General features: G+C 42.1%; 4 protein-coding genes and 1 long non-coding RNA gene across 12 annotated transcripts; 1 reads left to right on the top strand and 4 right to left on the bottom strand.

Annotated features, from left to right (window-relative positions):
- Positions 1–21,243: 21,243 nt before the first annotated feature.
- Positions 21,244–22,821, bottom strand: LOC101784956 (CBL-interacting protein kinase 22). Its single transcript, XM_004962379.3, has 2 exons — positions 21,364–22,821; positions 21,244–21,297 (listed from the first exon to the last, which is right to left on the bottom strand). Exon 1 carries the CDS (start codon positions 22,734–22,736, stop codon positions 21,417–21,419), a length of 1,320 nt encoding a protein of 439 aa, XP_004962436.1. The 5' UTR covers positions 22,737–22,821; the 3' UTR covers positions 21,244–21,297; positions 21,364–21,416.
- Positions 22,822–25,068: 2,247 nt separating this feature from the next.
- LOC101783742 (prosaposin) lies at positions 25,069–30,759 on the bottom strand. 6 transcript variants are annotated; one of them, XM_022825456.1, is made up of 7 exons: positions 30,462–30,759; positions 30,259–30,352; positions 29,286–29,369; positions 28,321–28,466; positions 28,012–28,209; positions 25,662–25,724; positions 25,069–25,583 (listed from the first exon to the last, which is right to left on the bottom strand). In XM_022825456.1, the coding sequence occupies exons 3-7, from the start codon at positions 29,362–29,364 to the stop codon at positions 25,431–25,433; spliced, it is 639 nt and encodes a 212-aa protein (XP_022681191.1). In that variant the 5' UTR covers positions 29,365–29,369; positions 30,259–30,352; positions 30,462–30,759; the 3' UTR covers positions 25,069–25,430. The 6 variants fall into 6 exon arrangements, with proteins under 6 accessions (XP_022681191.1, XP_004962433.1, XP_022681190.1 ...); XM_004962376.4 differs by having other exon boundaries at positions 28,321–28,505; positions 30,462–30,757; XM_022825455.1 differs by having other exon boundaries at positions 28,321–28,505; positions 30,280–30,352; positions 30,462–30,757.
- Positions 30,760–36,108: 5,349 nt separating this feature from the next.
- On the bottom strand, positions 36,109–38,009 carry LOC111256588. 2 transcript variants are annotated; one of them, XR_002676640.1, is made up of 3 exons: positions 37,614–38,009; positions 36,864–36,925; positions 36,109–36,765 (listed from the first exon to the last, which is right to left on the bottom strand). It is a non-coding gene; the product is annotated as an uncharacterized LOC111256588 (long non-coding RNA). The 2 variants fall into 2 exon arrangements; XR_002676641.1 differs by having other exon boundaries at positions 36,886–36,925.
- Positions 38,010–53,725: 15,716 nt separating this feature from the next.
- Positions 53,726–54,947, top strand: LOC101783082 (cell wall protein RBR3). Of its 2 annotated transcripts, XM_004962374.3 has the most exons (2): positions 53,726–54,585; positions 54,652–54,947. In XM_004962374.3, exons 1-2 carry the CDS (start codon positions 53,940–53,942, stop codon positions 54,654–54,656), a joined length of 651 nt encoding a protein of 216 aa, XP_004962431.1. In that variant the 5' UTR covers positions 53,726–53,939; the 3' UTR covers positions 54,657–54,947. The 2 variants fall into 2 exon arrangements, with proteins under 2 accessions (XP_004962431.1, XP_022680708.1); XM_022824973.1 differs by having other exon boundaries at positions 53,726–54,947.
- Positions 54,948–59,584: 4,637 nt separating this feature from the next.
- On the bottom strand, positions 59,585–61,335 carry LOC101773228 (protein NRT1/ PTR FAMILY 5.1). Its single transcript, XM_022825483.1, is given in 3 exon segments — positions 59,585–59,968; positions 59,971–60,276; positions 60,279–61,335. Coding segments are annotated over 3 exon segments (1,446 nt in total). The 5' UTR covers positions 61,260–61,335; the 3' UTR covers positions 59,585–59,809.
- Positions 61,336–72,089: the final 10,754 nt, after the last annotated feature.

Below are 72,089 nucleotides of genomic sequence, written 5' to 3'. Positions count from 1 at the left end.
GTGTTCTTTGCTGCGCACATGTGGCCGCTGACGTCTTGGAGTGTATTGCTTTTTTAGTTTTGGGTTCTATCCATATATAGGCTCTTCGCTTTACTGTACTTGTGTTTAGGGTCCCAGAGTTTCCCCTGCTTTGAATCGCCCGCTGCGATGATGGCGTGGTCTAGGCTGCGTGATGTTTCGTCGACGAGCAAGAACTAGTGTGTGCGTGCTCGTATTGCTTGTATTGCGGTGCTTGAGATGGACAGCCTGCTTTGCATCTCGATTTGGTGCTTGTAGACGAAAAGGTGCGTGCTTCTTGGTCGGATTGTAGTGGTGTTTGTGTGTGTGTGTTGATCCGGCTGCTGGGTGTGCAGGGGGACGTTATGTATGCAGAAGCTAGTGGGCGTGATGTTGATAAGGTTAGTAGTGTTGTCAAGAAAGGTGGTGTGTATTCGTTTAGTAAGTTCCTTGTGGTCAATATGAAGCCTTCCTATAAGCCTTTTTGTGCGAAGTATATGATCAAGCTCACCCCATGGACGAAGATGGATCATGTTGAGCCTGTCGTTGAATTGTTTCCTCGATTTGTGTTTCACCTGTCGCTTCACCTGTCGCTACTTTATGATCTTTCTTCGCGGGTAGGAAGCCAGGCATATTTTATAGGTCGGTGATGTGATATCGATTGTTAGGTTATTCACTTTACAATGATTGTGTGTGCTTTCAGATGTTATAGCAATGATAGTTGGTGTGTCTAATGTTACTCATATATGAGTGGGGAGTAACTCGGTTGATACGCCTAGGAGAGTCATTGGTCTCAAGGATTTGAGGTATATTGCTTGTTCGTTGTAGTTAAATTCTATTGCTTTTTATACATGGCTATTTGTATTTGTATGTGACAATTGTGATATGTTTTTATTGTATGCCTGCAGTGGTGTGGAGATGAAGCTTGTTCTATGGGGAAATCGTGCAAATGAGTTTGACGCTGAGGTGGTTCATCTGCTTGGCTAGGAACACGCTGTCGATGTCGAGCAGCTCCTCAGCAACTCGTCCACGTGTAGCAAGATCATCTTCGTGCCGCGACTCATCGTCGGCTCGTCGTGGCTCGTCGGTGGCTCGTCCAAGTGCTGCAAGCGCAACACCTCCAAGGTATCCACACGTGCAAGGAGGAAGCGTCGCAAGCCGGAGTGCTAGGTCCGCGAGTTGCAACAGGCGAGGGTGGGAGGCGCGGCAGATGTGTTTCGCCAAAAAGGTGTAAACCCTAGGGCGCCCCCACCCCTCTATTTATAGAGGTTCCTAACGGGCCTCTGGGTCCGAGGCCCATTAGTACTTCTAAACCTAATCCAACTCGGATCACATCCGAATTGGGCTTCCAGCCCCTTAAGTATGTGACCCTATAGGTTCGGATACGTATAGACATGGCCCGAGTACTCCTACACGGCCCAATAGTCGGTAGCGGCCTCTAGCAAAACGTGCCAACTCCTATACGCACACGAAGATCATATCAGACGAACCATCACAATATTATATACATGCTATTCCCTTTGCCTCACGATATTTGGTCTAGCTTCAAGCCGACCGCTCTTTCTCGATCCTGTGATTCGGAATCCTTTTGTAGGTTAACTCTTAACCGTAGGTAGCATGACCATGCATTTTTGAGTCCAATCACTCGAGGGGCCCAGAGATATCACTCTCAATCAGAGAGGGGCAAATCCCATCTTAACTGACCATGTCTCACAGCATGTTTCTTCACAAACCCAAAAGCTACCTTTTTAACTACTCTGTCACGGTGTAGCGTTTGATAGCCCCTAAGTAAGTCGATCCACATCTTGAGTACATGCGACAATCTCAGGTCTAAGGATAAAGCGTACATGTTGTGTAAAGAGAGAAATACTTCTCGTGTTGGGTCAGTCCTAGCACATGTCTCCACATGTGCCCACATTATTAGTTTAACATCTCCATGTCCATGACTTGTGAAACATAGTTATCAACTAATACATGTGCTAGTCTAATATTCATGTGTGTCCTCACATGAACTCCGACTAGGGATAACTTTAGAATAACCATACAAGTAAAGAGTTTCACATACAATTCACATAATTGCAAATCAATTCAAGTAGCCTTTAATGGATATTCAAGGAACACAATATAAATTATGGATACAAATGGAATATCATCATCTCTATGATTGCCTCTAGGGCATACCTCCAACAGAAAATAGATTGGATTGTCGAGGAGCAAGGCAGTGACCACGATAGGTTTGGTTAATTGCCGCAAAGGAGTGTGGCTGAACTTCGAGCTTTAGATCCTTGGGAGGTCGAGGTAACCTAACTTTTCTGTTTCCATGTGGTTTCAATGTTGACGTATGCCATAGCATATTACGGTGTGTATCTATTTCTCTTGTAGGCTACCAGTTTTCTATGTACTATGACAATAATGAGGATTAGCACTGCTCAGCCGTGGTGGTTTTCATCCTGTGCTAGATGCTATAAGGCTTCTGCTCCGTATGAATCTGAGTACTGCTATAGCAGTGGTTGCGCTCTACTACTGTTGTTCCTAAGTACATTTTTTAGGCGGCAATTATTTTGTTACTGTTGATTTTACTCCTGATTTTTCCCGGTTCTAGGTATCATCTCCATTTAATTTGTTCCGATGGTATGGCTACTGTTGAATTTGTGATGTTTGGAAGGGTAGCTCAGCAAGTGGTTGGCAAGCCTGATATGTCTCTTATGAAAAGTGGGGATTCCAAGGGAGATTGCTGCTATTGTGTCCTAAAAGTTTAGTTTTGCCGTGTGTGTTAGTCAGAAGAGTTTGATGCAGAGGGTTGTGTCATTTCAAGTTAATGGGGTGGAGGATTTTCTTGGGAGGCAAGCTTGTATGCCAGATATACGGTATTACGATGACGTCGAAGCCACAGAGACATCATCTTTCTCTAGCAATGCTGACCCCCCTAAGCAACCTCCTACTTCTGTTGGGTTACCTGTGCGGAGGACGCATAACTCATCGCGCCGGGTGGTAATGATGGCTTCTAATTGTATTTTTGGTTTTCTCTTCTTTTTGTTGCGAAGTAAATTCGTTTCCTGGGCTTTTCTTATTTGTGCTTGTATGCAACCTCTGGTTACTAAGCGAGTGGATAGTTCTAAGGATAAGCAGGTTGAAGGTGTTGGAGGATCAAGTTCATCATCGTTAATGCTTGACCAGTTACGTATTTTTTTTGTGGTTCATGCGTGTTATCCTTTGTTTGTCAGTTGCTGGATATCACTACCTAATTTCTTCTTCAACTATTGGCAGCAGTACTTCTGCTGGTACAAGTGCTCCCAGTGGTGTTGTTGTGGACAATTTGAAGATTCCTGCAGTTACAGATGGTTCGGCTGATAATACGGAAGCCGAGGAAAGGAATCCTAAGGTTTTGTTTTTCTGCATTGTGTATCTTTGTTTGCTCCCTGTGTGGCTACTTATGTATAATGTTTTTAGAGTAGGGAATGGGGTGGCGATGGCCATGATAGTGATGAGGTTGATGGTGCTGACAAGCATGAGAAGACCAGAGATGCTAAGGGAGCTAAATTGGAAGCGTTGAAGAGGTCGCTTTCTAATTCCACTTGTTTTTTTATTTTTTTATTGGTCCATGTACTTATTTTTTGTTGGGTTATCAAATTGTAGTGATATTGATTTGATTTCCTGCAGGCGAAGGTCGAATCATTCGTGATGATATTGCTAGGATTTCCTGCAGGTGATAGTTGGGTTAGCTTGGTGTTCTTGATGTTTAAGCGATGTTAAAGAGTGTTTCTTCACAATGTCTGGGGTGCTTTGTGGGTTGTGTGACTATACTTGTTGTATTTGTTGTTGTTATTATTGTGTTGCCTTTATGGTTGATGTTGTTGGTTGGTTTAACTTGTAGATCTGTAATATATATACTTATGTACCTGCAGCATTGTGTATGCGTGGATTATCTGTTTTCGTGTGTTGGGCACAGTGTGGTGTTTTTTGTATGGCACAGAGGAAGAATGCACAGTTGGAGACGAGGTAGATAGATTTTTTCATGGTTTTTCCTTCGGACGTGGTTGCCGGATTTAGGTTGTTTTGTGTCTTTTCCAGTGACGATAATTTCTTCGGTGGTTTCCCTATTTGCTTCTGCACCGTAGGTGCAAATACACGGCACATGTGGTTCGCTAGAGCGAGCATATCAATTTCTTGGGTGCTTGCTCTACTTCGATACGTCGTTGGTGAGCAGCAGTTCCAAGCTGTCTATTCGGTGGCCAACGGGCAGTATGTTGTGTGATTGGTTGATCGTGTAGATGGTGGCAAACAATATGTTGGAGCCAGTGACCTTGTTGTTATTGTACATGCCCTGTTGATCGTTGTTCTGTTATTAGTGGTGTTGTTGTATCATGTTTTTGGTAATTCGAATTTCTTCGGCATCGCTGCTTTTGCATTGCTTCAGTGTAAGTGCTGGAATGACTTGGTGTATGTTTTCAATTATCGTATTAGACACTGGGGAGTAGGATGGTTTGTTATTGGTTCGTATCGTTGTTGTTTGGTTTGTTGTTGTACTATAGCTAGTGTATTTTTGGGCTCGTATCGAGGATTGTTGGCCTTTGTGTTTTGGTGAATGCAGCGTATAATGGGCCATTACAAGTTTTTGGGCCATTAGGAGTTGATTAGGTCCATGTAAATGGTGGACCAAAAATTGTGGACTGAGCTTTAGTTGTGCGTTCCTAGTTGGTTGCGATATCTACAGTTAGTTAAATAACTTTTGTGTAAGCAGATGTTTCTATGTGCAGATTGTTATGTGTGTCATTTTGTTAGCAGTAATCCCATCGTGCGAGCGATACGAGCACGCACACACCAGTCTTGCTCGCTGGTGAAACATCAAGCAGCCCAGACCATGTCATGATCACAATGGGTGATTCGAAGCAGGGGAAACTCTACAACAAATTTTATGTATCTAGCATAAAGAAACACAGGGCAATCAAGTGCATCCTTATCCTTGAGGCTTCCAACCAGCGGGACGAGGACCACCGTTTCCACCTGCAAAATTTTTTATGTATCTAACATAAACAAACATAGAGCAATCAAGCGCATCCTTATCCTTGAGACTTCCAACTAGCGGGACGAAGACCACCGCTGCCACCTAGAACAAATTTTATGTATCTAACATAAACAGACACAGAGCAATCAAGCACATCCTTGTCCTTCAGGTTTCCAACCAGCAAGACGAAGACCACCGATGCCACCTGCAACAAATTTTATGTATCTAATAACATGAACAAACATAGAGCAGTCAAGCACATCCTTCTCCTTGAGGCTTCCAGCTAGTGGGATGAAGGCACGAAGCCCAGCGCCTCAAGGCGGAGCAACCCCCCTGGACCCAGAACCGATAAGCTCCAACAGATTTTATGTACCTAACATAAACAAATACTTTTGGTGGATGATGTGCTGATGCCTTCTTGCTCGTTGGTTACAGCTCAATGCCTACGTGTTGAGATTCCTAGATTTGTAGCGCTGCCTGTGTGTTTTTATCTTTAAATGTTTTGTTGCTAAACTCCCACTCTTTTTGTTATACCTATTTCACACTCTTTATGTTTTGAATTTGGAGGACCTGTTTCGGCTTTATGTCGCCACCTACAGGTCGTTGTCGTACGCGAGATTCTGGCCGAAGGCAACATCGTCAACGTCTCCTAGAATTAACTCAGTGTATGTGTTTGTGTTCCATTCGTCAGAATTTCTTATTAGTTTTTGCTTTAGTTTAGCATGTGCATTTATGTTTGATTCGTTTATTTTCTCATGTTAATCACATTATATTCATTTGTGATTGTATGTATGCATGCCGAAGCATCTGGGTCGGATCCGGTGAATCAAATGATGGGAGAATTGGGTGTCATCGGTAGGCGATGTAAGTACATGGAGTACTCTCTTTATTTGTTGTTTTTTATAAGTCAAATATATGTTCCCAGCGTTGATTATTGTTCTGCTTTGTTTGGTTAAGGGAGACGTATGTTTCCTATTGTGTCTCGTGAGTATGCTCGTAAGCGGAGGTGGTTTCAGATGAAGGATCGGCGTTTGTGTAATCTTGGAAGAGCAGGTGTTGTAATAGTAGTCCCTGAGTTTCTTTCTTCTATTTTTTACTATTTTTTGTTTATTCTATAAACTAATTTGTTCACATTGGTTTGCAAATAGGTTTGTTGCGAAATATACCCTTGGTTTCTTGGGACCATTTTGTTCCAGACTATATTAAATTTTGAAAGGTAATCAAAGTATATATGTATAGTACTCTTTTGTTTTAATTTGCATGTTATATTAACTATACCTTTTTTTTGGAACTTTGTTACGAACGAAGCAGTATCTTATCCTGATCGGTCATACTACGGTATTGTTGATTATGAATGTGCATTTTGTGGTGCTATGTTTTGGTATGGAGAACGTAGTAAGCATGATTCGACACAACGTCGTGTGATCTACAATCTATGTTGCAGAGGTGGCAAGGTGTTTTTGCCGTCTTTTCGAGCAGTGCTAGAGTTTTTGGCTTCTTTGTAGCATTTTGATGGAGATTCTCGGAGCAAGAATTTCTTGAATAGAATTAGGCAATACAATTCCTTGTTTTCTTTTACTTCTATGGGTGTTAATATCGATGATGGAATTAATGACGGCGCTGGCCCTTATGTGTTCAAGATCAATGGTTTAGTATAGCATCGTATTGGTTCTTTGATGCCTGCTAAATATGAGTCTCCTAAGTTTGCTCAATTATACATATATGATACGGAACATGAAATTAGGAATAAAATTTCAGCTATTGTGTCTGAGGATAGTGACGATACCAGCTTGGATCCTGATATTGTTAATGGTCTAATATCAATGCTGGATAATTATAACCCTTTGGTGCAGCAATTCAGAAAGGCACGTGGTCTTCTTGTTGAACATGGTGGTGAACATATAGGTATAAGAATTGTAGGTGCACATGAATAGCTGGGTTAGTTGTTGGGGATTTTTCACTTGAGAAATATAAACGAGATATCATAATGGATAGTATACCATCTAGCTTGCAGCACATTTCTTGTCTTCATCCTACCTATATGGCACTACAATATCCATTGTTGTTTCCTTATGGCGAGCAGGGCTTTCATCTTGGGATTCCGTATAGGCGTACATATTTGCTAGAAGCTCGTGCTCGGAAAAATGTTACCATGCATGAGTATTTTTGCTATAATTGTCATTATAGGAGAGATCAACCTAATCCATATTCTGGTTTCTTTCGTTGGTGGTCGACAGTATTGGGGCGAATTGACAGAGAAAATTTCATGGATCGAGGAGATCTACAACTTTCGCATGAAGCGCTCGGACATTGGAGGCCAAAACAAGGCAGGCCAATCGGCCTACAAGGGTCCAGACCGATCGGCCTGGCCTATTTTAAGCCCCGATCATCGCGCCCTTTCACCATGAGATTTCCCATGACGTTCCTAGGGTTATTTTCCAGAAAATTAGCTTCAAAGGTACCCCAATCAATACCGCCAACTATAAATATCCAAGACTTTCAACAAGGAGCAGGATCCCGACGAGTTTAATCTAGCCGCCACCACCACAAGATGAAATACAGGGATTAGATCAGTTCACCGTGACGACCAACACCGGCGAGAGTCAGGAGGCGCAAGGAAGCCCTCAGGCCAATTGGCCTAAGGAGCCTAGGGCGATCGGCCTAGGGTGTTCCTGCAAACCCCCTCCCCCCCGGGCACCATCTTCGGTGATGACGTTCGCTAGAGTCATGATCGGATAAAGCCTCTGTTCATCCCTAGGGTTGTTTGGATCCTTGATATGTAACTGCTACATATACATTATGCCTATCAATGCTTCATGGGTTATGTCATTGCAATGCTTTTGTTTACATATGTGAGCGCTTCATATGTCTTTAGTAGAGTTTTTGGTAATCATGATGATTAGCTTAACTCTAGTGATGTTTTTATATAGATGTGTGAGTGGAGTTGTTGAGTATCCATGTGTAGTGAAAATATGCAGGAGCGAAAGAGCTGAGCGAGCACTCTGTGATAGCTAGTGAAGGCAGCACCAATTTTTGTAGTAGATCATATTCTTGTAAACCTAGATTCTAAGGAGGGAATGCATATCTATCTCTGTTATCTATCTTGTATCAACCTTTGCTTCTTGTTCCTTATTTAGTTTAGATTAGTTTGCCTCTCTACATATCCCATATTGCCTAATTTCATTAGTAAGATTAGTATAAAGTGAGAGCCAGCAATCCATTTATTCTACGGATTGATAAACCTTGGAGCAAAACTCTATGGGAAAAGCTACAACTGATTCGTGCACTTGCAGTTCACGAATTGGCGTGCTAACTGCCGTCAACAAAACCCTTGAAAGCAATTTCATATCCATGCAAAAGATGTTACCATATATTCAGAAGAGATGAGGTGGTGATATGGATCTCGAATGCATTAATCATTTTTAAAGAACATTTGATACACATCTTTCAATCTTTGTATGTAGGCGCATGCATGTGCTCATTAGGAAAAGCCATATTAGGTATCGATTCTTCTTTTGCTTAACTAGTCCATCAACCCGTGCGGTATATTTAAAAGCTATTGTATTTGAAAATTATTTAAAAAATTAAACTCCTAACTAATAATCAAAATTATTTACCTATTACTTTCTCATATTTTCAATACTTTAACATAATACTCATATAGATGTGTCATGTTTACTCATTGTTATGATTGATTTTTAATAAGTCATTACTCTATGCACTTTTTTCATCCACATTCACACTGTTTTATTTTGTATCGCACTTCCATGAATTGTGTTTAGCATAAAAATCAATATTTTTCATCACTTATTCACATACATCTATATGTGGTCTACATGATGACGCTCATCATGCGTATATTAACAATGACATAAATAGATAATTTAGAATCATATATTAGTTTACTTTTGGATATTTACGTATGATGGACATGAAGATAATTGGATCGAGATTTAGATGTTTACTTTAGGTACGTGACTAACTTAGATACAAAGTTAGAATGGTACTTAAGTTATGCTTTATAATGATATGCATGAGTAAATTGGATGGATTATGGGATTATTTTAGATTATTTTTTTATAATGGCAGAGCTCAGTAATTTAGATATTTGCTTAGGGTTTATTTTAGAATATTTTTATAATGGTAGTGGTGGGTAACTTTTTACATAATTTCTAGGATTTGTATTTTTATTCTAGCGTGTCTTATGAGAACTAATGCGGACTCTCCAATGGGAAAAAAATAAGACCATATTACTACAAAACTATTACCTTAAGCTACAATATTTGAATACAATACTTATATAAATATATACTTATTTATTATCTTCATCTTATTTTCATAGGTTTTAGTTATTAGTTACTATATAATGTTTTCATTCACATTTAAAATCTTTAACTTTTCACTTTGCATCGTGGGTATGCACTTGAATTTGTTTAATGTACTCTAAGTTTGAGCTATAAGTTTAACATAGAAATATATATTTTCACCATATCCTATATATCTTTATAAATGATGACATATTTCATGCGTATATAACTTAATTATTATATCATATACTAATACTGTAAGAAATAGATGATTTAGAATCATATATTGGTGTATACTTTTAATTAAAGTGATTTGGATTAAATTTTAGGGTTACCTCATGTTGTTTTCATAAGGGCATATGTTTGTAATATAGATACAGATTTGGTTATACTTTTACTATTAGTGACAGGCAATTTAGCTGCATATATAGGGGATTATTTTAAATTATTTTTCATCACTTTCTCTATGTCTTTATAAATGGTGACATACATAAGTTATTTTAAATTATTTTTCATGACTTCCTCTATATCTTTATAAATGATGACGCACATAATGCATTTATATCTTAATTATTATATCATATACCAATAGTATAAGAAATAGACAATTTAGAATCGGTGTATATTTTTAAATAAGGTGATTTGGATTAAAATTTAGAGTTATCTTATGTTATTATTAATAATAGCATATCGACGTAATATAGATGTGGTTACTTTAAGTTATTTTTTAAGTATTAGTGGTGGTCAATTTAATTGCAAATTTAGGGAGTTATTTTAAATTATTTTTATAGTAGCATAAGTGGGCAATTTTGATGAAAATTATGAGGTTAGTTTAGTTTATTTTATATAATGGCAGAGGTGGGTAATTCAAATATAGATTTAGAGGTTACTTTAGGCTATTTTCATAATAGCGTAGGTGGGTAATTTTTTAGAAAATATAATAAATCCAATGGTTGTGATGATTTGAGTTTTCATAATAGCATAGGTGGATAATTTTTTAGAATAATCCAATGGATGATTTGAGTCTACCGATTGATGGTTAGATATTTTATTTGTTAATGAGAATTTGTTGGATTCCAATGATTCTAGGTGGTTTAACGGAAGGTTTCGAAAGAAACTTCCAAGTAGTAAGATTGAGACGATCAATGGAGGGTGCAACCGACAATCGCCAAAGGGTTTTTTTTCTCTCAGGATTTCGTTATCACTACTACCTCGAACTATTACATGTGGTTGCTTTTCATTTCCTCTAGAATAACCCTGCGTTTTACGACACCAGGTGCTAGATTCTCTCTGGGATACGCTTTGTCTGATGCCTGCCCTCAAAATACTAGCGAGGACGGCACCATGAGAATTCGAACCTACCTGTTTTAGAGGCTCAGTTCTCGTCCCCTCAAACATTTTCTTTTTTGACGAGCCGTTTGAAGCTGCCTTACGGCAGCACCGAGTTCTATTCACTAAGACTCGTATTAACTGCTTATTTACGTTCGCTATCATCTGAATTATAACGTGTGATTTGTGGAGATATCTGGAGGGCTCGCGGTTCGGGTTATATGATTAGCGGATTTGTTTCCGTATTTGATTGCAGTTTAGTCCATCCTATATACATCTTATAAGCTGCGGGAAGAGGAAGACGGCTTATTGTATTCCCTACGTTGTAACTCTTAGTGAAGATCGCTGATTGACGTTCGTGGTTTTTCTCACAAAGATTTTTCACGTAAAAATCGTGTTTCATGTTTGATTATTTTCGCATTATTTACTAACAAGTGGTATTTTACGAGCTTCGATTGGAAAAAAAAAATCTAGGATTCCCTGTTCTTGCGCCGCCACCGCGTCGGCAGTTTCCAATCTGATCGAGGAGTTGCTACTGGAGCAACTACTAGTTTCGGCGTGTTGCTGCGTTTCCAAGGTGGAGTCTTGAACGGAATCAATTTTCCGTTTGTCCGTGCAGTCACCGAGTTCGAGATTTGGTTCCTGAGCTAAAATTTAGTTCGTGTGACATTGAATATTTGAAGGCTAATTAGGTATAAATATAAGTTAGTTATAAAACTAATTGCACAGATGGAGACTAAATAGCGAGACGAATCTATTAAACCTAATTAATTCATCATTAATAAATAGTTACTGTAGCAATACATTGTCAAATCATGAACTAATTAGGCTTAATAGATTCGTCTCGCCGTTTAGTCTCCATCTGTACAAAGAATTTTATAAATAATCTATATTTAATACTTCTAATTAGTATATTATTAATGTGATGGAACTAACTTTAGAGATGGAACCAAACACCCCGCCGCGTCTCGAGTTCTCTCCGTCTCGCCGGATCGGAGTCCCATCAATTTTGCAGCGCCAAGGAAAGCCCCGTCCTTTCCTGTTGCTGCGCGAAATTCCAAGAGGAGCATCGATCAGCACGTCAGCTGGTTTGTCCCGGTGAAAATCAATTTCGTGGGAGTTTTGCTACGGCCACACGGAGAAGACTACCAGAGTTCTTTAGCTACTTTGCTAACCGTACACAGACGTGTACACAGGTAGCAGGTTCTGCTAGGGTTACACAGTAACGTATCTAGATTTATTTACTGCAGATTATTTTCTCTTGGTTATTTCTTCTCAATGGCTTCTATGAAGTATGATATTCCGCTGCTGAATCGAGATACAAGATTCGCATTATGGCAAGTCAAGATGCAAGCTGTTTTAGCGCAAGCTGATTTGGATGATACGCTTGATAAATTTGGGAACAAAGATTCAAAGTCTTGGACCGATGATGAGAAGAGGAAAGATCGTAAGGCCTTGTCTCATATTCATCTTCATCTTTCAAATAATATTTTGCAAGAGGTTTTTGCAGGAGAAAACTGTTGCTGCTTTATGGCTCATATTGGAGTCAATTTGCGTTCTAAAGATTTGACAAGCAAGATGCATATGAAGATGAAGTTGTATACGCACAAGTTGCAAGAAGGTGGTCTGTGCCTAACCATCTTTCGGTCATTAAGGAGATCGTTGTTGACCTACAGTCTATGGAGGTAAAATATGATGATGAAGACTTGGGTCTTACTCTTTTGTGCTAACTGCTTAGTTCTTTTGCAAAGTTCAGAGATACCATATTGTATAGTTGTGATACTCTAACCATGAATGAAGCTTATGAGGCATTGCAAGCTAAGAAAAAGATAAAACAGATGGTGTCTTCTGAAGGTTCCGCTTCCAATGAAGAAGTTTTGTCTATTCATGGCAGGACACAAGACAAATCAAATAATGATATAGAGGCAAGAGTTCGAATGGTTATAGGGGCCATTCAAATTCTAGAGGCAAGGATGAGAAATTCTACAATTATTGCAAGCGGAGTGTTATAAATTGAAGAATAAGGAAAAGAGAACTAGCACATATAGACCGAAAGGTAAATCTGAAGAAGGTAATGCTTTTGTTGCTGCTACTGAGGGTACTTCAGATGGTTATGAGATTCCTGTTACTTTTGCTGCATGTTCAAATAATGGTGATGAATGGATTCTTGATTCTGCTGCTTCCTTTCATATATGCATTAATAGAGATTGGTTCAGCACTTATGATTCTATCCAAGGTGGTTCTATTAGAATGGGTGATGATAGATCACATCAGATTATTAGCATTGGATCTGTCCAAATTAACATGCATGATGGTATTATCAAAACTTTGACAGATGTGAGGTATATTCCAGATATGACCAAGAATCTTATTTCTTTGAGTACTCTTGATGCCAAAGGGTACAAGTACTATAGTGGAGACGGAGTTTTGAAGGTGTCAAAAGATTCCCTTATTGTTATGAAAGGTGATTTGAAATCTGTCAATCTGTACCGTCTTCATGGTACTACAATTACAGGTGATGCTGCTGTAATTTCTAATTCATTATCTACTTCTGATGCGACTAATCTTTGGCATATGCATCTTGGGCATATGAGTGAGCTTGGCTTGGTAGTGCTGAGTAAGAGAGGACTTCTCGATGGGCATAGCATCAGCAAGTTGGATTTTTGTGAGCATTGTGTGTTTGGCAAACACAAGAGGGTGAAGTTTTTTTGCGATCGGCACAGGAGGGTGAAGTTTAATACCTATACTTATAAAAGTAAAGGTATTCTTGATTATGTGCATTCTGATTTATGGGGACCATCTCGAAGGTCTTCTCTTGGTGGTGCTCGCCATATGCTAACCATTATTGATGATTATTCTAGAAAGGTATGGCCTTATTTCTTGAAAGATAAGTCAGAAGCATTTTTAGCATTTAAAGAATGCAAGATTACGGCTGAAAATCAAACTAAAAAGAAGGTTAAGAAGCTTCATATTGATAATAGGATGGAATTCTATTCTAATGAATTTAAGTCATATTGCAAATCTGAAGGTATTGTTAGGCACTACACTGTTCCTCATACACCCCAACAGAATGGTGTAGCTAAGCGTATGAACAGGACTATCATCTCTAAGGCCCATTGCATGTTGTCTAATTCTGATCTGAATAGACGTTTTTGGGCTGAAGCTACTTCCACTGCTTGCTATCTTATTAATTGTTCACCCATTATTGCCATTGATAAGAAAACTCCAATTGAGGTATGGTCTGGTTCTCCAGCTGATTATTCACAATTGAGAGTTTTTGGTATACTGCTACGCTCATGTTGATAATGATAAATTAGAGCCTAGAGCTATTAAATGCACTTTTCTTGATTATCAACCTAGTGTTAAAGGTTACAAGTTGTGGAATCCACAAACTCGAAAGGTTGTGATTAGAAGGAATGTTATCTTTAATGAATCTGCTATTTTACCTGACAACTTATCTAGTAGTGCTCCTGTTCAACAAAAATCAAGTGTGCAGGTGGAGCATTTTATTGATGTAAGAACACACCAGATAATGATAAGGTTGCTGTCCAAGATGCACCTATTATTGATAATTCACCAATTGTTGATGATTCATCTAGTGTTGAGCATTCTTCTCTAGTTGTGCAGCCTCCACAATAGTCTATTGCTACTAATAGGGCCAAAAGGGCACCTAAGCCAACTAAAAGGTTGATTGAAGAATGCAATATTGCTTATGCTTTGAGTGTTACAGAAGAGATTGAAGGTGCTAAAACTTTTAATTATTTTGAGGCTATTACTTCTGTTGATGACAACAATTGGATGACCGCTATGCAAGATGAGATGAAGTCACTTGAAAAAAAAAGGTACTTAGGATTTAGTAAAATTGCCCAAGGATAAAAAGCATGTCCGTTGCAAATGGATTTTCAAAAGAAAGGAAGCTATTTCTCCAAGTGAGCCAGCAAGGCTTAAAGTAAGATTGGTTGCTAAAGGCTATAGCCAGGTTCCATGTATTGATTTTAATGATCTCTTTTCCCCAGTTGTGAAGCATAATTCTATTCGTACTTTGTTGAGTATTGTTGCTATGCATGATTATGAGTTGGAGCAGTTAGATGTTAAAACTGCATTCTTAAATGGGATGTTGGAAGATGACATTTATATGGAGCAACCTGAAGGTTTTGTTGTTCATGGAATATAAAACCTTGTGTGTAGATTAAAGAAATCTCTTTATGGCTCGAAACAATCTCCTAGACAATGTGTTGGCGCTAGAAACCACTGATCGTATTCCCAGCGTCGGACACACGACCCGGGAGAATCTACTTCGCTCCTGTTCGGGTGATCGCCCTGGTGCGGTTCGCGCGGCGTGCCAGCCAATCTGACCTGTTGATTGGCAAGGAAATAAACGTGTTAGTTCCCAGGGGTTGCGATCGGCTAAAGTTCCGATCTTAGGAAAGCTCATCAGCGAATCGGCCGATTTGCAATAATGACGGAAATCGGCTATGAAGCAACCGATTACCAAGTAACGTTTGTAGAGAAAACTACTAGAGCAATCTAAACAATGTTAAGATAGCAACACTAGGAACAGATCCAATCGGCTATGTGAAAAAACGGTGAATTAAGTAGCAAGATATAATAAAGCCGAAGGTTCTAATTCCAAGCTGGATAACTGGTGATAAAACTAGAACAACAGGTAAAACCTAGAATTCTAGTGAATATCGATAACTGGTGAATAAATCTAAACGAAACGACAGCGATGCGCCCGAAGTTAAAGCTTAGATATTACTCGATAAGCGGAACTTACAGAATTGGCCGGAGATCAAGTTGATGCAGCCCTGCCAACCCGCACGAACTCGTGGAAAAAGAGAAAAGTATTGGCGAAGTCGCCTGCTTGAAAGTAAGTACGAGGAAAAAGTAGTTTGTTGTATTGAGTTGATTGTTGATTACAGATTTACAAAGGTGGCTATTTATAGCCCCGTACAGACGACTCCTTATCCGACTAGAACTCTTTCCCTAAATCTAAACAGAAAAACCTCTTATCCGACCAGAACTCTATCCCTAAATTTAAACAGAAAACAAATATTTACAAGCACGATTCGTACTATTTTCACGCGCTTCATGGGCTGACCCCTTCTTCATCTTCATAATCTTTTTTAAGCCCACATCGGCCCAACTATTCCAACCTCCTAATCGGCCAGTCATCTCCTTGGCATAGGGGCAACCGATCAGGACCCACACGTCGAGGGTTCAGATTCATCCCGACCCTGGGGACTAAGGTCGGACGAGGCGGAGATCCCCCCCTCGTAGGGTCGGGTGCGTCCGATCCCAAACCTTAGGAGTCGGGCGAGGCGGAGCTCCTTCCTTGGGGGTCGGGCGCGTCCGATCCCAAGCCTCAGGGGTCGGGCGAGGCGGAGATCCTCCCTTGAGGGTCGGGCGCGTCCGATCCCAAGCCTCAGGGGTCGGGCGAGGCGGAACTCCAGGGATCAATCGGCCGATCCTCGACTGTAGCATCATTTGACCGATTTCCAATCGTCGCCCTTGTATCTCGCCGCATCTTCCGATCTTTTCTTCTCCTAACGCCGATTTTACATGTGTCAAAATCTGGCGTCAACACATGCCCCCCAGTTTTAGAGTAAAACATAGTCTTTACTTCGAAATTCTTTTTAACTTCACATCTGAAACAGACGCCACGAAAACATCCTTCCGTTTCGCGGTCTCCAACCTAATGATTGCAATCTTTTCGAAACGGGCGCCCACGACAACCACTACTCCCGAAAAACTCGAAACGCCGGCGCGGTAAAATTCCATTTTTACCCCTTCTCAGACCTTCTTTAAATATCAGCACATCCCGTACTCCTTACGAGCTCACGTCCTTCTTCTCCAGCGCTCAGGCCTTCTTCTTCCTCCAATACTTTCCTCAATCCTCCAATTCCCCAGCTCCTCCTTCTCTTCGCATTCTTCTCTGCTTTTCCAATGGCGGCACCTTTAGGCACCTCGCCAACGCGCGAAGCTCCAGAAATGGCGCTTTCAACGGAGATTCCAGTAGCGACGGCAGCGACTCCATCGACGGAAGAAGGAGCTTCATCGGCGAAAGTTGAAGCCTCTTTCGAGATCCCATTGGCAGCTTCATCCTCTGCAGCTGCACCGGCGACTCCGCCGATTACGAGGAGCTTCATTCCGGAGGTTATTACCGAAACCTTCCCTTATCGGTAGTGCATTTATCTTAGATCTATTTCTTACCCTCGCACCCCCTTTTCCTTTTTAGGCAGTTAGGCATCGCATCACCATTGGCCTCGCGAGATGCAAACGCGATCGCATCCGTGACCGCAGCTGTGCGCGTGCAGATGGCGCCGAGAGCAGGCTGGCGGTTGACCTACTACACTTGTCGGCTCTGCCACCGGGGGCTCGCTCCCACAAACTAGGATGAAACAAGGTCAACGCAAAGCTCCATGCGGTGCAGGGGTTCCTTCACCCGAAATCTTCGGTTCAAAGTCCGAGTAGCAACCTGATGGTGCAATTATGAACCAAGCTTTTTTCTACAACCTCCTCAAATTACACATTGTCTTGACTTTTCTAGATGCATAACTTGTCCCACAAAGAGTGTTTATATAACTTTCAGGCCATCCAACAAAAAGCTCTATAATACATTCTGGCCCAACTAACGAATCGACCATTCACTCCCACCATCGATGTCCGAGCCAAACTTGCTAAAGAAGGAAGGCTAATAGGTCCGACAATTACTGCAAGCGTGCATGCATAATTAATTCTACTCAGCAATCCATCCGATTAAGAAGAAATTATTAGGGATTGCTACTGTCTTATCTAAAATTTTGTAAATGAACGATCTTTGTGGGATGGAGGGAGTATACTCTTAACATTCAGTTTTGTCATACAGAAACAAAGAAGATTCTGGTTTTCTATGATGATGACAAATTCATAATGAGAACATGGATATCGTCTAATCTATATGCATATAGTAGTTGCCAGCTTTGGAGCCTCCTCATGCATCCTGACCCCACGTGGGACCCACATATTGTTCAGGTAGGACCCACCCTCATGAGGGACCCACTTGGGACCTGCTCAGGTGGGACCCACTGCTATTTAGTGGGACCTAGGGTACTGTTGAGTGGGTCTCATGATCATCTTTTAAGATATTATCGATGATGATTTTTTCTATTATTTGCAGTTACATATGTATATGTATGGAAAGTATAAAATATATTTAATTTTAACATATGTATGGAAACAAGAACTAAACTTTGTATACTACGCTCATTTATGGTAGCCCTAATACTTTTTGGACTTGCTTTCACTTCATATAATTGAATTATTCATTCTAATTTTATCTTTTACCTCTATCAAAACCAACAATCAGTGTAACATAGCCATTATGATAAAAAGTTGTTTAAATTTAATACTGGATGCGATCAATTTATATTGTATTTTTTATTTGATTCAATGTGGGATGCTACTTTAAGCATTGTAAGATAATAAATTCGCATTTCATCATTATTTTAGGTTAACATCTTTCGTATAGGCATCGCGCACCAACCTAACTAAGAAAACTTTGAGTAAATCTCTTGCCGTCCTCTCGGAAAAAAAGATAACGACATGGCCACATGGGCCAATACTTCCTAACTGGCTTGGACAGGTGGACATACAGATAGTGTGCGTGTTTGAGTTTTCCATATCTTCAGTAATCAGTAGTACTGTCTTCCTATCCCGTTCATCATTTTTTACTATTTTATACCAAATAAATTGTGGCCTTTTATCACCCACGTCATCCCTATACATCATCTTCTATCGCATTGTAACAAACTAATAATGATTATTTGGTTTGATGAAAGGGACTTTATGCATAGGGAAGTGCATTATTGGTGTTAGGTCCATTCGGGGATTCTCTCAGCAGATGCAGATCGACTGCACTGATTTCCTGATGAACTCCCTGTGTGCTCTGTAGTCTAGACACGTTCCAGGGTCCACATCGGCTCAACATATTAGTACAAAAATTGATTCTTCAATTTGCACGCATGGCAGTTGTTTTATGAAGGAAAGGCATGACTTTTTTAATCTGATCAAGTTATGTGCCATAGAAGCTACGAGCATGTATCTTTCATTTGTGTCAGCCACAGTGGTAGAGTGATGTGGTGGCGTAGGATTATATCTTACTGTTTATTAAAAATAACCTGAAGTAAACCCCTACCTTTGCTATTATGAAAAAAAATCTAAAGTAATATGCCATTGTTAAAAGAATAATTGAAAGTAACCCTTAAACTTACTAATTGTGTAGGATCGTGGTAAACTGCAAAATTTCCAGAAAGAAAATAGGGGGAGAGGACTTTATTATTTTCACCTCTACTCCTTTTCCCGGATATTTATATTGCATTATAGTCCTTCCTCAAAACTTGAACGATATGTCACGAACCAGTCAGCACAATAATAACCTCTCGTTCTTATCAGGCGCGTTGCTGCCTATTGGACTGATAGCAATAGCTATCAATAAACTGCTTAGGGGGTGTCAAGAAAACAAATGGTGGAATAAGAAAGGAACAATATTTGATGCCTGAAAGTGAAGCAACAATATTTGATGCCTGAAAACGATTATTGTCTGTTTCCATCATCAGGAGAAAATTTTGTGGTAGTAAAGGACTGATGAAATATTCAGCTAAGCCATGATATTAATAGAAACAATTTTCGGCAGGTTTGTGTTCAGTAGATTCATAAGTTTGATCCATTAGACAAATTAGGAATCTTTGGGCCTGTTTGGATACCTCATGTTAAAGTTTAACAAGTGTTAAAATTTTAACACTCTCAAATGGAGTGCTAAAGTTTAACACATTGGGGTGTTTGGATGGTGTGTTAAACTTTAACACCTTTGATGGGAAATGACTCTATTGCCCCCTCATTTATGGCCGGCGGAGAGAGAGGAAGGAGAGAGAAGGGGTAATGGTGGAAAAAAGTGAAGAGAGGGACCACTTTTAACAAGTTTAACAACTTTTAACACCCCCTTGAGGTGTTAAAGTTTTTGGGGGTGTTAAACTTTAACACCTAAGTTTTAACACATCTGTTTGGATCTCAAAGTGTTAAAAAGTGTTAAAACTAGGGTGTTAAATTTTAACACCCTCAATCCAAACAGGCCCTTTGGAAAGAGTAGCAGGATAAGGAGTCTGAGTCTTTGTGGGAAAACATAAGTGATTGCTCATATGGAAGATAGGATATGCGTGATCCACATCATAACTTGTTTTTGGCGAACACATTACACAAACAATCACTCACACGTTCACTCACTCACTATAAATGCACGAACGCACATCTTAATTACATTCGTACCCCCATCGAGCACCTACATAGCCCCCACTAGAAGATACAGATGAATTAGTGAGACACATAGGGCATCAGATTAAGGTTCTGATCCATATCAGTCCTATTCAATTTATTTCAACCTCATGCATGGCTTCTTTAATTTATAAGCACAAAACGTTAGCAAAATCAATACTAAGTATCCGGGATACTCCTACTAGAGATTGTGATAACATCATTGATCATGTAAAACCAGGTAACGAAGATCAAAATGTATAGGTTGTTCCACTCAACTTCGAGTAACATTTAAAAATTTCGCGAAGTTATTATTTGCTAGGCATGCCCTCAGAGAAAATTATCAAGGTTCCTTCCTGTTTTTGGGTGCATGGTCCCACCTTCCCACTTCAATCTTTTTCCTCATTTTGTTGATTGGGATATAAGACTTTTTTTAATTAGGTGAAACTTTCTAGTCAAAACTTTTCCTAACATGAAAGTTTTCTAGTTATTTTACTGTGGAAGTGTTATGCCATGTGTTTGAACTCCTAACTAGTACAGTTTCAAAATTTCCAATTGAAATGGGTTGCAAAGTATGGGGAAAAGGTAAGGTGAAATAAATATTACCTGTATTACATCGACAATCACATTCCTTTGCAATATTAAACGTGGATCCCTTTTTTGTGCATACTTTCACTGAGTGAAATATAAATTTGGTAAAAGAATTATTAGGGCATGCATGCATTTGGTCAACCGGAAATAAGGTGGGTTTTCAATTTTTCCACATTCCCAATGTTTTTCACAATCCTAATTTTATTGAACACCATTTTTGTGCGTAAATTTACAGGTGTATAACTAGTGCTAGCATAAATGATTCTCGGGCTTCCATATAAAATTTCTAATTGGTGGGCAAGAATGGAAATGCTAGGAAAACACGACCATATGGGAATATGAAATATTGAAATGGGAGAGCGAACAATGATCATCGTGTAAAACCATAAAACAGTGTCAGTAGATACGTTATTTATGGGCTATGGTTCTCATATGTGTATATTGAAAAGTTATCCCACTTAATTTTTTTAACACAAAAAAGTTTGTGCATTTTTGCATGTTGATTAGAATAGAGAGTCCTTAAAAGAATTACTCAGCAGGGGCCTTTACCTAGGCAGCTTGAGCTTCAACTTTTGACATTTAGCCTGATGCATATATCTGTCTAGAACCACATAGTGTGACAAACACGACTTGGACATTAGTAGAGTTATTACTCTATACCGTTCATGGAGGAATGAGAAAGGGATAGGCCGGGCCACCGAAGTCCCCTACTATTGATGAAATCCAGATAAAATGTGTTGTATTGCGTACAAATGTCCATGATTTAAATGTTCTATACATGTATATATATATATATATATATATATATATATATATATATATATATATATATATATATATATATATATATACTTGCATGACTCTTGAAACGTAGTTACACCAAGCGGCAATATTCATATTCAGTTTTTTGAGAATTTAAGACTTGCTTGGAGTTTCTCCCAAAATTCTGGTTCCTCTTGGTTGCTAGCTCTTTCTGCTTCAATAAGCAATATTTGCTCATGCAACGGATGAACACTAACTTGCGCGATGAATTTCCCCCATATTGCTTCCAATAGAACCCCTCCAAACCCTGCTTCCTCCTTCCTCCTCACCGCGAACCCTTCTTCTCGCCCAAGCTCCTCAACTTTGTCCAACACTGACTTGGCATTTCTACCCGACACCAGAAATCGAACCCGATCAGTGAAAGCCCCGACCACCCCACTCAGATCACACCCTGATGCAAATGTAAGGATATCAAATGCATTCATCTCCCTTGCTAGCTCTGATTCCGCCTCCCATTTCACCACCTCTGGAGTCGGATGAGAAGAGCTCGTAGTTGCCGTGATAACAAATGACATGCCGTCTTTGCGTAACCAAGGGTGGTCTAAGATCTCACCAATCTTGATGCGTGTATTGGGTTCCCGATCCAGCATCCTCCCGATCAGCGACCGGAGCTCCAAGGAGAACCACTTGGGGCACCGGAACCTCCCCGAGCAGATCTTCCGGTACATGCCCATGATGTTGCCGTCGTTGAACGGCAGGTACCCGGCCGTGAGCGAGAAGAGCACGACGCCGCATGACCAGACGTCGGCCTTGCCTGGGTCGTAGCGCCTCTTGAGGAGGATCTCCGGAGCGACGTAGGCAGGGGACCCGCAGGCCGTCGCCGTGAGGCCGTCGGCGCCGAGCTGGCGGTCGGCGAAGGCGCAGAGCCCGAAGTCAGTGAGCTTGAGGTCGCCGCGCTCGTCCAGGAGCAGGTTCTCCGGCTTCACGTCGCGGTGGAACACGCCGCGCGCGTGCGCGTGCGCCAGCGCGGAGGCGAGCTGCCCGAAGAGCCGGCGCGCCGCGGGCTCGTCGTACCGGCCCCTCTCCTCGAGCGCGGACTGGACGCTGCCGCCGCGGGCGAGGTCGAGCACGATGTAGACGGCGGAGCGGGAGGCCAGGACGTCGAGTAGGCGCGCGACGTGCGGGTGGCCCCGGACGCGCCGGAGCGCGGCGAGGTCCCGTTCCACGGACCGGCGCGCCGCCGCGGCGTCCTCGGGCGGGCACGGGTGGCGCGGCTTCCGGACGGCCTTGACGGCGACGTGGACGCCCGTGCGGACGTCCCGCGCGCGGTAGACCTTGGAGGAGCCTCCCCTGCCGAGGACGCGGCCGAGCTCATACCGGCCCTGCAGGACCTTCGCGTAGCTCTCGGATGGCGCGGTGGCGGAGGAGGCCGCCGAGGAGTCGTCCGGTGGTGGCATCTCCGGGGAGGTGTGGAGGCTGCACGCACGCTTTCGCTGGCTTTGGTGGAGTTGGTGGGAACTTCCAAGTTCCAAGGGATCTTGGTTTGATAAGTAGCTGTGTCGATACAAGAGGGGTTGTGTGTTTTATAAGAAAATATATTACTAATTTTCCATGATGACGGCATCGACAGACGCTGTCCCGTTTCTATATGCAGCAATTAGTTTCTCATGTTTACACCCTGCAGAATATGCATGTTTTTTCAGTATCATTTGACTCTAAAAGTATCCGATCTTTCCTGCACAAGTAACCTTAATTAATACAACGGGGACCATCAAGTACCAGACAACTCCAAGGTATGTGTATGAAGTATGCATTCTACGAATCATCATTTTTACTATTGTTTTATCGAAATGATTTGAGGCATTTATGTCATCCAAGTCACCCTAACCACCATCCGACCTCCTCTATGGTGCTTTTGCATGATGGCGACCCAACGGAAAGAGAAGGGGCATTATTGGTGTTAGGTCCACCGAGATTCGCTCGCCGATGGACGTCGTCTGGTCACGTTTTGGACGCATGAATCACCGTTCGCATACATGATGTGGGGGGTGACTTGTGAGGGGCTTAGCCTAAAATAGGCTAGATACCCTTTCCAGCTATAAATGTTTTTGAAAACACACAAGGAAAGACTGGGATCATATTTCACGAAATTAAGAGTGTGCTCTGAGACTGATTAAAAAGTTAAGAGCGTGTTTGGGACTGTTCCACTCCAAAGATTCTAGCTCTCCTAGCATAGTTGTATTGCCAATAATCGTTATGCTTTTCAACTTCTGAGAAAAAAGTGTGTTACTCCCTCCGTTCCAAATTATAGGTCATTTAGACTTTTCTAGGTGCATATTATTATGTATTTAGACGTAGCGTATATCTAAGTGCATAACAAAGTCTATGAATCTAAAAAAGCCAAAACGACCTATAATTTGTAACAGAGGGAGTACTTGAGATACCCTCGGTTCTTGAATATACGAAGTTTATATTAAATTAAATAGTTCATGTTCTATAGGAAAATAACCATGAGAAGTGCATTGCCCGGTCCTAATCGCTCCACCTAGTAATGATATTTGAGGATCAATGCTCGTTGGGCATTACCCATATGCGACTTAAATAACTATATTTGAAACCAAATATTTCAATTGGCATTTTTCAAATATTCTGGAGGCTTCCCTTTGTAATAATAATAAATGGATGAGTGTGTCTTACGCAGAGGTCGGAATAAAGAACTTCTTTATCTAAAAGATTCTAGTCTTCCCTCTGCACTTCTAGCTACACCGAAGGCGCATCTTCTTTGAATCTCAGCCATGTAAAGCGATGCTATAGTTGACTATCTTTTCAGAATTTGTGGCAGCCCATGCTGATAACACAAGGGATGTATCAGGCACTGTTCCAGTTCCAGTACAGTAATAGCCTCTCGTTCGTATCATGAGGCGCGGTATGGGTCACAACCTGTCCCATCACATGGGAAGACTAGAGTGGAAAGAAAACTAACACTTACTCCCTCCGTTCCAAATTATAAGTCATTCCAACTTTCTTGGAGAGTCAAAGCATCTCAAGTTTGACCAAATTTATACAATAAAGTGCTAACATTCATGATATCAAATAGGTACCATTAGTTTCTTCATTAAATATATTTTCATAGTATATCTATTCGGTGCCATAAACTTTTGTAATTTTCTCTATAATTTTGGTCAAACATAAAATAGTTTGACTCTCCAAGAAAGTTGGAATGACTTATAATTTGGAACGGAGGGAGTAATAAACAAGCAACAATAATGGAGCAACATTATGTCACCTCTGAAAACGACTGCTGCCCGTTCCGTCCAAAGTCTGATTATTGGACGGGGACAGTATTTTCAAACAGCTACTCGTATTTGATAAGTTTGTTATGCCAAGCTGAGAAATTGAGGGATCGGCCGGATCAATTACAATCTTTGATGAGAGTATAAGGATCAGTAGAATCCGATGAAAGAGCACATAACAGAATTTCACATGGATGTTTAATCGGATTTCAGTTGAAACATGCTCCGTTTCTAGTTTTCTGGGCTAGCTAGCATATCGCTACACAACCCAGAGTATGAATCTCTTTATGGTCTGGTAACATAGAAGCAATCCATGACGCTTTCAAAAAAAAAAAAAAAAGAAGCAATCCATGACCAGTATTGAGCTGAATTCAATGAACTGTTAGTTCCACCCAAGGCATGTTGCTGTCACACCCCATCATGGTCCGTATTGAGTCCATTCTTTATGATCACTTCATGAATTCGTGACGCTTTAGATGCATAATTTTGCGTTACATCATGAAAATGTCAAGCTGCACTTGGTATCGGATTTATAATTGTGCTCCATAATTATCACAGTTACATTACTCGTTATTACATATACAAGAAACACTATGATCTCTGAAGTACAATGATATGCAACTTAAATATACAGCTGCTCAATTGCTCATGATCAATGTACAATATACGTGGCACAACTATCACGCGGAGGTTTGTATCTTTCCATAGCAGATTCATTTTCCTTTTACATGTACATAACCAATTCTGTACAGTCTTCGTTGCCCAGGATGTACACTGCATGAACTTCTGTTTACAATTTTACATGTACACCGATATCTGCTGCGCGAGCCAATACTGTTCAGAAAAATTTTCAGAACTTCAGGCTGAAGAAAGGCTTCCGAGGACTTGTGCTCCAGCATGAACAGTTTTACCTCCACATACATGGATAGAATTGCAGAAATCCCTCTTCTCAAGGAACTTCTTGATATATTCCATTACGATTGGTGCATTTTGGATGATTAACCTCTTGCACTGAAACAAGTGGCACTGTTCAGAAAAAATCATATTGAATTAATGATAGTATATATAGCTAAATCGTCCATGCTTTACCTTTTGCACAAAATTCTCTGCATTGTTGCATCCTTTCAGAAGTATCTCAATTATCTTAAGCTGCTAACAGTGAATAGAACCATGGTGTAAGTCTTTGTTTTTTTTTAAAAAATATTGGAAAAATTACTAATCAGTAAAAGCGATAAAAGTAGTATTACGTAGGGACCCACCAGCCCAAATTGACAAATGTCCATATGAATAAGCAAATTTTTTTTAAGGCAACATATGAAATATGCAATTGTTGCTGAAATATCAAAATCCTTTCTATGTTTTACTGGGAAAACAGTACTAGGGGAGAAAGAAAGTTGTGGATAGGCAGGGTCAGTGAGCTATTAATGAAATCTCAATATTCTTCACCAGAATGCAGAACAAAATGCTACTCAAGAAAAAACAAACATTGTTTATTCAGAAACCATAGTGCAAAAAGATCAGGTACATTGACTTTGGCCAAAAAAAATATCAGGTACATCAAATTCAGAATATGACAACGCTTTCACTATTTTTTAAAAAAAAAGATCATGTGGCCCCACTTAACCAATATTGTGGTTGCCTGATTGAGTGAACATCAGATACATTCCAAACAGAGATAGGGAAAATAAAAGCACACCACTTATAAATTAAATACATGGTTATTCCGAATAACGTGGGGGCAGTTTCTGAAATCATGCAATCTAAAGACAGAGCTTCTGATGAAATACACTGAAAAGTAACTTGCTGAAGCAAGCATAATAAGAAAATCATATGCAACTTCAACAGGCAGGTAGAAACTGTTTAAATTCAGGCACCAGTTGGTGAGGAAACGTAGGCAACATACTGCAATGCTCCTCCTCACATCTAGGCTCCACTGTATGTGGACTCAAAGTAGGCTACTATTGTTATTAATTTCATAAGACAGATATTAAACTGGATTTTTGGCTGGTAAGATGAGTTTAATGTACCAACCAGTTCGTCCTATAACTTAAGTTGTTGAGTAGAGAACAAACTCCAACCATACTTGAACATGTCAAATCCCATTGAGTACCATGCAAGGCAATAGAATCCGAGAATAATCCATGCAATCCAGATATAGGACGATTCAGATGGATGAGAGAAAAACTGAGCAAACCAGAACAATGAGTGAGCCCCAGATTCATATGCCCAGATCGCACAGCTGCTCACTGAGTCATGGGTCAAGGGTCATAACTTCATTGAGTTGCTCATGCTTAACTAGCAGTTGGGCCAGCTAATGAGTTATAGCCTCATAGGAAAGACTTAATGGAAAATGACAGACATGATGTTCATACTCATGGGGAAAAACTAGAGCGGAATAGCACACACTGTAACAATAGTACACAAGTCAAATGCCCACAGAACGGCTGACAAGAAGTTGAAAACTGTATGAAGAAACAGGGCAGAGAATTCCAGCCTTGGAAATATGTCAACGGCTCAGGGCACACCTGCATTATCCATGAACATATGACTATCGAACTAGTAATGTCTTCTAGGTTCGGTGTTGTAGGATTTTGGAGGATGTTCAATTGTAGCACTGATGCAGCGTGTGCCCTTCATTTCCTTTTCCTTATAAATATGCACAGCTATTTGCTGTCGATTTCAAAAAGCTTTGGTCATATGCAGACAAGCCAGTTGTTTCATAAATGTATCAGAGTACAATTTCTAGGTAAATTTTGACTTGGCATGACACTGCACGCACATACTAGATTATTATGGTGTGCCACATTTGCACATTATACAAGTGCAAACTCAGACAGCACTGAGTTGTACAAAAGTATCTATTGTCTCTCAGTTAATAAACGAAAAGGTGATGCAGTCCCGACAATCCAGGTGCTGTCTGTCTCATCCCTAGCAAGTGAAAGCACTTCTGGGCAATGTTGACCATATCTGTATAGTGCTCAATGGAGAATCCTTGAATGTTTCGATGGAATGACCATTCGATACTGATGCACCACAACTTAAGGCTCACTACTGCATCAAGTCATAGAATAAATCCAACATACTATTTTGAAACTGACACTACAGTGCAAAAGCTTTTATCTACTTGTGTTTGTGACTAAAGGCATCCATCATATACAAGTCACTAAAGTGCCTAGCCTTTGCTAAAAGTCAATATGCCACTACAATATTGATTCAGAATCACACATACACCAAGATAAATAATCTTTTCATAACATCCATTGTAGTCAACCTATCACAGATGCATAGTGCTCCCAGGAATTGAACAAAAAATGATTCCGACGAAAGGTAACTTGACTCCTTACAATTACACAAGACAAGCATTGAAAAAAGGCACAAAACAATAACATACAAAATTGATAGAACAAAATAAAATTTAGAAAGTGTAAGAAATAAATACCTCCATGTCTGGATCTTCAAGATTAGTAACAATTTCATCAACAACCTCATGGCAAAGGGTGCAAGTATCTTCATGTCTTGGCAGACGAATGAATGTTGCTTCCGCACAAAAACTTACTGATACGCAGAAGTCTTCAGGGCTTAAAGAAGCAATTTTTGTGAAGAAAAGCGGGGCATAATAATCTACCAACCTTGTGCACTGCCAGAAGTCAATGCATAAGCATATATTACATAAGAAATGGAAAGCTTTTAGAATACAGCCACATCTATTGAAGTAAATAAGAAAAAAAACTAAGGTAAACGACAATACCTCCAGCTTAAAAGAAGGAAACTTTGAACAAGCTTGGTGCAGTGTAGCAATGATTTCAGTCTGGGTCTCATTTTCTTTAAGATAGAAGAGGGCTTCTGAGGCAAACTCCTCGCAAAGTTGGCATAATTGTGGATTTTCGTTCATTGCTGGAGATACTGTGCCGGCATTAGGAGTCTTTATACCAGCTAGAATAACATTAAACAAGTGACCAATGATAAGTTGAAACAAGGATGAAGATCAGATCTATGGCATTTAGCAAAACAACAAAATAAGAACACAGTGAAAGTACTGTTGTTCATGTATTATTCATCACTAAATACCCAAAAATGCAGTTGCTTCAAGATCCGGTGATTAAGTTTTCAGTATTCAAACAAATATGCAAATTTCCAGGTAGACTTTTCCAAATTATCTGCTGAAAATTGTCATATCAGGAACTGAGCCTACCTTAGTTGGTTGAGGGCATGGATGTACACCCAGACAACCAAAGTTTAAGTCCTCGTTGAGGCGAATTTGTGCGCCTATTTCTTTTTAATTATAAAAGCCACCTAGTTCCTCCTAGGTTGGTTGAGTATTATGTGTGCAAAAAATTTAATAATCTGTTTCCCTTTCAAATATGCATAAATAATTCATAAAAAGCTAGTGAGGCTTGTTAGATGAATATCAGGTGACAGAACAAAAAAGAGGGACTATGGATTCCATTAGGTCTTCGATGGCAGCTGAGACATGAAAAGGAGAACAATGCTAGACGAGTAAAAATTACAAAATGTCCACATTACATAATTTTGGTCATCTGTTTGTCCCTGAAAAAAGGGCCTAATTAATTGTCAGTAGTGATGTTTCATCATTTTTTAAGACTCCCATAGATTAGCTTTAATACAGAACAAAAAAATGATACTCTGAATAAATTGAATAAAATAAAAGGTTAGCATTGGACATATGATTGCACACAAAAAGTCATTACGCACCAGCATCGTCCAAAGCCAAGCTTGTAGCGCACCAAAGCACAAGACTGATTAGAAAAGTAACTTGAACTCTAGTGATCATTTTGTCTGCAAAACCAATAAATAGTAAAAATTCAGTACATCATTGCATACACCATGTCATTGGTGAGTCTTTGCTAACTACACCAACAGATAATGCTTATAAAAAATGATACGCATAAAAACAGTGAAAATAACTTTCTTCCACTTCAACCTAGCTGAGCTGCTCGCTAGGTCTCTTTCATCTGCCTCTTAGGCGTGGTGATCTTGGTCAGGGATGATATTTATGTGGCACGCCTGTGTTTTAATCTAGTGTGGTGTTAGTGTTGGTGTTGTGTTGGTGTCAGTGTTGTCTTTGTACTGAGTTTAGGGGATGTCCCTAATCTTTTTTACTCTCTTTCTATCTTAACGAAATTACACGCAGCTCTCCTACGTAGTTGGAGAAAAAATAATTTTCTTCCAGATAAAATTATCCAACAGTTTTCACCTCGTTCATTTTCCGTTATGTGCAGATTTTTCGTCTAAAACCTAATAACTAGTTCTAAATAAGTAGAAAATATAGTGCCGAGATATCCTACATATTCAAAAAAATTCGGATAAGAATTTATCCGCCGAATGATCAGCATCGTATTCCTGATTCTCTGCTTTCTTTTGGACAATACTGCAATTACTCAGGAAACAAATGAAACAACCAGTGTAGTTGACACTTGACAGTCATGCTTCACGGAGTGATGCATTCTCTCTTCAGATGAAATTAGGATAAATTTTGAGCACTAATGCTTGACAGTGTCACAGGTTAGATCCTGCAAATCCTGATTTGCTACATACCAGTCCATTCTTTTCCTTTTTCGTTTTAGAATTTAGAGCAAAGGCAGTTACCCTAAACCAAGATTGACCTTTCTAGCATAGGGGTGACATTGCATCTTAATGCGTATGTGTAAGTCCACTCGATACCTACCAGCAATCAGCAGAGACGTACCAAAAGAACACCAATCTTTTTTCCCAAAAAGAACCTCGTTCTGAAACTGTCCGGACAAGCAAGCTGCTATACTCTATATAATAAAAGGTAAGAATTATCCTCGCGCCCGGAAACGACATCAAGAACCCCAAGTTAATTCCATGCATCACAGGAGAAGTAGAAGAGGAATTGAAGAATCTTACCTCGCGCGTTTAGAACAGAGTCTTCGGATGGCCGGCCGATGGCAGCCGAGAGCTGGGAGGGGGCCGACGCAGAGCGGCGACCGACGACCGTGGGTAGGGAGAGGGGAGTGGCAGGGAGGAGAGCAGAAGAGACGTGGATTTGAGATGATTATTAACGGAGACAGAGCGCGGCGTTGACAAGCTGGATGTGTCGCCTGATGTGCTCTCCGCCAGCTCTCGCTTCGCTCGTTAGGATTGGTTCTGACTTCTGAGCCGCGGAGCACGCACGGAGCAGAACTCTGTGGGCTCGGAGAAGCCAAATTCCGAAAGGAAGGAATGATGAATGTGCGGCGGGCGGGCGGGGGATCTGCGTGGGCTGTCTGTGGAGGAAAAGCGGGACACGGTGAGTTGGGCTCAGCGCCAAGCCTAAAGGCCTCAATGTAGTTGGTCCAAATAAATGAGGCTCATGTCAGATAGTCCATAGTTGTTGAAATCTTTATCTATCGTCGTAGTCTGACTTTTATTCCTTGTATTCAAAATCGGGTATCGGTCGTCCCTCAACTTTAAAATCCGTTTATTTTTATCCCTCAGCTATTTTAAGAGCAGTTTTGCATGACGTGACGCTAGGTCCCACATGTCTGGCAGTGGCCCACATACCATTTGCTTTCTTCCTCCCCCTCTTCCTACTTTCCTCTCGCTGCATCCTCTCTTTCTCCCCCCTATGAGTGGGCCCGATAGCCTGAGCTCCGCCACACGGCGCCGGCAGTTCCCATCCTTCCAAGCACTCGGCGGGCACCGAGCCAGCCACAAGGAGCCCCGCCTAGTGGACGGCGGCGCTGCGGTAGAGCTGCCTAAGGCCAAAGTGCTCAGCTATTGCATTGCGGGCTCGAGTTCGTCATCGGCCAAGGGCTAGAGCTCAGCCTTAGCCTTGGCAGTGGGCTCGGGCAGAAGCAGAAACACAACCATCTTTGTGCCTCCAATTCTTCTTTCTTCTTCCTTCTGCTCTGCATGGACTAAAGCCGAGCCTGAGCGAAGCTTCTCCGGCCAAATTTGCCAGCCACCCTACATGAAAAGCAAATTGCCCCCACCAAGGCCGCCATATCCCCATCGGGCACACGCCTGAGCTACTCCTCGACCAAGCTGAGCCTCTCCACGCCGACAATCACTGTAATTCTAGCCGCTGAGCCTGCTCAGACCGCCATGGCCACCTCTCCTCCGCCGGCCAAATTTGTCGCCAGCGCACCACCGATTCCCAATCCCCTGTACCCGAACCTCCCTTACCTCGCGCTCTACCTCCCCAACCTGCTTGTTGGCGAGGCCGAGCTCCACCTTGTCGAAAATCAGTCTCTTCCCTAGCCGCCTATGAACCACCGCCCGCCATGGCCGCCTGTGCACCATCACCCGCCATGGCCGCCCTCCTCCGCCTTGGGCCACCTCCATCCCAGCTCTGCGCCGTCGCGTACCTGCGCATGAATCGCATTCCCAGCACCGACACCGTCCCCGTACAGCATCCCGCACGCCTCCAGCGCGTCCCTCGCGGCTCGGCCGCCACCCTTGGCGCCGCGCACCATTGCTGCCGCCACCGCGCCATTCGTCGAGGTCCCGCTCGCAGCCACCATCGGAGTTTGAGCATGACAAATTAAGGTGGGGACCATGAATTGGATGTCATTGTGTGGGTGGAGGATGAAGAGAAAGGGGAAGGAGGAAGAGAGGGGAGAAACAAAGCTACCTAGCATGTGGGGTCCACCGTTAGACATGTGGGACCTAGCGCCATGTCATGTGAAACCACTCTCAAAACAGCCGAGGGACAAAAAAATAAATGGATTTTAAAGCTAAGGGACGACCAATACCTGATTTTGCACGTGTGGGATGAAACTCAGACTACGGCAATAGGTGAGGGACGTTAAAAAGTACTTTTTCCCAATCTTCACAATGGTAAAGGACCAGACGGGCCAAATAGGTGAGGCCCACGAGCAAATAAAATGAATAATCAAATCTAACCTAAGCTATCTCTTTCTTCCTCCTCTCTCCGAGCTTCTGCCTCCCCAGCCGTCGCCCATCATCCGTCCCGTCGCCCCGAATCAGCTTTCCTCCACCCTGAATCGGCCTTTCTCCACTCGAATTGACTTCTCCCCAGTTAAATTGAATTGAAGCACGCGATTCCTCTTCTCTCTTGGCAAGCTCTTCTCCTCGGATTATGGGAATGGCGGCCTTCCCTGGCGGTGGCTCTCCCATGAGCCGATTCAAGCTCCTCATCGGTAAATCGACCTCTAGTCCAACCTGATTGATTCCCATGCATCGGATCTGATGTCCAGAGAGGTGCTCCAGCCGGCGACCTTGCATCTCTGTAGCAGCCCTTGGAGGTACCTCCTCCTCTCCCTGAGCCCCCGATGGATCCAGTCCGCAGTCGCCTCCTTGAGACCCGACGACCATCCCTTCGTGCCATATCTAGCGTAGGAGCTTCCTCAATGTTGTTCCTTTGCGCGACGCGGATGGCAAAGGTAACTACGAGAGGAAGGAGAGGAGGTTCAGAGAAATTAATTTTTTATTCATATGGACTACCCATAGCACTATAGCTGGAAGTATTTCTCTCCTATGGACCAGTTGCACAATGATTATGGATACCTTATCTGAATTCTTTATTCTCTATGGACTGTCCTAATAGATCCAAAAATCCTATTCATCTATGGGAGATTTTTTGTGCCTATCACTGTCCCCGTGATTTGTGCGCACAACTACCGTACATGTTGTAGCCACCTGCCGGCACTGGGCACTTCGCAGCCCGCACAGCGCGGCTTTCAAGGAACCAAGGACAGCCCACCTCATCTGAGAGAAAATCGGAACAAGATCATTGACTTTGGAGCTCTACTTAATTTTGAGTCATCGCTACGATGGGTCCATATGTGCAGTGACTCAAAGTTAGAGTTAGAGAACTCGAGCAAACATTGAGAAGCGACAGGTGGCGGATTAGGATTGGTCAACATAAGTATGGTGCTGTTTGTATAGAATTTAAACGTTCAAATGCATTTTTCATTAATTCTTACATCTGTTTTCAGAATCGTTTTAAGCATTGTGATGCCTATAACAAACTCAACAAAATAAGATCTAATATAAGTATTTTTTAAAAAATAAATTCAACGATTCGAATATTTTGTTTCAACAATTCGAATAAAACTTCAACATTTCAAATGTTGCTTTCAACATTTTTACACGCAATGTTGAATTGGACTTTTCAAAATGTTGTACTGGATTTCTAGGAATGTTGAGTATAGCCTTTTTAGAACGTTCAATGCACTAATTATATATTAATAACAAGCTTTAGAGTTCAAATGTTCTATTTGGATACCTTGATGGCTTGATATTCTGAAAATTGTTGAAAAAAATCAAAATGTTGAAATGGGTTTTTAAAATATTGAATCTAATCCTAAAATGGCTAATGCTAAAATCATAAATATTACCGACTAATATGATGGGTTAACAAAAAAGGAAATAGAAAAAAATCAAAAAGGAAAACAAACCTGAGAACAGTCTGATCGTTTTTTTTTTTTGATAAATAAAGTAGAACAGGCTGATCTTGGTCATCGCCGCCCGCTGTGCGTGTCTCTGCTGGCTGGCTTGGGCCAAGAAACGAATGGGCCGTTAGCGGGTTGTTCGATTCGATAGCTTCCTAATGGGCCGTTAGCGGGTTGTTCGATTCGATAGCTTCCTATCTTCCTGTAGACAGATAGGAGCCCCTGTAGACCCAACCAAATTGAGAGCTTAACAACTACTGCTCTGCTTGGTAAGATATTCTACACTGCTTGACCAGAGAAGGTGAGTCCTTCAGGCAGCGTGATGATCCAAACAAAAAAAAGAAACGGCAAAGGATGTGCCAGAACCGAATAAACTTTACTTGGGCCAACCTCCTAACTAACAATGGGCCACCCTAACGAAATCAATGGACCATAGTGGCACTCCCTATCTACTATATAGTAACTTAAATGTTGAATTGTTTTTTTTTTCTCTCGTGAGTTTATTTTGTTCCATTGCACATGACGTGCACAGTGTCTTGTGAGCCGTTAAGGTTTGGGATTGAGGAGGCTGAACCCGTCGATAGTTTTGAGCGTGGTATCAATTTGAAGTGGGGAAAGTGAGGTAGTGAGCGCCGCGAGCCATAATAGCAAAGGAGCAGCAGCAAAAACATAAAAAAAAAAGCGGCTGTAATATAAGCGGTTCGTACATTCGCAAAGGAGGTGAAACTACACTGCCGGCGTTCCTTTTCTGACATGCCAGCTTGATAGCTTCCTGTTCTAGGCTAAACTTTAGCTCTGTCACATCGGATGTTTGGATACTAATTAGGAGGACTAAACATAAGCTAATTACAAAACTAATTGCAGAACCCCTAGGCTAAATCGCGAGACGAATCTATTAAGCCTAATTAATCCATCATTAGTGAATGGTTACTGTAGCACCATATTGTCAAATCATGGACTAATTAGGCTTAATAGAATCATCTCGCGATTTAGCCTAGGGGTTGTGTAATTAGTTTTGTAATTAGTCTAGTTTAATACTCCTAATTAGTGTCAAACATTCGATGTGACGAGAGTTAAAATTTAGCCCCCTCCTCCCAAACACCCCCAAGTAGTGTGCAGTCAAAAGAATCACGGGCACACAACGTGTCCACACAAAGAAAAATAGGATGACATAGGGCCTATTTGGTTTCACATGCTTATGCATAAGCAACTTAGAATAAGCAAATAAGTTGCTTATGAAACCAATCACTCTTGCTTATGGGGTTGCTTATTATAAGCAAATAAGCAACTCTTGGGTTGCTTATGGTTGCTTATGAGGACTAAAAGATACACTTTACACCTCTTGCCCTCATTGAATGCCTGGTTGCCCTCTCTCTCTCAATGATTAGGGGCAAACATGACAATATCCACCTCATTCAATGCTCATAAGCAGAGGTATCCAAACAGCTGAACTAAAAATAAATAACTCCAAATATTATAATAAGCAACTCAAACCAAACAGGCCCATACTTCCTGCTGCATGTATTTACTGCATAAAAAATGGTAATCAACAGTTCTTTTTACATGCATTAATTTTTTCATGCGGCCAGGTTACGCAATTAGTAGCATTTAAATGCTGATAATCCAAGTCAACAGATACAATAACCAACTTTGTGGAACCCCATAAGCAAAGTTTTAAAAATCATGAGCACATTTGAATATGGAAAAAAGCATTTACAACCAGGGAACTATCGTTAACACGTATACCAAAGAAAATCTTAGCACCATATGCCTGGATTGGCTGCACCATTGGCTTTGTGTGATCCTACACTGCTAGCACCAAAGAGGCATAACATAAAGAAAATGTACGTGAGCTCGAATTGCACAACCTAGCAAATAACAACCGAAAAAAGAGCAATAATGAGATAACATGGAGAAGATAAAAAAAACAGTGCGGGCTGTGGACTCCTCCAGTTTCTCATCTTGGTGGGGTAAAGCCATCAGATCAGCTACTGAGTTTAGGGGACGTCCCTAATCGTTTGTGCTCTCTTTCTATCTTAATGAAATGACACGCGGCTCTCCTGCGTAGTTCGAGAAAAAAAGTTTTAACAAGGCGTAACAATACATGTATAATAAGTTCTAGTTCTATTGCAGAATCCTAATGAGAATGCCGGCTACAAGTGTCAAACATGCTAATTGATGGTACTCACTCACCGCAGTAAATGCTTTTATGCAACTTGCTAATAAGGCTACATGGCTTGACAGATTCAGTGTCACACAGTTCACCATTAACTTGAAAACCAAAAAGAAAAAAATGCTTTCACGCAGAATCTAAATATTGTATGCAGGATAAAGGTTCAGTCCAATTTAAAGAAAAAGTATACTTACATGTACGAAACTTTTGTGACCGGTCAAACATTTGTTGAACACAGCCACACATTATATTGCCTAACTAAAATTATTACTTTGGCTAACAAATAACAATACGTTGCCTAACTAATAATATACTTTGCCCAGAGCAACCGTACCCTACAATACACTCACCCTCAATCTGTTCTTAATCAATTAAACCACTCACATCTAACTCACAAAACAGCTGCCGCTATAAAAAAGAACATTCATACTACTGTACTGCACTAAACGGGAAGTCATACAAGAGCATGAGTAATTCACCAATTAAAAATATTTAGGAGTTTCTGCAAAACTAACTACCACTTTGACAAAAAACACATTCAGCAGAGTTCACCCACATTTACCATGTGTGTTCATCCTTGTTTCAACCCATCAAGAACTCTAGCTTCTTCAAGTTAGTGGTATAGTTATCCAACTCGGTTCTGCAATCAAAGTTACAATAAGCAACTTTTTGGAATCTCATAAGAAAGTTATGAAAAATTAAATTCTAATAGATCATGGACAAAAAACATTATCCGACCATGAAGGATATGTCATCTAACCATATCCAAAAACAAGTCTTCACACCTCATCTGCTTGCACCTAGCACCACACAAGAATTTGAATCAGTAGAACACAAAAAATGAATATTTGTTTCACAAACTGAATAGTACTATCCGACTCATTTCTACTAAGCAAAAGATACAATATTTAAATTTCTGGACACTCATAAGAAAATTTGCAAAAAAGAAAGAAACACACACAAAAGCAATTTATACCACTAAAAACTATCATCTAATATAAAGAATAAGTCTTCCCTATTCTCTATCACCAAATCATGTTCAAATAAGGTAGCATATTGTTTTGAACATAGAACTGAAAAAAGTTAGTTTGGGGCACATACCACATTGAGTTCAGGTGGGGCTTGTGTGGGTTCAGGTGAGGCTTTCTGGTGTTGAGTTTGGGTTCAGTGCATACTAAATTGAAAAAAAAGAACTCTCTGAATAATCCAAACAACTCACATCACAAATTCAACCTTGTAACTTGTGGCAAGTGATGAGCAACATTATAATCCGTCATCAAGGCAAACGTGCACGTTCGTGCTTAGTGGCCAAACATGGTAGGACAGAGTTACCAGAAATCTTAAATAAGGCGTTGAAACTTTAAACATGAAGAGGTTAGTTTAGTTGAAAGACTTTCTCATCATCAGGTTCTCCTGTAATCCTTCAAACTATGTGGTATGGTAGTAGTTATCAACTGATATTAAGGGCTGTAGAGAAATACAACTCACATGACATAAAGATGTTAAGGCTTTGAAGATCCATCCACTAGAATGAACAAAACCTTCAGCTCCATGAATGCACAGAGTTGTCTGCTCTTGATCTCCTCGCTGGTAGATTAGATGCATGATACGGATCGTATCCTCTTGCAACCAGATAGCATCACCTGATTGATCATGCAAAGCATGCATACCTGAGCCAATGTAAAAACCTTTAGTTTTGCCATCACTGTTATTCTGACGGAAATGGCATGGCAATATATTCCTGCAATTGCTTCCATGGCCCCACGGGGATGAGCTCCATGGCCCCATGGGGACTGGGCATCGGGTAGCCGCATCCGCGATAGCGGAGGATCCCTCGACGGAGCACACCTCCTCAGCCTCCTCCCATTTTCAAATCACACAGAGAGAGAAGCGTTCGAGAGAGATGGAGGGGCAGTGTTGGTGACGATAAGAATGCGTGGGCCTATAATATTGGTGAAAGGCTGAGCACCGTAGGATGATCCCTATCCTATACGGACGGCGGATAGTGCCGGCTATCGTGGAGCATAAAAATACAGCCAGCCTAAATAGAGTCTTTAAAACAAAACTTGGGTGAGGAGTTCTAACAGAGAAATCAGGGGGAAGAGCGGGAAGGAAGCTGAGTGGGAGGCACGAAGAGGATTCATTGGGATAACACAGGATTAAAAGGACATCATAGTAATTTCTCACTATTTTTGTACTTGGTCCTACCAAATTGGTACTTCTTGGTACTTCTCTTTAAGTACCTCATGGTACTTCATTTGTTTTCACCGTTCGATTTCGCCGGATGGACGGCTTTCATTTTTTCCAAGCACTCTAAAATTTCTCAAAACATTTTGACCATTCAAAGAACCTCTCATGTGTGCATTTCCCCGTATTATTGTGTGCTTTAGACTACTCCATGCTTGGTCGAAAAGGAAGAAGAAAAAAAATGAGGGCATGCATTGGCACTTAACCAAACCACCCTTTTGTAAAAATGGAGACTTGATATGGATAGCTCGAAAACAAAAGACCATTGGCTCATAGATTAGCGCCTTACCCTATCTATTTCTCCCCTGAACACATGCGGGCAACCGCCAACAGCTTTCCCTCTCTCCGCTTCATGTATCTCCCTCGCATCCTCTTTCTGTTCTACGCACTATCGCGAAGGGGTTGTCACTATCCAAAGTCCACCTCTAGTGATAGTGAATCTCGCCACCAGCTAGGTGGTATCCATGTTGTTTACCCTTTTGATTTGGTCCCTATCCTGCTCTATTTTAAGGACCTTGCTCTAGTCATCACCTCAGTCATACCAGCAACGGGCTTCCTTGTTCCTCCTCCCTCAAGCCATGGTTCGTGATCACGTCTCAATGTGCCGTGATGGGGCTCATGGCATCCACTGGGCGCACCAGCGCTCGGTTGTTTGGTTTTGAAATATCACTAATAGATGGTTGCTTACACTACTAGAAAATTGAGCATTCGTCCATGTCGTTAGTATCGGAGGACTTTTAGTTCGCTACTAACACGTGGAATTAATACCGGGTCTAAATTTTCAATCCCCGGAGGCCTTTTAATACCGGGTCGCAACACCACCCGGTACTAAAAGGTAGCTTTTAGTACCGTGTCATAACACCACCCTTTAGTACCGGGTGGTGTTATGACCGATACTAAAAGGGCTCTCCACGGGTTACTTCAAAAGGAAAATATATCTAACTCCATCACATGTGCTGTGTAGGTGAGATGGTAAGGAAGGTTCACGCGAAACCCATGACTGCGCACGCGCATATTGCGCATGAGGTCGTGTGCGGGAGCCTTCTAGCTGTTCATCAATTTTTTTTGCGCAAAGCCATTTAGTACCGGTTGGTCCTACCAACCGCTACTAAATGGTGCATTTAGTACCAATTGAGCTGCCCGGTACTAAAATGCATTACATTTTGTACCGAACTAGTGATATTGATCGGGCATCCAGCCTTGAGAGAGGTCTCCTGACCGGTACTAGAAGTCGATCGTCCAGCAGTTTTAGTTAGATAAAAGGCTTAGGTGCCCTTTGGAAGGGCTCTTCAACCGGCTTTTGCATTGGCTTTTCACGAAGCCCTGCCAGTGGGTCTCGCAGAAATGACTTCTTCCCAAAAGCTACTCGCAGAAAATGACTTCTTCCCAAAAGCTATGAGGAGCCGCAATCATTTTTTACTGCGATTGTGAAGCAAAAAAATGGCTCACCCTAGCTTTTCCCCTTCTACGAACATGAAAAGACGCATGTACCCTTACTTTTTGCAGAAATCACAAGAAAATGCCACTTGGCCGTATCGGCAGCAGGACGACACGAGATGGAGGGCCTCCAACCTCCAGGTAGACCGGGGGCTGCGCATGGGCTCCAGGAGGCCAGTGGCGGTGCGGCCGTGTGGGACGGAGCAGCGCCGAACGTAGGGCAGGGCAGCATCAGCTTGGGGCGGATTGGCGGCAGGTGGAGCATCAACGACAGCGCGGGATGGGGCGGTGCCGAGCGCCGGACACCGGGCGGAGCACTGCCAGCTCGGGGCTGACCAGTAGTGGCGTGGCTGCATGGGCCGCGCCCGCACGAGACGGCGTGGCAAAGCGGACCTGAAGCCAGGGAGGCGTAGGTATGCGGCACGGGGGAGGCGGAGGTATGCGGCACGGGGGAGGCGGAGGAAGATCGAGAAGATGATAAGAATGAAGGAAAGAAAAATCACAAAGATAAAGAGAAAGAAAGAGAAATAAGAAAAAAGAGAAAGAAAAAAGAAAAAAAAGTAAATGTAAGGGTACAATGGACATTTTACCTCAACTATCTATTCAACAATGCTAGGAGAAGCTATTTTGTCAAACATTTTTACAATGAGACAAGCTAGAGCTAAAAAAGTCGCTTCATCAGATAAGCCAGAGCCAGAGCTATTTTATCATGAGCCAAAATCGTGCCAAACGGGCCCTATTGCGATGCAACTTCTACCCATGGATCTGACCAGTAGAACAACTCGCATGTGTATCTTTTTGCTATTGCTCATGAAATTGGTGCTGACATATGTGTCTACTCGCAGGCCTTTTACGTTCTACGAAGTATTTTAGCTATTGCTCATGTGTACACGTGGAAGCCTGTCGCGCCACATGCACTCAAACTACAGCACCTTCCAGTTGCACCGCTACTGCTGGCACAACTAAAAGGTAAAAAAATTGCTAATAATAGCATAGGAAGGAAGCAACATGTATACTTAGTTTTTTTGTGTTAATACGAAATCTAGAACAGTGATGCTTAATCTAGATGTTTACATAGCTAGCTTCTGGGACCAGAAATTGATATATAGTTCTGGCACTGATAGAGAAGAGACCTTCCATCCAGCGTAATATATCTTGGTCGTTTTTTGTTTGAGTCTCGGATCAAACGGTCACCACGGACGGCCACCGAGGACGGGAGCTAAAGAGCTCTCTTTAGTTCCGGTTGTAACGGCTAGTGGGGACGAGGGAAACTGGTGGTGTTACCAACTGGGACTAAACGTCTCGCCTATAAAAGTCAGCTTTTTCCTCCCCGAGCCTGAGCCACTCAGACCGAGAGCTTCGGGCTCCTTATCCATGGCAAGCAAACAAGATTAGGGAGATGCTGCCCGATTTTTTTCCTCATTTTAATGGGGATTTCACTCATCCAAAGTATTGTAAGGTTAGCTACTTCATCCTCCCTACATTTAATATTATTATGCTTTATTTTATGTTTTAGAGATAGAGAAAAATAAGGTTTTTTAGAATGAGGGAGAATGGAGATGATTTTTTATTTTTACATGTTTTTGAGCTACAATTCGATGGATATCTTGCTTGTTATATATGATTCATATTACATAAATATCTTCATCAATATTAGATATGGGAAAAAATAGAGTAGATGTGTCTTTAATATTTAGTCATTGTAATAAAATTAAGGTAAATAAATTGTATGTGTAAGAAATAGAATTTGGTCATTGCTACAACTTTTTGGATAGTTTGCATGTTAAATTATAGTGGCATGAAAATTACACCGGTCAACTTAATGCTACAATTGTGGAACAGGACAACAAAGATACATTAAAGACTACACACGCTCCATAGTGGACTTCATGGAGTCAAGAATCCAAAAATAATGGTGGAACAGAACAACTTCGAGTCCACAAACTTGGGCTAAATATCATAAAAGAACCTTGAAATAGTTTTGCAAACGCCTTTTGGAGCCACATTCTCATAATAGAAGTACGACGGCCAATAGCCTATTCAGGCAGAGATCTATTCACTGACCTTGACCCATCGGCTTTTTGTTGGTTTTGGCTTGCCAAAATAGGCCATGCTCAGTGAATAGATCTTTTATTTGGACAGGCTATTGTGTCCCACTATACTTCTATTATGAAAATATGGCACTTGCTCCAAAAGACGTCTGGACAATTATTTCAAGATTCCTTTACGATATTCAGCCCAAGTATGTGGACTTGAAGATCTTCTAATGTACCATTATTTTTTGGTACTGGAGGGGCGGAGGTGACTCTGCATAGACTTCAGAGAAGATTGAGTCATGTGCAGAGATAGTTTGGAGGGCGAACATTCTGCTATGTTGTACCATTATTTAGGATTATTGGCTACATGAAATTCACTATGGAGCGTCTGTAATCTTTCATGTATATATATCTTTATTGTCTTGTTCTAGAATTTTAGCATTTTTCTTTTTGTCGACCTAGTGAATGATATGAAGGTTAATTGGTGTAATTTTCATGTGAATTGTTTTTATCTTAATGAAGGTTGATTGGTGTAAATTATCAATATTGATCAAGTTCTTTATCTAATACGAAGACCTATGTCCATTTTTCACGTAATATGATGCAGATGGACCGGCAATGGATGTATAATGTGGACAAACGGACTAAGGAGTTTGTTGATGGCTTGCATTATTTTCTCGAAGTGGCCCAAGCCAACAAGCTAGAGAAAAGATTCATATGTTGTCCATGCTTCCAATGTAGTAACAAGAAGAACTACTCTTCCTAAGGGACTCTTCACAGCCACTTATTTAGATACAATTTTATGCCTAACTATTTGGTTTGGACCAAGCACGGCGAAAGAGGGGTTATAAGGGAAGACGACGAAGAAGAGGAGGATGATAACAATATTCTGGACTGGGCTGCAGGCCAAGCTTTTGTAGATACTACAATGGGCGAGGTTGATGAAGAAGAGTTTGCAGAAGACAGTTCTATTGATGATCTTGGTTAGGTGCCACGGGAGGCACGGAACAACTTCGAAATTGAGAAGGAATCAGAAAAGTTGCAGCGCATGATAGATGATCACAAAAAATTGTTGTACCCAGATTGCAAGCAGGGGCATGAAAAACTAGGTACCACACTGGAAATGCTGCAATGGAAGGCAAAAAATGGTGTGTCCGATAAGGCATTTTAGGGGATATTGAAAATTGTAAAGAACATGCTTCCCGAGAATAATGAATTGCCGTCCATAACATATGAAGCTAGTCCTGTGTGCGGAGCACTGCGATATAAGATCAGGCGAGATGATCCTGGTGATGTTGAGGAGCAGCCTCCCAAGAAGAGAGTTCCCGCGAAGGTGATGTGGTATTTTCCTATAATACCATGTTTGAAGCGTTTGTTCAGAAATAAAGCGAATGCTAAGTTGATGCGATGGTATAAAGAAAAACGTAAGCAAGATGAGATGCTTAGACACCCCGCGAATGGGGTCCAATGGAGATCAATTGATAAAGCATTCCCGGACTTTGAAAGTGGTGCAAGGAACATAAGATTTGGTTTAAGTATTGATGGATTCAATCCATTTGGTGAGTTGAGTAGTGGTGATAGTACTGGACTTGTGACTCTATGTATGTTCAACTTTTCTCCTTGGCTGTGCATGAAGCTGAAGTTCATTATGATACCGGTGCTTATTCAAGGCCCAAAACAACCCGGTAATGACATTGACGTGTACCTAAGACTGTTGGTTGATGAAGTTCTACTGCTCTGGAAGGAAGAAGGTGTGCGTGTGTGGGATGAGGATAAACACGAGACTTTAATATGGAAAAGATTTCAGGGTAAAAAGAAAAAAAAGTCTTTAGTCCCGGTTGCACATGCATGACGGTAGTCCCGAATGAATGACCCGGGACTAAAGAGGGGGACCTTTAGTCCCGAATGATTAGTTTCGGTTTGTTTTTTGAGAGATATGAGGCTTACCAACTGGGACTAATACTCGGTTTTCCACCGAACCACTAAAAATGGCTGTAGCTTATAACCTTAAACAAAATGATTGAAAATGACGATTCCAATGAACCAACCAATAATTATTACTCCAGCAAATAAATTGTCTTCAAATCAAATTTATTTAGTGGATAGTAGAGAGAAACCTCGTGACAACTCACCGTACTGTTCCTAGAATGAGTGCATGCTCAATCTGCAGTAAAGGAGATTTCATGTCTGCATTGTTAGATTTGTAGTTTCTTTGACAAAGGACCAAGAAGTCATGTGAATTCATCAACAAAAGACTCAAGAACCACCTTAGCTTTTTGTGAAGCTATACTAAAGAAAACATTTGGAACAATGTCCGACATAAAAAGAATCAATAATATTAGTAATTGACTCATCGCAAAAGAAAAAAAAGGATAAAAAGCATAAATTGTAGCCACATCTCAATAAATTAGTCCGCCATTGTTTAAATGAATATAAACCTCCCATATGGTTATGTACTTCATATTCGGATCACATTTATGGAGTTGGCAGCTGCCCTGTCTACCAAACTCAATGGCTCTTCAGGTTGAGTGAAGATGGCATTTACTTTTATTTGTTTTTGGTATGGTGACAAGTCCGGATTTTTCATGCAGGAGCACTGTATTGACTGATGGCTCTTGCACTGACTCAGAGTACTGGAAACTCACATGCCGGCTTGCTGCGTTGGCTGGTCACCTCTGCACATTGCCGTTCGTCCCTTAGGGGTCTTTCTCTGACTTTGCCTTTGCTTGCGGATCTAATATACTAAACTACATCCAGTTGCTTTTCATGTTTGATTATGTTATCTCCAGCTACTACTCCCATTAACTCAGCTTTAACAGAAGTATACATGTCAAGATGCTGGTAATATAACCGAGACATCTGATTTGATGAACTTTTCAAAGAGGGCTATTCTTACAGTACTGCTATCCTCCATCATGTCATGTTACTAGCTAGGGTTTAACCGGCACGCAAGCTATTGTGCTACTTCACAAGTAAGAGTAGTGCAAAATACGATACAACAGAAAGCATAGATCGTGCACCTACCACCTCTCCCAAAATCTTCTTCTCTGCTTCAAGTTTCATCTACGTGTTCGCCTTTTAGGTTTGTGGCTGCGCACATTGAGATAAATTCGTAATAAAGATCAACAAGGTCGTCCCTACATGCTGAAGCCTTCAAGAACACGAAGACCGTAACTGTTCATACTTTCATGCCCTCCTTGTTGTGCCCCCGTACGTTACGCTCGTGGCGCTTTATTTCTTTTTCTTGCTGATGTATCATTCTGAGGTTACTTCAACTCGGAAAAGTTTCAGCAAGATTCATGGTTACACATCAAGTGATGAACAAGCAGATTAACTGTTGGTCACTATTTGAAACGAAGCTACTTTCAGTCTTTAGTTCACACTGCAGTGATTTGATTTGGTACGGATTCTCACCTAATAAATTCTAGAACGCTTCAAATCGACAGTTGTATTATTCTATCCTGGGAATCGGATTAAATGACTAATTGCAGAGTAAGAGCATTTTATTTTCTATTTTTCATTGCATTGTTCATGGATTATAAAACATGCCTAAGCCAGTGAAATATTCACAGTTGACTAACGAAAAAAGTTTTAGTGACAGACCTAGCACTACGCCAGATTTGATTTGTACTAGCACATGCAAATTAACGTGCTGGCAGGCATGATTGGCACCCGCCAGCACAGTGGCCACTATGCTGGCTGTTGGTGGGCTTATGTTGCCTGCCAGCACAGAGGCCACTGTGCTGGTGGGCGACCTATGCATCTGCCAGCACAGATGCACCCCATTTATGCTGGCAATTGGCTTATGTCGCCCACCAGCACAGAGCTCGCCTATTTATGTTATGTTTATCTTTTTCCCCAGTCAACCTTCCATTTGGAGCTTACCCGAGAAGAGCTCAGGAAAAGCTCCATACCCGAGAGGAGCTCAGGAAAAGCTCCAAAAACACCAAATCTATGGGGGAAGGTTTTGCTCTTGATTTCTTTGGAGGAGGTGGCTATATAAGGTGAGTTTGTGCCATTCCAACCTTTTTTTTCAACTTCTATCCATCATTTCTAGGAGAGAGAAGGAGGGAAGAGAGAGAGAAAATAACTAGAAATGGATTATTTTTGTAAATAAAATTCTATGGTCATATTATAACCATTACAATGCTATGTTTGTCATTTTGATGTAATATAGAATTGAGTTTGATTATATTTTTCTTACTTATTAATTATTACATCCATATTTTTAATTAACGAAGTTGATTGAATTAATATATAATTGAGTTTGATTTTTTTCCTTGTTCTTATTAATTATTACATCTAAGGTTTACCTGCTTGAGAAAAGTTTCAAAAACACCAAATCTAAGGGAGAAGATTTTGCTCTTGATTTCTTTGGAAGAGGTGGCTATATATGGTTAATTTTTTGCCATTCCAATCTTCTTTCTCAACTTCTATCCATTATTTCTAGCTTAGTTTGTGATCTAGGTCTAGATCTAGAACTAGGAGAGAGACGAGGGAAGAGAGAGAAAAAACTAGAAATGGATTATTTTTATAAATAAAATTCTATGGTCTTTATAACCATTACAATGCTATGTTTGTCATTTTAATGTAATATAGAATTGAGTTTGATTATATTTTTCCTCCTTATTAATTATTATATCCATAGTTTTAATTAATGAAGTTGATTATCTTAATATATAATTAAGTTTGATGTTTTTTCCTTCTTCTTATTAATTATTATATCCAAGGTTTAATTGAGTTTCATGTAGGGTAATATAAAATTATTTTTATTAAATTTCTTCCTACTTATTAGTTACTACATCCATAATTTAATTTAGTTTATAGAATAGCTCATTAAATTAGTTAATTAATATAACATAGAATTCTTGTCTAGGTTGTTAAAGATGGATCATAGGGCATTTATGTATGACATACGGAGACATTCGCTTACTTTCATATTAGAGGTATTGAAGTTTGTGGAGGCTGCAAAAAAGTACTCTCGTATTTGCAAGACAAAGCAAATACGTTGTCCGTGTTTTGACTGTAGCAACAATATTGTATGGGAGGATACTAATGTTATCAAGAGCCATTTGATAAAGCGAGGTTTTGTGGATGGATACACAACTTGGTCCCACCATGGTGAGGCAGGAGGTACTTTAAACAACACAGACATCAATACTGGTTGTGATGAAGTGGGTGGTGATGATGCAAATGACAATGATCATGTTATGATGGATGATGATTACGATCGTGGAGATCAAAATGGTGATCAAACAGATGTGTGTGTGGAACCATGGTGGACAAGGAACGTGATGTTGATATGGAGGTTGCGCCACATTGAACCGGAAGTGTTGCTAGTGAGTGCTAAAGGGTTAGAGAATTTAGAGACACTCAAGAAGGTAGCAAAGGACGGTATGTATGTGGGATGTGGGAAGAAGTGGACAATGCTACGTTTCGTCCTTCATCTTTTGATCCTGAATGCTAAATTTGGCTGGTCAGATAATAGTTTCAATGATCTCCTTACTCTGCTAGGCAATTTGCTCCCGAAGTCTAACTTTGTACCAAAAAACACATACGAAGCAAAGAAGATTATCAATCCATTGAAGATGTGTGTGCAAAGAATACACGTGTGCAGGAACCACTGCATATTGTACCGTGGTGAGTACGCGGCATTAAAAAAGTGATCAAATTGAGATGCTAGCCGTTACAAAAGTAATGCCAATTTTTGTGAGGACCGTGCCGGTTCCTCCATCGGGAATAAGAGGAAGAAGGTTGTAAAGAAAAGGGTCTGGTGCTCAAGTGCAGGACGAGTCCTGTATAGGTACTGACCCGACAACTCAGCGCAGAGTCCCTGCCTTGGTGATGTGGTACTTGCCGGTGGTGGACCTTCTAAAGCGTTTGTTCTCAAACCCAAAGATCGCTGAAGTGATGACTTGGCATGCTGATCGCCCAGTAAAGGATGATGGAAAGCTTCGATATCCTCCTTCTAAAGCGTTTGTTCTCAAACCCAAAGATCGCTGAAGTGATGACTTGGCATGCTGATCGCCCAGTAAAGGATGACGGAAAGCTTCGATATCCTTCCGATGCTCGCTAGTGGAGGACCTTCGATGCTAATAATCCAGAGTGTTCAAATGAAAAAAGGAATGTATGGTTCGCGTTGAGTACAGACGGCATGAATCCGTTTGGTGAAAGAAGCACCACGCACAACACATGGCCAGTGCTGATGACTATATACAACCTTCCCCCATGGCTATATCATAAGAGAAAGTTCCTTTTGCTAACCATTCTCATACAAGGCCCGAAGCAGCCTGGCATCGACATAGATGTTTTACTTGAGCCACTAATGGAAGATATGCAAAAGCTTTGGGAGATGGGGTTTGGATGTGGGATGAGTACAGACACAAGCACTTCACACTAAGGGTCATTATCTTTGTTACCATCAATGATTATCCTGCCCTATTTGTCCTGACAGGTCAGGTAAAAGGTAAGACAGCATGCGTAGTTTGCCTGGATGGAACATCATATGTGTACCTTAAGGGATCTATGAAGACAATATTCATGCGGCATAGGCGCTTCTTATTGAAGACGCACAAATACCGCAGGATGAAGGACTTTTTCAATGGCACCAATGAGAATGATTTTGTTCCAAAACTGGCTAGTGGTAAAATAGTATTTGAAATGTGCGAGAAGGTCAAGTTCAAACTCGGTAAGAAGTCATTAGGTGGTGCTGATAATTCGAAAAGGGGAAGGAAGCAAGCTGAAACTACAGACGTATGGTCAGCACATATGATCAAAAGGCTCCATCAACAGAAGTCGACAAGTTCTTAAAGGTATTAAAGAAGAAGGCTTCATCTTCCGGTGAGAAATCTGTAGCTTGCAGCGCCTCTTGGCAAAAGGAAAAAGGATGAAAACCTCAATTTCTTTGCATCAGATGATGTCCCAGAGAATTATGAGCATGGAAAATCATTCTTGTACTGGTGGGATCTACTGGAGGGTCCATGGGAACTAAATAAGTTGTATGGATAGATCATGAAAGCAATGAAGCAAGGCATTCGAGCAATCACTGCACATGTCTAAAAAAGGTTTTCCTTAGTGTTCTCAATTACGAGATTGTGATCGATTTCGAGGATTTGCACAAACTTTACCATCAACAACACATCCACGTGAATCTCATTACTGTATGGTGCTTGTAAGTCCACATGTACTGCATACATGAGTTTTAAATACATATGTATATATTCTCCACTACCTATTCTGCAGGATGCAATGGAGGGAGGAAGAATTGACGAACGACAGGTTCAAGGTAGCGTACCTTGACCCAACACGAATTAGCGAGCCTGAGCACAAGTTCAAAATGACAGAAACGGTCAAAGAACAAATGGAAGTAGCACAGACACAAGCAGAGAAAATGCTATAAAAGGAAAAGCCCACAGAGATGAAATGCACAAAGTGTCCATATACATTGCAAGAGTAACGAGGAAAAAGGCTCATAAGGATTATATCATGGCGGCTTACAATTTTCAGTAAGCTAGCTAGTTTTAGTTATATATATACTTGGTGCTATTTATTGCCATCTATAATATAAATTATTCTAATATAATCTAGAGACCACTAGATTTGCATCATTATTTTACCCAAGCATGGAGAAACAGTGGTCCTCGACTCAGCTAGATTTAGCAAAGATAGTTACAAGGAAATCATAGGCGTTATACAAAAGTAAGATATTCCTTGGCAGTATTTAAATGCATGTTGAGATTCTATGCACCTAAGTTGTATTACTAACTCTTGGCTTTATATCCTCAAAGTGCGTACAAGCTATACATAATGAAAGGTGGGGAGTGCCCTGAAAACAGGAAGAAATCTATAAAAATAATATATCATAGATTCGTAAGAACATAAAAACTTGACTTGGTTTTTTCCATATAATGTAGACTTGTCATTAATAACAACTCATCATTTTTCTATTTGATTCCAGTGTCACAGGCAACCTCCCGGCTCTGTGCTATGCGAATATTACATGTGCGAGTTCCTCAGAAATAATGGGAGGTACCGGACGAACCCCGAAGATGTAAGTCTCTTATACATTGCCATGTGCTAACTTCTTATTGGTAATACATCCTAATCTTCATTTATTGTATACCTGCAGATGCCTAGATCGACACTCGCGATGTGGTGTTCAAAGACAAAGGCATCGACAACATTTGTAGGAACATGGTGAGGTTCATCCAACGCGAGATTTATCATGAAGATGGAGCATTCTTTGATAAAGATGGCGTGTTGATGGCGGACGAATGCAAAGATCTTCGTAGATGGACGTAGTAGTTTTAATATTAGCATGGCAAAGAATAGTTGTATTCCAAATGTTGAATTATGTGAATTATTTATTATTCAAGTTTGTTGAATAATTTGAATTATCTATTATGTACTATACAGTTTTAATAATGTGAATTATTTATTATTTAAGTTTGTTGTTATGTCGTTGGAGATATATATTTAAATTTGGCGGCTAAAAACTAGCGGGAAATAGAAATAATAAATAATTAATATATTGAATGGAAAATATATATTCCTAGCAGGTGGCATAAGCACCCGCCAGCACAGAAAGCATCTATGCTTACGGGTGGCTAACGTTGCCTGCCAGCACAGACCGATCTGTGCTGGCTCAAAGTTGCTGGCGGGTGCTCGGACCATCAGCATAGGCCCCATTTAACCGCCAGCACAGATCTTTTGTGGCCTAGTGTAGGCAAACTACAATTCTAATCTTGTGTCAACAGACTAAAAGTTAATAAGTTGAGTGCACAAAACGCTACGTTAGTTCAACTTGAACCTATTTATTAAACAGGCCGAGTCAACCGAATGGCTGCTCTTCTCAGTATAACAATGCATAAATAAAGATCAACATCTTTTTTTAACAGTCTGATACATCTAGCAGCGCAAAACTATCTATTACATCTTGCATTTTTTTAAGTTAATTTCTACTGTAATAGTCTAGCAATCTACCCATTTATGAGATTATATTGTTATACATATCGAAAGCATATACTACTTCAAGCAAATTAAATGAAGGTCTGTGCTACTTCGCAAAAGAGAAATGATGGTCTCTACGTTCTCCAATGACAATATCCTTGTCCTTTTCCTTACCCATTTAGTTGTACTAATTAGTTGCACTCATGGAATGTACATGCACCACTCCCACTATTTGTCAATAACATGATCTTTCGATGTAGATGACTAGCTATGACCCATAGTTCAGTGGAAGTCCCTAGACTACTTCCTAATAAAAGGGTACGGTGATATAGGCCTTGTTTGGATCTATCGTCTAAACTTTAACCGGTTAAATTTAGCTCATCTGGATCGGCAGCTAAAGATTTTCTAGCTAAATTTAGCCCTTTAGCTGGTTCCAACTTGCTAAACCAGCTAAACCCAAGTAAAGATGTTTAAAGACAATCCTGCACCTCCACTGTCTCGGTAAAAGTCCCCACTGCAATTAATGAAGGGTAGCATGGTAACTTATTTTTAATAACTAGCATCTAGCTAGTGCATCCAAACACTCCTTGCTAAAGATTAGCCAGCTAAAAAGATGCCTTTAAACTTTAGCCAGCTAACTTTAGATGGGTGGATCCAAATCGGGTCATAATAGCAAACTAAAAGGAGCAACAAACACTACTGGGGAAAGCCCCTTCAATACCGGTTCCTAAACCCCCTTGTTGTGCAACCGGTATTGCTACTTCGGTATAGGGGAGTCGTTAGTACCGGTTGAAATAACCGGTACTAAAGGGGTATTAAAAAATAAAAAAAATAAATCACCCCGCCAAGCCCGAGCTCAAGCCGGCCTGAGCCCGGGCCCCGCTGCCCCTCGCGCCAAGCCCCCCCCGCCACATGCTGCCCGTCCCCATCGCCCCCCCTGCCCGGCCCCGCCGCCCTCCCGCCACCGTGCCTCCTCGCCTCCCTGCAGCCCGCCGTCGCCCACAGCCCGCCGTTGCCCGCAGCTTGCGCCTGTCATCACCTGCCTGCCGTCACTTGTCGTCGCCCGCCCGCCATCGCCCGCTGTCACCTCACCTCACCCTGCCGCTGCTCCTCACTGCCGGTGAGGGGCGAGAGGAGGGGGGAGGGGAGGGGAGGCCAGAGGAGGAGCCGGCAGCTGGAGAGGAAGGGGGAGGGCACGGTGCTGAGAGAGAGAGAGAGAGAGAGAGAGAGAGAGAGGAAGATAGGGGGCGGAGAGAGACGGGAGCGGGTACGGGGTGGAGATGGATAAGAGCGGGTTGGGAGCTCCTTTAGTACCGGGTGGAACTTCCACCCGGTACTAAAGGTCACCCATTAGTACCGGGTGGAGCCTCCACCCGGTACTAATGTGCTTGAGAGTACGGGGTGGAAGCTCCACCCGGTACTAATGGGTAACTTTTAGTACCGGGTGGAACTCCCACCAGGTACTAAAGGGGGTCACGGGTGGTCCTGGGTAGAACTAGTACTGATGCTCCCATTAGTACAGGGTCAAAAACCAACCGGTCTATGAGTCAGGACCAATACTCAGTTTTCCAGTAGTGAAAGAACAAAAAACAAATTACCCGTGTAATTTTATCAGATCTGAGACGAATGTAGCACACAACTAACTGTTCTACCATATTTTACAGATAAAAAAACAGCACTAGAATTCTTGGGTACTCCTGTTACCAACCGGAGCTAAAGAGCCCCTTTACGTGGAAATTAGATTGATACATATCTCCATTTTAACTAGAGCTATACAATAATATATGTTATAGAACCCAACTCAATGGTTAGGTCTGGCTACCTCTCACAAGATCTTGCACTAGAATCTAATAACTGTGAGCCCACGTCCTTTTAATTTTAAAATGGCAAGTCAAATTCCACCAACTTAACTAAATCATCTTTGTATGACATTATACATACATTATGTACATAACAGTAGTTAAACAACCACTAATTTACAATTATCAGCTCTTAAAAAATTGTACGGTATATTTCTGGTGTATTTTTTATGTGCATCCAGCTCAAATTCTATCGTGTACATGTTGAGCTAACTGTCTAGCCAGTTGTAGTTCATTAGATTTATCTCCCTCCAGCTAACGAAGGGAACATATGAACGTGGGCAAGGTTTAATTTGACGGTTTGATTATGTTGCCAAGGCAAGCATGTGCAGACAATTACTTTGGTCTTGGTCCTGGGATGAGAGGAAAATAGAATTTTGCTTAATTAGACCAGAAAGCAAAATTCTTGAGAGGTTGAGGTTGAAATCTATTGAGAGGTTGAGGTTGAAATCTAATTTGGTGCCTGTACTAGTTGTGCAATCCCAACCTCTCAAGAATCATGTACACCTCTCTGTTTGAAGTCATGTACATCAGGCATGTAGAAAGGGCAGGGTCAAACTACCAAAAAAAACTTAGCTTACTCGTGTGAAACTAATATAGTTTTTTTCTTCTAAAAAAATAGTGCAGTTATTTTTTATTTTTAAGAAAAATATTCTTAGACTTCCTTTGAAATATATCTTTTTGCTAACAGACCCTACAAAAATTAGCAGTGAAAAATCACCATGGGGCTCTTGGGTTTTCCTAACTCTAGAAAACGAGGAAAGATCAGAGTATGTATAACCATTGGGAATTCGTTACAAAACACTACTTTCAGTACATTGTATGCAAGCTTAGATAAGTATGAAAAAGAACCTATATATGTAGTGGCAATAGCGTGCAACTTACTGTTATGTTTGAATATGTGGACCTATCTATAATTTTTGTCATAAAATGATCCATCATCTCCACGAATAAAATATACACTTAATAAGTGAGATTTGATTACTTCATTATGAAACCCCAAAGTCAGAGACAAGCCTAATGGGTTCATGTGCCCTTTGCTCAGGTCCACATTGCCTGCCTCCCTGACCACTAGGGCTCTCAATAACCCACCCCTGTATCTCTAGTACATCTCTCCCTGGCTAGCCATTAGCTGCTGACATCCCTCTCTCCCTACAAACTTCAAAGCCACATTTGTACATCCTCTAGCTACAATTTCCCACCCCGTCCCTCCATTTCCAAACCCCCAAGCTCTCACTTTAGTCAAACAAACTTCATCGATCTCTCAAGAACAGCCAAAAAGGACAATGCTGGACAAGAAGGAAGACAGGACGCGGATGCTCCCCAAGAGCTCGAGCCAGAAGACGCTCCGTGCCGCCATGCAGGAGGAGCGGGCCACCATGGCCAGCCGCCTGCTCTCCAAGGACCCCTCCTCCGTCTCCAACCCCTCCTTCCGCGTCTACTACGGCGTCGCCTCCGCGGGCTCCGTGCCCTTCATGTGGGAGTCGGCGCCGGGCACGCCCAAGAACTCCATCTCCGACACCACCCTCCCGCCGCTCACCCCGCCGCCGTCCTACTACAGCAACAAGGGCGCCGCCAAGACCAAGTTCTCCAAGTCCCAATCCTCCAAGAAGCTCTTGTCTTCCTCCAAGCCGGCGAGCTTCGTCCAGAGCATCCTCCCCAAGCTGCGCCGGAGCCACACCATGCCGTCACGGTCACCGTCTGCGGCGGCGCCAACGTCCAAGGAGGGCGCGCAGGTGCAGTGCACCCGGAGCCGGAGCAGGCTGCTGGCGAGCCCGCGCTCGTCCTTCTCGTCGAACTCGAGGGGAGATGACGAAGATGACGGCGGCGCGGCGTCGTCGCCGACATCCACGCTGTGCTTCCGGACGCGGCACTCCGGCGGGGGTACCGGGAGGCTGCACGGGCTGCTGGCGTCAGTGGTCGGAGGGCAAGGTACCACCGCTTCTTGATTAGGGTTCGCATCTCCCGGTGTTCTTGATGACATTTCTGATTTCTCAGGGTAGTGTGTGGGTGCTTCTACTATGTCCGTCTCGGCGTCGTCTTCTACACTTACCTTGAGAAAAATTACCAGGGGGGCTTTGTCATTGTACGTTATATGACATGGTATATGAACAATATGTGTAGCAGTGTTTGTAGTAGGATGCACTCAAAACAGATGGTGATCGATTTGTTCATGCTGAAGCCAAATAATGTGTCTTATACAGATCTGCATGTCCGCGTCACCGTGTGAGCAGAGAGCTGCTTTGTCTCCATGCTTTCTCTATCGCCTTTTAAGATGTATACTTCGTATTCAAGTTTCGAACAAGTCAATTCTTGCTTTGTAGCTACGGGAATGTCATTCAATCCCAAATTCAGGAATCAGTAATCTTGACCTTGATAGTGACCCTACTTGGAACAGCTTAAATCCAGCTTATGACCAAAATAAACTGAAACTAGAAGCTAAACGGCGTACTTTTTTGCAGCTTTTTTTTTTGCCGCGCTTCTCCCACCACTTCCATTTGTACTAAAACGCAGAAGTTAGTTCAGACCCACTTCTCAAATAAGCATTATTTCAATATTTATACAGCTTACCAGAGAAGCGCTTCTTCCTACCGCGGTTCCAAACAGGACCAGTATTTCAAATTTATATCGATCATGTTTTCCCTTTTCAAGACCAAACTCAGGTTGCAATTATTTTTAATCGTCTACGATTTCAGATTCAACAAAGAGTACGTGGAATTCCATTCAATGAGGCCACCCTGTTATATAAGGTCCCAAGTATTACAATGAACTAAATTCCGAAAGATTATTGATCAGAAGGACTACAACTACCATAAATTGTGAAATTATCAGAAAATGTTAGTGGTAGTGTATATATACTTTTGGACTGCAATGGACCTTTCATTTTCTATAAAACATAGAAAAGGTGTTCTGTGTAGGTGTCGAAGCTCACACTTGTACATCATCTGTTTGCTATTTATTATTTCACATGGTGAGCTTACCACGAAAGCTGTCTTCCTGTTCATGCTTTAAGGTTAGCTACAGGAACTTGAAACTGAAGCACACCAACTTCTGCTAAACTTATACGTCATCTGTTTGTATATGTTCTACTCCCTCATCCTAAATTATTATTCGTTTTAGTTTTTTTAATACATAGTTTTTGCTATGGATCTAGATGTATGCATGTTTAGATACGTAGCAAAAGTTATGTATCTAGAAATGTTAAAATGAATAGTAATTTAGGATGGAGGGAGTACCTCTGTTTACACCAGCATGAAATCTGGAATCTTTAAGAAAAAGTCTGGTGTCAAGGTTGGGATGCAGAGATTTACCAAAGAGTTGCAGTTAGACATGTAAAATAACAGGTCAATTCTCGCAGAATTTTTAAAAACAGATGTTCAATAGGATACCAAAAGTCTCTTGTGGAATCTCCCTATTCATGTGGCCGGCCGGAAGGTACATGTGAGGCGTGATGATATGAGATGAGGAGGGGACGGACGGTGGCACACGGTGCCGCAACAGCTGCTGCAGCTGGTACAGATGCAGCGCAGGCTTATGAATGAATGAAGATAGATCAGGGGTCGTCAGAATTCAGACGATCGATCGACCACACAACAGCCATGCATCACCATTTAATAGAGCTAGCCACCACCGTACCGGACTGTGCTGATTGTTATTGGAGGGCGGCCTGGTCTGATCGATCGCTGAAATGCTGTCCCCCGTTGACCAAGCTGTGACGCTCTGAAACTAACAAATACTTCGTTGTTTTATCAGCCCTAGGTCGATGTTTTAACATTAACATATCCTAGCTAGTAGACAATATAGTACTAGGTCTGTGTGGTGTTGAGCACTCTCTGTCAATTAACCCCAGAAAACTTTGGCATAAGCTTTGGTCTAAATTACCTGCGCCTAGTATCCTAGGAGACTTTGAAGATTAGAACAGATCAGCCGTAAACTTGTTCAGTTCAGTACGAGTGTGCCTGCCACCACTACAAGATTACATGATTGTGGAGCATTAAATTGGCATTCTTAGTTGCTAAGTGAAGCTTCCACTACTGGAAAACAGACCTTTAGTTCCTGTCGGTAAGGGTCATAGATCCCGCAAATTCAACCGAAACTAACTATTTGAGATAAAAATGAGGTCCTCTAGTCCCGGGTCATTCACCTAGGACTAATGACCTCCTTTAATCCCGGTTGGTGTTACCAACTGGGACTAAAAAGTTTCCAAAAAAATAAAAAAAAGCTACCCGCGCTGCTCGCCCGCCTCCCGTACCCGCGCCGGCCGCCTGCCCGCGCCCGCACCCGCCCGACGCACGTGCGCGCCCGCGCCGGCCGCCCGCCTGCGCCCGCACCCGCCCGACGCACGTGCGCGCCCGCGCCGGCCGCCCGCCTGCGCCCGCACCCGCCCGACGCACGTGCGCGCCCGCGGCTCGCCCCGCCGCCGTCGCCACCGCGCCGCCCGGCCCCGCATCCCGCCGGCCGCCCAACCCGCGACATCCTCCGCCGGAGAGGGAGAGGGAGAGGGAGGGAAAGGGAGGGGAGCAAGCATAGTTGTGCCCTGCGTGCCGCCGCGTCCCGCCTACGCCCCGCCGCCTCCAGCTGGCCACCACTCCCACACGCGCCACTACCCTACACCTCGCCCCGCTGCCGCTCCTTACTGCTAGTGAGGGGCAAGTAGAGTGGGAAGGGGAAGGGCAACAGAGGGGGCGGCGGTGGTGGGAGGGAAGGAGAGGAAGGGGAGGGGAGGGGCGGGTCGGGAGGGGGAAGCGGCGGCGGGAGGGAAGGGAAGGGGCGGGCCGGGAGAGGATAAGGGAGAAAAGGAGAGGAGACCGGGAGGGGGCACGTGGGAAGATAAGGTGGAGAGAGGGGTCTGAGAGGGGGCGCATGGGAATGGGCATTTTGTCCCGGTTGGTGTTTCCAACAGGGACTAAAGGCCCCCCAACCGGGATTAAAGGGGGGCCTTTAGTCCCGGTTGGAAACAATAATCAGGACTAAACGTCCCATCGTCCCACTAGCAGTTACAACCGGGACTAAAGGGGAGGTTTTAGTCCCGGTTGGTCTTTCGAACCCAGACTAAAGCTCCCCGTCGGTGGTTCATTTTTGACCCGGGGCTAAAGGCCTGGCCTTTAGTTCTGAGGTCCAAAGTCAACTAAGATAAAAAGAGTTGGATGGAAGATGAGTTCTATAGTAGTGTTCACTTCAGCTACCTGCTGCAGTGTCTGCTTCCATATAGGTACTGAGAGCATACCACTGCTGAATTGAATGTAATCTGTTCAAGCTAAGATATCCACAACGAATAGGGCTATTTCCATCAGGCCTAGCTAGAGATGATCAGATCTCAAGCAAGCAATGGCATTCATAGGTAGCTACCTGATGTAGCAGAGCTATGATTTTTCCTTTTCCTTTAAGATGATGTTGCTGCAAGATCTACAGTGCTGAAGCTTTCCATAGCCAGTGGCAGGCATTGTTGAGGAGTAATCTGGAGGGGACCAAGCTAAGTGAAAAAGTACGTACAAAACTAACTCAATACATGGTGAAATTATGTACCCCTCCTTCCCAAATTGCAAATCATTTTGATTTTTCTATATGCATAGAAAAGTCAAAACGATCTACAATTTGAAACAGAGGGAGTATTTACTAAAGAAACTTTCTAGAAATAGGGAGCCTTGGGCACCTTTGGTCACAACTAAGGTCCGCCCCTCCCCATAGCTGTCCATGGGTCTAACATGTTCTGTGTGCCAAAAGATCTTGAGAAACTCCGTGTTCTTGATTGATTGTTTTTTTTTTGAAAGCTTGGGTGGCTCTATGGCCTTTCATTACCATCACCGGATTCCGCTAAATCGCGGATCACCTGCACATTTACAGATTCGGGAAGAGGGCCAGTCCATATGCATGACTGTTCCGAACCCCAAAATAAACCCAGTCTTGCAAGCTCGTGCGCAGACGAGTTAGTACAACGTGGAATAAGAGAAACAGCTAAACACACAAACTCATTAGCTAACAAGTTTCGGATATCCCTGAAAATCACTCCACAGTGGCCACGATCATGAGTATCACATGTAATAGCTTCCTTTAGAACACTTGAGTCAACCTCCAGCTGCACATGGGAGATGCCATACAATTCTGCTGTTTCCAAAGCTTTGAGACAGCCAAACGCTTCCGCCATTAATGCATCATGAAGCAGATTAGCGTTGCCTGCACCTGCCAGCACGTGTGCACCTGTGTAATCTCTAATAATGAAGCCCCAGGCGCCATGCTTAGTTGCCTTCACAAAAGCTCCATCAGTATTGATTTTCAGGACACCTTGGGGAGGTCTGAGCCATCTCTGTTGTAGCCTAGCAGTCGGTCTAATTTTTATCGTTGGCAATTCCAGCAGCCCCGCCATCTCTAAGACTGAGTGACAAACATTTTGTATATTTTGAATTGGATCTCCAGCATTTACCTTGATTGATTGTTTTTGCCTATATGCACTTCAAATTTCTATTGACCATCGCTGAGGCTTCTTGAAAATTTGTTGGTAACTTTACAACTTTCTGGAGTTTTAATTAAAATGTATTGTCAAAGTTGCATGTTAGCGACCGTGTCAGTTTCAATTTGTTGAATAAAAAGTTATGCTTTGCTCATGATTTAAGACTTTTTCGGGGTAGAGACTAGAGAGTGAAAGATATGGGACTAAAAAAATGCATTCCTCTAAGATTGTAGAAAAAAATAGTATCTGACAAGTGCCAAAAGTAAATGTGCTGATTCGCGGGCTTCACAGTGCAAATTGACAGCAAACGTAGTACTCCTCCGTTCCAAATTACTATTCATTTTTTTCTTTTTTTAACCACATCACTTTTGAGTGCACCCAGATATATAATATGTCTAAATATATAGCAAAAGTTATATATATTTAAAAAAACTAAATAGTAATTTAGGATGGAGAGTATTATTGTACCCATGGACCAAGCATTTCTGCCATACCGATTCCCATTTGTTTCGCCGTCTTTTGGGTCATTGCAGTACAAATCAAACTCGAGGGGCTTGTAATATGGGCTTGCGTTTGCCCTAATTCGTTTGTTTTTCTATTACTTTTCCCGTAAAGCATAAGCCCAACGACATATTAGAGGCCCATTAACAGACCATAAACTCGTGTCCACGTGTCCAAATGTCTCATCTGTATACTTCTACGATCACCCTAGTCCAGCGTGGCCGCCTTCCCCTTGGCGGCGGCCATCTCCAACTCCGGCGTCCCCGCAGGTTCCACCTCCAGGAACTCCCTCTTGTACTGGTACCTCATCGCCACCCACACGAACAGCGCCGTGTTGAGCACCGAGAGGATCAGCAGGAACACGTACAGTAGTAGTCGAGGTGGGAGTCGTTGAGGTTGTCGCCGATCCAGCTCCTGCCCCCGCCCCTCGTGGCGCGGTCGACGAGCGTCACGAGCAGGCTGTTGAGGATGTTGCCGACGCCGAGGCCGCTGGTGAAGAAGGTGGTGCCCAGCCTCCGCATCCCGTCCGGCGACTGGTCGTAGAAGAACTCGAGGATCCCCACGGAGTTGAACACGTCGCCGACGCCCATCAGCACGTACTGCGGTAGCATCCAGAGGATGCTCATCGGCACCGTCTCGCCGGCGCCGCGGACGGCCCGCTCCCGGATCACACGCGCATTCGCCGGACCTCCACGCCGTAGGCGCACGCCACGACGAGCACCTGCAGCGCGCACCCGACGCCCAGGCGCTGGAGGAGCGTGATCCCGCGCGGGTCCCCCGTGCGCCGCCGCGCCAGCGGCACCAGCACGCGGTCGTGCACCGGGATGGACAGCAGCATCGACACGGTGATGAAGCTGCCAAGCGACGCCTCCGGGACGCGCACGCCGCCGATGGTGCGGTCCAGCGTCGTGCCCTGCTTCACGAACAGGGTGTTCACCTGCGCCCAGATGGTGCACGGCACCAGCGTCGTCAGCCAAACCACGATCATGCCCACGATCAGCTTCACCTGCTCCACCTCCGTCACCGTGCAGGATCTCCGGCTGGTGCCTTCATAGTCCGTCGGCGGCCTCAGCGCCGGCCGGTCGAGGAACCGGAGAGCCGGCGTGCGGTGCAGCCGGCGCTTCCTGGCCGCGGCGTACCACGCGGTGTCGTGCTCGTGCAGCTCGCCGGCGTCTGCCGGCAGCGGGCGGCTCCGGTTCGCGAACGCGCCGCGGAACACACTGCCGACCTGCCTCGCAAGGCCGGCGGCCGTGTCGCGGCGGACGGGCTTGTGCCTGTAGAACGGCGTGCTGACGTAGAAGAGGAGGAGCGACAGGGCGAGGCCGGCGGTGGGGATGGTGCACCCGATGCCTCACCCGACGTTCTCCTGCACGAAGACGAGGACGAGCACGGCGACGAGGCCGCCCGTGAAGGAGCTGAACATCCACCAGTTGAAGAAGGAGGCCTTGACCTCGCGCTCGCGCGCGTCGAAGTCGTCGGACTGGTCCGCGCCGAACGTCGAGATGTTTGGCTTGGTGCCGCCAGCGCCGATGGCCATCGTGTATAGCGCGCCGTAGAAGAAGGCCACCTGCTGCTGCGTCGCCGGCGCGCACCCGCCGTCCGGGGTGCATTGCGGGTGGAGGGACTTGAGCGACACGGCCAACGTTATCAGGAGCATGCCCTGCAGCACATTCCGTCAGTTGTAACAGGTTACACATCGAGTATGAACTATCAAGTGCTGCATAAGTAAACATTTTCACCAGACACTGTTTCTTACACAGATAAAACATTAATTGATATGGTAGAACTGAAAACAATTCATCTTCAAACCTTTCTTAGAAAAATCAGAAAAATTCGACCATCCATTCGCTAGACTCCAATCGTAATAGATAATATTAGCCATTAGATCTCTTTTTCGCTCTTAAAAATTTATCCATATGTGTCATTATAAAAATAGTCTAAGTAATTCCTGAATCTCTGCAATTGTAAAAATTAATATGAAGTAACCCTAGTCTCCAACTAAATTACCCACCTAATCATATATTGTGAGGTGTACCTGGTGGCAGATGGCCAGTAGTAAGATTAGCACATGGGTTCCCGTCAAAAAAGACTAACACTTGGGCACAAAGCATAATCTTGCAATTAAATGCAATTTATCAAGTTGGTCCATTAGAAAGTGTCTTTGTATATAAGTTGTTAGCTCTATCGCCACCATGCACAAAACCATATTTATGAAAACATTGCAAATATTTGAGCCACCAGTAATTCAAATGCGTATCACTAAATGCTACTCTCTTAATAGACCATGCAAATCGCATCTTGAGCCAGATATATGCTATAGTTTTTTTAGAAAAAATGAGGTAAAACATTAAATAATTCCCTGGATAAAACTAAATTTAGACCTTATTTTTGGGGAAATAAAATTAAAAATAACATTGTCCATATATTTTTAATGAATAATAATAATCACCTACATGTGCAGGAAATTATTGTAATTGACTACATTACAACTAGACTACATATTATGCACAAATGTTTTGTTCAAGGTTAACAACAATATTTTTAAATTATTTTATTATTTTTTTAAAAATAGCATTAGTAAACCATTTCTAAAGATCATATCACCTTATAGATAGTTTTATACTCTCTCTATTCTCTTTTGATAGGAATATTTCACCTTGACACAATGACTAAAAAAATAACTCTGCTTATCATCTACTAAATGCAAATAATATTTTTATCATTAGCCCTCCAATGTTTGTCTTAATGACTTCTCGTTATCTATGCAATTTACTGCCACGACCATTATCAATGGCAAACAGGACTATCATCTGTGAAAATCTCATTTTTGGAGATATCCCTATCAAAAGAGAATGGAGGGAGTATATCAAATTATTTTTAATTCTAAAACATATCATCAATGTTTTTATGAGCATAATATCATCTAAATTAGAACAATATTAGAATCATCACATCTTCTTACTGCAACACTGACGTCATCAACAGTCTTCCCTCCGCCGACCGCCTCCGCCACACGATCCCACCAACAGGGAGTGCCATCATCGTATGCTGCCAGCATGTCCTACAAACCTTGCATTCTCGCTGCGGCACCACGACGTTATATTCTTCTTTTTCTTCACCGACGATCTGCGCGTTTTGAATTACTATTATCTAGCTAGCTTCATCCTTTAATTTTATGATCGATCGATCACTATAGTACTCTAGCTAGCTTGGTGCTCAATTACCTATATGATATATGGATCGATAGCTACACAAATTAAAATGGCAGCTACTGCATCCTATTTATAAGCTACACCCGCGATAGAGGCGTGTTCAGCTTAAAATTATAATTTCTTTCTTGTATCCAAAAATAAAGAGGTTTTAGCCATATGGGATATGATTCTCTAAATGAAATAGCCAACTATATTATCCATGTGATGTATATACCTTATTTTTTTCTGTACCGTACCAAGAACAAAGTTAGTTCTAGGTCAACTATTGCATAATAGTAGGTAATTACACCAATATGCACATGAAGATCCACTAAATCAAGATTATAGTTTTTAATGTGTTTCATAATACCACATCTACATTCCATCATTATATCATGTTTCTACCCAACATCATTTTATTATTTAACTTACTATCCATCATTCCATTGATAAAAGGTCTACATTGGCATGCATTGTTAAATATTGGTTTTTCCACAAAGTATTGCTGGTATGGAAAATGCTGCAACTTTGTCGACCTATATATGTCGATATCCAGCAAGCACAAAGATGAAGAAACTATCTAGGAAAGTGTGGTATATAAGAAACATGTTTGTTCATTAGAATGTTTTATTAAGATCATATTTTCAAAACAAATACATATAATTATCATTTGTTCTACTACTATATTTATATAGTGCTACCTCAAAAACCTACCAAGCTTACTAATACAAATGAAACAAGCATGTGCGAATGTACAAGTTACAACTAGTACTAATAATACATCTTTAGCACGCAACTCCCAACATCGTAATTCACATTCTACTCTAGGGGTCCATATAATGCCGGTTGTAAGGATTTCCTCTAAACCAAAAATTTGTATCCACATGATGAAAGAAAACAAAAGGCTTTGTATTTGTTGGTACTAGAGAAAATATCCTATGCATTTTATTGATTAAAAAACTTTAACACATTTTGTTCTATAGCGAACATAGGAAATATCTTGACCTTTGAAGTTTTCCATCAAGAATTACATTTTTCTTTATTGAAAGGTTAATTTGAATAAAGCCCATTTCGAATTGAGTGATATTCACATGTCTAACCTATACATAGGAAAATAGCTGATGTCGAGATACTCAAACAATTTGACCGTGGGACTCACCGCTTCCTCCTTCAGTAGTGGGGTGCTACCTCGCCGTTGGTGCACGCAGCGAGAGGATCCTCAGACGTGACTGCACACTACCAACCTTGTCCATGAGACCATAACACGGCAAGTGTGCTTGGCTGAGAGTTGCCCTTCCAAGTTGAAGCTACCGACTAAAATCAATTTATTTGAGCACGAGTCTTTTACATAGTGCAAACACTTTACCGAGACCAATCATGAATCTAGTACGCATGCAATTGCGGGCCGGTGGGCCCAAGCAGACGTAGCAGCTAGCGGAACTGAATAACAGACCGTCAGACCCAGCACCACATGAGCCTTTGTCTGCACTACTGCCGGTCCGGTGCCCAGAAGAGAGTGACACACGCACGCCTTTTCTCTGGCAGCGTTCTCACACGCAACAACAATGTCGACAACGATCACTCTCCAACTTTTGGAGGTTGAAGCCCTAAAAAAAATGGCTTTTGAAACGTTGTTTGCGGGTAGGTACGGTGGATGGAAGGCACACTAACTTCCATCTTTCTACATGACAAGGAGTAGACTCCAGTACTCGAGTCACACTATCTGTTTGAGAAGGAGAATGGCATCCAACCATCCAGATACGGTTTAGTGGCACCACTGCTGCACATGATCGCAATACTGGCTCCGAATGGCATCCAACTATTCAAGAACAGAGGCGTCGTCCCGGAGGGATGAATTATTGCCACCGAGATTTGTCTCTAACAGGGGATAAACAGAGACTAATAGATAGAGGACGAAGATGGTGGTTACTAGCCTATTACAGGCAGTCTTCTGAATAGCAAGCTAGCCGGACCAGAGGATGAAGAGCAAGAGCAGGAGTTTAATTAATAATTACCGCGAGGTAGATGAGCGATGAGATTGTGAAGGTCCAAAAGCGGCCGAGGAAGGTGTCGGTGATGTAGGCGCCGGCAATGGGCGTCATCCAGACGGCGCCCGTCCAGTTGTTGACGTTGCGCACCGACGGGACCGTCGCCTCCCGGAGCTGCGTCGTCAGGTACATCACCAGGTTCGATGCCACCCCGTAGAACGCCATGCGCTCGAACGACTCATCTCCGTTACCAACAAAGCAGCTCAGCACTCAGGCATGCGTGATGAGCTCCATGGCACTATACTATTTTCCTCGCAAAAAAAAAGTATTACTGTAGTGTTTCAAATTAGAGGAGATGCATGAATCAGCGAACAACATCACTATGTGTTTTTTACTGGTACTGTCGTAGCAACTGATAGTTCTTCTCGTTCTACTCCACGCTGTATTTTTCGCACCCTTCTGCTTCTGTTGCCGCTCCCACGCTCATTGGCCCGCCGCCCCTGGACCAGCCACTGGGTATTCGTACCCTTTCTATGTTACCAACACTATTGGAAAACTGAGCATTCATCCCGAGGCTCAGTACCGGTTGCATTTTGGTCCGGTACCAATGCTCATATTAGTACCGGGTCTAACAGTTAATTTCTAGGGTGGTCCCGTGAGGTCCTTTAGTACCGGTATTACCACATTAGTAACGGTTGTTGCCCCTAACCAGTACTAATGTGCTACCCCTTTAGTACTGGTTAGGGGTACCAACCACTACTAATGTGGACCTTTTAGCCCCCCAACGAGTACTAAAGTTCCTTCTATAAATCCACCTCCTTCTTCCTTTTGCCCGAGCCATTCACCACAGCTCGAGCTTCACCCTATCCATAGCGCCATAGGGGAGGTGCTACCGGATTAAAGACCATTTCTTGGGGATTTCACTCATTCAAGTGTTCTAAAGGTTAGAAACTTCATCCTCCCTTGATACATGGTTAATATACTAAATTTTATGCTTTAGAGCTAGAGTAATTTGTGATTTTTAGAATAAGGTACAATGGAGAAAAATTTTATTTATATGAATGTGTTATTTAGAGCTCATATTTGTGATTTTTCTTAAATATATGCACCATTTTGTATAGGAAATTATAGGAAATTGTAGGAAATAATGTTAACATAGAAAAAAATTCTTGAAGTAGCTAGAATTTATATAAAATCATGTTAACTCTTAGAAATGTATAAAAATAAGTGAAAATTTCATCATGTAGCAATTACGTCATCAAATGGTAGGAAATAATGTTAATTTCTCGCTAATTCAAGAATTGTTCTATATTCTCTAGCTAATTCAACATTTTTCCTACAATTTCTAGCTAATTCATATACTGCAAAAATAAAAAAAAGAATTAACATGATTTCGTATTAGTCAAAGATATTGATATGAGGTTAGAGAAATAATGTCATAGTTTAGTATTTTTCAAATATGAGCTAAATATATTATGGCAAATCATAGAGATAATAAGATGAAATAGATGTACGTATTTTTCATTTGTATGTTATGTTTGAGCTAGTAGTCCACAACTCCTCTCCGATCCGGCCTACAAATATGCACCACCCCAGTAACGGAAAAAAATTGCATGGGAACTGTCTGCAAATTCATCGTTGTGCAGCCCCCATCTCGATTTCGTCCGCTAGTGGATCGACACCTCCGCGCGTGCCTCGCTCGCTCGCTCCTCTCCGTCCTCTGGTTTCGCAGGGGCTACCTCGCTCGCACAGCTCGCTTAGCTCGCTCCTCTGGTTCGATCGCTTGCGAGAACCAGACGAGCGAGCGAGCCGGATCGAGCAGGTGAATTTCATTGTTGCAACTGAATTTTATTACACTCCGGACTGCTCCAAGAACTTGACTTCCAACTAGGTGGTGAGCTGGATCTCGTCAAGGACAATATCACTGCAGACTAAGCCTGACCTAATTCCGGTGGTGTAAACGTCCCAGCATCTACTCCAGTGTGAAAACTCTGATCTACTCCAGCACATGTGCTACCTACGGAGAGCCGGAGAAGATGCCTATCACTGAAGAAACTCCCCATGTGCTACCAGTTTGGCATCGACTGATCACATCCAGGGGCCACTGGTTCTGTTTGAACAAGACTCCTGCACAAGAGTGAGCAGCACGGTAATGCATCCACGAAAGAAGCTCATTATATAGACGTCCTCCCAGTAATTAAAAGAGACCTTGCGGAAGGAAATCTGCTGCGTACAAGGCACTGTGCCTAATGATGCTCCAGCTTGTTCGTCACCATCCTGAACAGAGCACGATAAGAACATGTTTCCTCACTTTGAGCCTGAACACTGCTAGATGACGTTTTCTACCTTTGGACATTCCACCTGTACCGACTAATCTCCAGAGGAAAAAATCAACTTCACTGGTGAAACTAGACCCTTTCAAGTATTGCTTTCTGTAGTCACAGAAGCAAGCAAATATGTCACTACCATACAGCAGCAGAAAGAGTAAGTTTCCAGAAGAAATCAAAGCTCATACTAAATTGTCACATTAACATCTTTGCAGTGCAGCAATTCTCGTCAACATTATATCTCAACATCAATCATCTTTTGTTCCTGTCGATTCCTTTCATACGGGCAAACGACAGGCAATTGGCAAGTCGTGCGGATGGGGAGTGTTTATCAGCATCCCCTTCGGTGTTTATATGCTTGGGTCTGTAACAAATTAGGAAACATCACCCATAACCTCAATGTTGTGTGCATGCACCAAAAAATGAAAGAAAAAAAAAAGACAAAGTAGAGTGGCATACCTTGGGGTTGACTTTCTTCTCCCTTTATCCATATTTCCAGCATCAACAACTCTTTCTTCAGAAAGCGCACTAGGAAGGCCCAACTCAGGGGTAGCATTCGCCGGATCCTCTGTTGTCAAATTAGCAGGTTAGCTACACATACCAGAATCTTAGTATCAGCAACCATGCAGCAAGATAGCAAATAATCAATGCTATAACGGTACACAAAACAGCAATATTAGATCCAATTTGAAATGATAAACGTATGAGAACAAATATGCAAAATCTATACCTGAATACAAATATGCAAAATCTGTACCTGAATTAGGTGGTGGCGGAGGCAAAGTCCAAATAGGATGAGCTCGAGGGAGATGGCGGCGGCCGCCGGGCTTGAGGGCGGCGGGGACGGCTGTCTGTGGATGATGGAGGATGGCGGCAGCGGACGACAGGCATGAGTGGTGGCCCCTCGCGGATGAGGGAGATGGTGGCTGTCACGCCGGCAGCTTGGCGATGGCGGTGGCGTGGCGCAGGCTGGCGTGCGCCTCATCGACCACCTCACGACGTCAGTGCAGGCAGGCTGGCGGCGCGAGGAGAGGAGAGGACGCGTAGCCTGCAGGAGACCAGCCAAGGAGTTGCGAGCGAGCGAGCTGGGCGAGCAAACAGAGAAGCGTTGCAGCGATCGAGCGAGCCGAGCGCTCCGGAGCGTCGATCCCCCAGCGGACAAAATTGAGACGGGGGCCACACGGGAGGACTTTGTGGACGGTTCCCATGCAAATTTTCTCCCCAGTAACCCGCTTCAAGCCACAAGCTTTTGCATCTCCGAGCTCTCTGCCCTCCAACACTTTCCTCACAAAGCTCTATGCCCCAGCTATCTTTTACAACGCATTCCTTTCACATATTGTAGAAAGTCACTACCGTCGTTAGACCAGAGCCAGCCTGTGATATGTGATGTCGACATTTGAGTTTGTCCTAGTGTATCATGTTGTTTGGGTTTAAAATTTAAATTTTTATATTTCTATTTAAACTTTCAGCAACATTTCAGTTTAATGGTATATTTGTTTCATATTTTTTATGTTTCATTTATAATTTCATAGTTTAGTACTTTTCAAATATAAGATAAATAAATTATGGTAAATGTGAGCGAGATAAATTGTGGTACTAGAGATAATAAGATGAAATAAAGGTACATAATTAATCATTTTTAGAATAAGCTACAATAGAGAAAATTTTCATTTGTATGTTATGCTTGAGGTAAGTAAATTGTGGGAAAAATATATAATTTGTTCATAGTTTAGTCATTTGCAAATATGAGCTAAATAAATTATGGTATATAGAGATGGCTTCTGCTGCTGGAGGTAGTGGCGATGGTGGGGGCGAATATCGTTCCTTCTCGCGGCAAGGGGAAAATCATAGTTGGCCCTCACGATAAGCCGAAGAAAATGAGCACGTGGAAGAAAGCAATGCTTTGTTATTTGCAAAGATGTCATGAAGATGCTGTTGCAGCGGGTCAGGAATCTCCTTTTGGTGGTCGTTATGCTCCACCGTCAGTCCTGGGTGTTTCAAGTCCACTTAGTACTACCATTGCAGGAGGTACAACTAAACCACAGGATGAGGCTGGGTCAACGAAACCTTCATCTTCACCTCTCAAGGATGGTTAAAGTCCTCCCAGATTGTACTCAGTGGATTGTTTGTCGTAGTGTATCATGTTGGTTGGGTTTGAAATTTAAATTTGTGCATTTCTATTTAAATTTTCAGCAATATTTGAGTTTGTCGTAGTGTATCATGTTATTTGGATCTGAAATTTAAATTTTTGTATTTTCTATCTAAACTTTCAGCAACATTTCATTTTAATGGTATTTGTTTCATGTTTATTATGTTTCATTTATAATTGTATGGATGATCAGAATATCATTGGTTCGGTAATATTTTGTAGATAGATTGGCAATGGATGTACAACACAGACAAATGTTCCATGGAGTACATTAATGGCTTGCGTAGTTTTCTCGATCAAGTAGAATCCAACAAACCACCATCCGGTTTCATTTGTTGTCCATGCAGAAATTGCAAAAATGAGAAGGATTACTCATCGAGAAAGACTATTCATGCCCACATATATATTTCTGGATTCATGCCTAACTATTTTGTTTGGACTAAGCATGGGGAAAGAGAAGTTATGATGGATCATGATGAAGAAGAAGATGATGACAATATTCCTGACTGGATTCAAGGAGGTGCCTTTGTAGATGCTCCAATGGGCGAGGCTGAAGAAGAGATGGGCGAGGCAGAAGGTCTTATCGATTATCTAGGTTAGGTGTTGCGAGATGTAAAGGAAGACTGTGAGAATGTGAAGGAGTCAGAGAAGTTCAAGCGTATGTTAGATGGTCATAAGAAATTATTGTACCCAGATTGCAAATAGGGGCACAAAAAGTTGGATACCACACTGAAAATGCTGCAATGGAAGACAAAAAATGGAGTTTCTGACAAGGGTTTTCATGAGTTAATGAAAATCATAAGACATGCTTCCCGAGGGAACCAAATTGCCATCCTCAACGTACGAAGCAAAAGGTTGATTGCCCTCTGGGTTTGGAGGTACAAAAGATGCATGCATGTCCTAATAACTGTATCCTCTATCACGATGAGGAATACGAGAAATTGGAGGCTTGTCCTGTGTGCGAAGCGCTGCATTATAAGATCAGGTGAGATGACCCCGGTGATGTTTAGGGGCAGGACATCAAGAAGAAATTTCCTGTGAAGGTAATGTGGTATGTCCCTGTAGTGCCATGGTTGAAGCGTTTGTTCAGAAATAAGAACGTAAGTAAGATGAAATAATCAGACACCCTACTGATGGGTCACAGTGGAGAACAATTGATAAAGAATTCCTTGAGTTTGAAAACGATGCAAGTAACATATGGTTTGTTTTAAGTATAGATGAATTCAATCCATTCAATGAGTTCAGTAGTAATCATAGCACTTGGCTTGTGACCTTATGTATGTTCAACCTTCCGTCTTGAATGTGCATGAAGCAGAAGTTCATTATGATGCCGATAATTATCCAAGGCCTAAAATAACCTGGCAACAATATTGATGTTTACCTAAGACTGTTGGTTGATGAACTTCTACTGCTATACAAGGAAGAAGGTGTACGTGTGTAGGATGATGACAAAAAGAAGACTTTTAATCTACGAGCATTGTTGTTCGTAACCATCAATGATGGGCTGACGCTTGGTAATCTGTCTGTACAGTCAAATAAGGGATTTCAAGGCTGCACGCACTGTTTAGATGATACTTGCAGCATATATTTGAAACATTGTAGAAAGGTCGTGTATACGGGCCATCGTTAATTTCTTCCTGCTAAGCACCCGTTAAGAAAGAAAGGGAAGAATTTTGAAGGGGAGGAAAAAAAATGTACTAAGCCTGTTCACCGTAATGGTAAACGTGTATTTTTTATGATAAAGGATGTGAGTGTAGTTTTTGGCAAGGGCTCTAGTAGCCAACCTGTTCCGAACGACGAGGACAGACATGCACCCATGTGGAAGAAAAAGTCTATATTTTGGGAGCTACCTTATTTGGAAGTCCTTAAGGTCCGTAATGCAATTGATGTGAGGCACCAAATGAAAAATCTTTACGTGAACGTGCTTGGCTTCCTGGGTACATATGGAAAGGAAAAAGATACAATTGAAGCATGTCAGGACCTGAAACGTATAAAACAACGAGATAGCCTACATCCGGAAAAGAGAGATGATGGATATTAATTGCATCCTACCAATTACACTCTTAGCAATGAAGAGAAGGAAAGCATGTTTGATTGCTTGAATAGTATCAAGGTCCCATCGGGCTACTTCTCGAATATACAGGCAATAATAAATTTTAAGCAGAAGAAATTCATAAATCTAAAGGCCCATGACTGCAATGTCCTGATGACACAATTGCTACCTATTGCACTGAGTGGTATTGTACCAGAGAATGTGAGAATGACAATTGTGAAGCTATGTGCATTCCTCAACATGATTTCTCAGAAGGCAATCCATCCAAACAATCTACTAAAACTGCAGAATGATGTGGTGCAATGCCAGCTTTGAGATGGTCTTTCCAACTTCCTTCTTTAATATCATGACCCACCTTATAGTCCACCTTGTTGAAGAGATTTTTGTTATTGGTCTTGTATTTCTACACAATATACACAATATGTTCCCTTTCGAGAGGTTTATGGTAGTTCTGAAGAAGTATGTTCGTAACCGTGCCCGTCCGGAAGGAAGCATCGCAAAGGGATATAGAGCAGAGGAGGTCATTAAGTTTTGTGTTGACTTTATTGATGACCTAAATTCGATTAGAGTACCTGTATCACGCCATGAGGGGAGATTGAAGGGAAAGGGCGCACTAGGGAGGAAAGCTCGAATTGATATCGATGAGAATACATTTCGTAAAGTACACTTCACGGTTCTGCAACAATCATCCTTGGTTGCACCATATATGGAGGAGCATAGAGCTATTGTACGGTCCTCAAACCAAGGGAAGACTGAGGTCTGGATTACACGTCATCACA

This window comes from Setaria italica, chromosome III (assembly GCF_000263155.2).
Source record: "Setaria italica strain Yugu1 chromosome III, Setaria_italica_v2.0, whole genome shotgun sequence".
Lineage (NCBI taxonomy): Eukaryota > Viridiplantae > Streptophyta > Magnoliopsida > Poales > Poaceae > Setaria > Setaria italica.
Note: the sequence above shows the minus strand (reverse complement) of the source record. Positions and strands in the feature narration are given on the sequence as shown.

Excerpts from the sequence above, each read along its gene's own strand:
- LOC101784956 (XM_004962379.3), bottom strand. The coding sequence starts at position 22,736 with ATGCCACCACCGGACGACTCCTCGGCGGCCTCCTCCGCCACCGCGCCA.
- LOC101783742 (XM_004962376.4), bottom strand. The coding sequence starts at position 29,364 with ATGATCACTAGAGTTCAAGTTACTTTTCTAATCAGTCTTGTGCTTTGG. Across the intron at positions 28,506-29,285 it reads CTTGGCTTTGGACGATGCTG|CTGGTATAAAGACTCCTAAT; the intron begins GTGCGTAATGAC and ends ATGTTATTCTAG. Across the intron at positions 28,210-28,320 it reads TTCCTTCTTTTAAGCTGGAG|TGCACAAGGTTGGTAGATTA; the intron begins GTATTGTCGTTT and ends GACTTCTGGCAG.
- LOC101783082 (XM_022824973.1), top strand. The coding sequence starts at position 53,940 with ATGCTGGACAAGAAGGAAGACAGGACGCGGATGCTCCCCAAGAGCTCG.